Source organism: Ornithodoros turicata, unplaced genomic scaffold (assembly GCF_037126465.1).
Source record: "Ornithodoros turicata isolate Travis unplaced genomic scaffold, ASM3712646v1 ctg00001257.1, whole genome shotgun sequence".
NCBI classification, from domain to species: Eukaryota; Metazoa; Arthropoda; class Arachnida; order Ixodida; family Argasidae; genus Ornithodoros; species Ornithodoros turicata.
Window position 1 is genome coordinate 18,556 of NW_026999522.1, and position 71,064 is coordinate 89,619.

Sequence of the window (71,064 nt, forward strand, 5' to 3'; positions counted from 1 at the left end):
GGTGGCGAAGTTGACAGACGGCAACTACCAGGCTTGGAAATTCAAGATGAGAATGCTTCTGATCCGGGAGGACACTTGGACATACGTTGCAGACGAAGCCCCAGTGGATCCGACGTCTGCGTGGGTTGCTGGAGATCGGAAGGCGCAAAGTACGATTTGCGTTAGCATCGATGACAGCCAAATAGTGCACGTCTGTAACTGCTCATCGTCGAAGCAGATGTGGGATGAACTGAAGAAGGTTCATGAGAGAGCAAACCTCAGTAATAAGCTGTATTTACTGAGGAAATTATATCAGTCACGATTGGACAAGGATGAAGAGATGCCAGTCTACATAAGGCGCACCTTGGAGTTGGTGGAGCGACTACGAGGAATTGGGCAAGAGATAATTGACTTCCAAGTCGCTGCTCTTCTTCTTAGCGGGCTTCCGGATTCCTACGAAGCACTGGTCACCGCACTTGATACACGGCCCGACGATGACCTCACGCTCGAATACGTAAAAGGCAAGCTTGTAGACGAATTTAAAAGGAAGCAAGAAATGACAGTTGTGTCAGCAATGCCCGACTCGGAAGCGGCACTTCGTGTGCAAGGTTCCCGTGACACGAATACGTCCAGCGATACAAGAGAGTGCTTCTATTGTAAGAAGAATGGACACATCAAAAGGAACTGCGCTGCTTGGAAGGCGCAGAGAAAATCGCAGAAACAAAGAAGCAGACAGCGTGCTAAGACGGCAGTATCTCAGCACTCGTCCTCGTCGGAGATTGCTTTTCTTTTATCGAGAAATTCTTCTGCCAAGGATTGGTACATCGACTCAGGCGCCACAAGTCATATGTGCAACGACCTGAACTTTTTCACGCGGAACTTCAGGGAGAAGACAGAAGTGGTTACAGTTGCGAACGGTCAGCACGTTTCTTCTCAAGGCGTGGGAGATGGCATCCTGCAGTGTCGGGTATCGCCGTCGGTAGTCAAGACTATTCTTGTCACAGAAGTCCTTTACGTGCCTTCTCTGGAGGGTAACCTCCTTTCCGTGAAGAGATTAACTGGTCTCGGCAACGTGGTGACCTTCCGGGGAGACCAGTGCACGGTTGCTAAGAATAAGCAGGTCTTGGCTACAGGAAAGCTCGAGCGGGACCTTTACCGGCTTGTGACACCTAAGACCGAAGTGGCCAACATTACACAAGCTTCGCATCGTAGGAATTGCATCCATATTTGGCACCATCGGTTAGGGCACCGAGATGCACAAGCCGTAAAGTAATTGTACAGGGATGGTTTGGCAGACGGAATCCTTATTGAAGACTGCAACCGGCTGCTCAAATGCACAAGCTGTATAAAAGGAAAAATGAAGCGGGCATCCTTCCCAAAAGTGAGCGGTTCAAGAGCGGAAGGCGTACTGGACCTGGTACACACGGACGTTTGCGGGACCATGAGGGTTCTCACGCCGAGCAAGAACAAGTACTTTGTAACGTGTATCGATGACTACTCTCGGTACACTGTGCTATACTTGCTAAAGTCCAAGGACGAGGTACCTTCGAAACTTAAAGAGTACCTTGCATTAGTAAAGACTAAGTTTGGCACGTACCCGAAGGTCCTGCGTGCGGACAACGGAACCGAGTACACTGGCAGTACATCTCGACTGGTTCTGCGAGACTGTGGGGTTGAGCTTCAGACCGTATAGCCCTCAGCAAAACGGTGTAGCAGAAAGGAAAAACCGCACACTGTGTGAGAGTGCCAGGAGCATGCTTTTTGGAGCGGATATGCCAACGACTTTTTGGGGCGAAGCCATCGTGACGGCGTGCTACCTCCAAAACCGACTACCAGGCAGAGCAGTTCACAGAACACCTTACGAGCTGTGGCACAGCAAAAAGCCGAGCTTGGAACATCTCAGGATGTTTGGGAGTCACGTCTTCGTGCACGTTCCAAAGGAAAAACGGTCTAAATGGGATGCTCGTGCTGTCGAAGGGAGACTGGTTGGCTACGGAGGAACTCAGAAGGGATACCGAGTACTTCTCAAGGGGAGTCCTAAGATAAAGGTGACTCGGGACGTGGTAATCGATGAAGCTCCAATCATACAGAAGTTCTCTCCACCATGTCACGAAGAATCAGGAGATCACCGGCTACGTCATGAAGCGGGTGCAGATAGTTCCAGCGCGATAGAAGTAGAGATGTGGCCGAGCGTATCTTCACCCGAAGAAGAAGAGGTCAGTGGTACACCGGGAGAGGATCGAGGGACAGCCGTAACTGAGCTTCGGCGTTCGGCTAGGAGCAATAAGGGCGTCCCGCCAGACCGATTTTCCTACATCGCTCAGGCTGCGCCAACTGCTGATCCTGGGAGCTGGAAAGAAGTTCAAGCATTGCCAGCTTGCGAGAGAGTGAAGTGGATTGAGGCTGCAAACGAAGAGATTGCTTCACTTCACGAACTTAATACGTGGGCTCTTGTGGAGCTTCCCCCTGGAAAACGACCATTCGGTTGCAAATGGGTTTTCAAAACAAAGAGAGACAAAGACGGCAATGTTGAGAGATACAAGGCAAGGCTCGTTGCCCAGGGGTACTCTCAAAAATACGGAGAGGACTACGACGCTACTTTCGCCCCCGTTGCAAAGCTTACGACCTTGCGGGTTCTTCTCACGGTGTCAGCATCACGAAAGTTGCAGGTTCGTCACTACGATGTGAAGACTGCTTTCCTCAATGGAGTGATTGAAGAAGACATATACATGAGACAGCCCGAAGGTTTCGTTGCGGTAGGTAAAGAACATCTAGTCTGCAAGCTGCAGAGATCCCTCTATGGGCTCAAGCAGGCCGCGAGGGCATGGAACATCAAGGCAAACGAAGTCTTTCTTGAAGAGGGCTTCAACCGTAGAGAGGCAGACCCCTGCCTCTACTTCAAGACAGAAAAAGGCAGTCGCATATATATCCTTCTCTATGTTGACGATATGCTGATTTGCCACAAGGATGATTCAGTCATTACTGGAGTCTGGAAAAGTTTAAACAAGCATTTCGAGCTCAAGGACCTTGGGCATGTCAGCCGGTACCTAGGAATCGAAATAGAGAGGTCACAAGATGGTTGCTTCTACATCCACCAAGCTAAAAAGATCGACACCCTTCTGGAAAAATACCAGCTCATGGACGTCAAGCCTAGTCACACACCTATGGACCCCGACTACCTGAAGTTTAGCGGGGATCACGGCTTACTGCCGACCAACGATCAGTACCGTCAAGCTGCCCTGTTGAAAAAGCCTGGTTTGAAATTATGCCAGAACTGGTATGACTATACCAGTTTCTGTTTTTGCTGATAAATATCAAAACCAGAAATGCCAGTTTCTGGTTTGCACTGCACCAAGACAACAGACATGCTGACATGACCATATGTCAGCAGTGCCTGCATCCTGGTTTGACAACTTGTCAGATACACCAGTCATGCCAGAAACCGATGTAGCTGTATCAGCATTGCCATGACCATATACCTGCGGCACATGCACCTGGTTTGGTTACTTGTTAGGAACATGAGTCATACCAGAAACTGATGTATTCAGTTCGTACCAGTGCTGGTATTGGAAAATATCAGTACATGTGAGAGATACCAGCGTCCTCTTTTGTTAAATTATTGTCGCAATGCATATGTTAGTGAATTTTAGCTACTGTCTCAGCAAACTTAATCATGCAAGCACAGTTTGGGCAGTAGAAGATGCTTAATGCAAAGTAATATTTGTAGCAATATGTCCTGTAGAAATATATAGGGTTCCATCTTTCCGGAGTTTTCATTTTGGAAAATTCTGAGGCTGTATATCGGAGTTCTCAACTTTTCCGAAATTCGGAGTATTTCGCAATAGTCATCGCAGAGGCAATGCAAGAGAAGAAGTGCAAAAGAGTGACTGAGATCACACGATATAGCGTATTGGCACAAAGTGTGAATGGTGCCCAGACTCCAAATAAGTAGCAGCTATGAAGAACACAGAACTGTTCTGTGCCAAACTAGCCCAATCCCGGGGTCAAATAGAGTTACGAGGGTCAAGGATGCATAGAACAGATGGGTCAAGTGTGTGCACCCCCCTCCTTTTGGGCCATTGATGTGTCCAGCGACCCTGAAGATCGGCTACCACTTCTGACCCATTTTTGGTTGTGGATCAGTTTGAAGTCGAAAAATAAGCGTGGACGAGGGGGGGGGAAAGGACGAAGGAAACGGGGAAAAGTTTGTCAGATGAATCAGATTTGTTTGCAAAAATCATCGAAGGGAGCTTGTCGGATAAATCCGAAAAGTCGGAAGCCTATGTATAAAATAAACATTTCCCTCGCATTTAACACAGCACACATGTATAGCCCACCCGCGAGCCCAGATAATATAGGGCCGGCCCACACTCGTAAAGTACAATAAAGTTTATTCTTAAATCGTTTCCGTACATTTGCACGTGTTCTGCATTCACAAAGTAGTACAAATAACCTTGTCATATCTTTGATAAGTAAAGTAAGGTCATCACGATATCGCAGATGCCCCAACTGCTTGTGACGCGCTTTTCTGAGATTGCCTCTAAGTAGTTCTGCAGCCCTGCCCTTGAATTATGTTGTGCCAGTAGTGCATTTGATCCGTGTGCCACATGCTGCTGTGTTTATTACTTGAAATAAATGATCTTGATACCAAAATTGGGGACGGGGCAGGCCGTGGGGTGCAAGGAGTACTCTGGAGTACAGTCATAGTTATGGCAAAAGAGCACCTTATTATGCTATCAAGTACCACTTCGATAAACAGGACATAGTCATGAAGCACTTTCAGCCAAGTGATGTTAACAAGAATTGAACCTCTGTAAGCAAAAAGGGGGATAAGTCGACTATCCCCTTTTTTAGTATATCTGTTGCATGACATCAGCGTACCAGTATGTACCTGTCAAAGAAAATTTAGAACCGTATTGCAATTTATTGACTTTCTATAGGAGGGTAAGAAACCCCTTTTTTACACACATACAGAAGGTATAGCTTAAATTTTGGTATGATCCAGAAATTAACTTTCGACTTCCACTAGAAAAACATATGTACTTCATATACCTCACGTGACCATGTCATTTGACCGTGTCAGTGCTACCGATCATTGTAATCGTAAAAACGTGCGCACCAAGAAGTCACATTATGCTGACCACGTAGGACATTATTTTCAAGACTGCTCGATTAGCAACATGTTACACCCAATCTAGGCCGCTCCACTGCACAAAGACAGCTTTGCACTATCTGACATCACCATCAATGTCCGACTTGAGAAAACTGTTTCTTTTTTTTTGCCTGCATGGAAATCATGTGTGTGCACTGTTATATGGAAAAAGGGGATATGTGATGCTTCCAGATTTTGTTCAGTTTCTCTTAAGATATACAACCAAAAATGATGCTAACAGGACATGCATGTAGTTGTGTGTGCATAGATGTTACACATTTTGCATTTGCATTATTCAAGAAAAATCAGCTGCAATTACTTTACCAAACATTCACGTTATTCGCCGTTTGGGATTTCTCGACTTACCCCCGTTGTTGCACACTGAGGTTCAATTCCTTATTTCTCTATGCATGATGTTAAACAAAGGTTAATTACAAAAAAGTATCTAATCTAAGACTGCGTATAAAATTGTCAAATGTAAATGTCATGTCATGTAAAATGTCAATGTCAATTTTTCTTCACACTGCATATGAAACTGAATTCCTACATTGCGCAGCACTCAAACCAACTGATAGAAAGCTTCAAGCTCTTATGTACAAAGGATGTTGTGAACAGAAATAAATTTATGGATTGTGACACTGTAGCTTTGGACTGTGTGCTAACTTTTGTGAACTAGCGAAGAGGTTGACATTGTATAGCGTTCTGCTTTGTCGTGCGAGTTAGTTTTAAAGGACTTAACCAGAAGTCTAGTTGTCTGATTTGACAGGAATTTCCTTTTGCTAGAGCCAGTACCACATGAACTGCTTTTTATTTTTTTTGCCGTTTTTCCAATATCCATATCTTCAAGATATGTAGCTTCGCTATACAGAAGTTGTACTGCAATTTATGCCTCCAGTGAATTAAATGAACCTTAAAATGTGAAGTCACAGTGAATGTGACTGAGGGCTCTCAGTCACGTTCAATGTCATTTGCTAGTGTGCACACGTACATTCTGTCATCGTGCCTAAAATCTAGCAGCATACATACAGCAGACAAATCTGTTACAGGAAGTGCTACTAGAGCACCACTTGAAGAAACGAAGCACTGCACAATATGGCTGGGGTAACGAACATCATCTTCTGTTGGTATTAGTCTCTTACAGAGCAGGATACATGTCTTTAGCCCTTCTGAGGTAACTTCAAGTATGCGGCTGATGATGTAGAAATCACTGTTGCGTGTCAGAATCGCTGTACTGTTGCTCCTTTTAGCTCTGCGGTACTGCTCACTTGTGTACACAGTGTGGCTATAAATGAGTCGGAGATACTCAGTTGCGTGCACAGGTACACAGCAGCCTACTCTTTCAAGCGCTCTTGTTTCCTCAGCTGAGAGGCTGTGCACACGTCTACCCCGGCCAAGAAGACTGGCACCTTGAGTTCTTGTAGCTGCTTGTGTCCTTGGGTAACCAAGCATCCGCTGGCATAAAGCTTCAGCCTCTTGTGGCAAAGGCAAGATTTGACAGAGTAGCTCAACCTCTTGCATCACAGCAACACGTTCTAGAACTTGATGGGGGGCACCCTTGGCAGCATTGATGCAGCTCACCACTCGTCCATTTCCAGACTCAAAAACAAAGGCTGAGTGTGCCCACAAAGGGCCAAGTTTACTGACGGACCTCGGAAGGTGCAAGAGCTGGTGCATATTAAATGTCATCATCCTTGAGCCGTAGAGTCTCTGGGCCTGATCAACAAACTTCTTCAGAAGGCTTTCTAGAAAACAAAGAGAAAAGAGAATCAAAGCAGTTGTTATTGCAGAATATGCAATATTATATCTTAATATATTCCTATTCAACAGCAGTGATCTCTGAGCAGTAAAACAATACACTTTGTGTGTAATGGTCATTACGTCAGAGGTCATATCTTTGCAGTCAGTTATGCATTCCATTAGCACTGATTGATGTGTGATTTTTTCATTGATGCATATGAAAGCAGAACCAAGAGTGATTATTCAGATTGATTCTTCTTCAGAAGGACATTCTACTATGTACAATTTGCATGACTTTGAACAATAACTGATATTGTTTTCATGTGCCATGCTGTACAGGGTGTTTCTCGGTTGCACCATATTTTAATGAAAAGCAGTTGCATAATGACATCTAGTTTTACCATTACCTTACCAGACTTCTTCTTTAATAATACTTAAAAATTAATTTTAAAACGTTCAGATATGTATAGTAAAATTTGGACACTGAGACTGAAGTCAACACTTATATACAGGAAGTACAACAGATGTTTACATCACAGGATCCATGCTATAGTGATATTTTTTTCAGCAGTTTCAACCATGGCATCTGAGAGCTGATCGCATTCTATGGTGGTGAATTATAGGATGTTGGGTTATTGGATTATAGGACGTGTCCTTCCATAACTCTGAAACTCGCTAAAAAAGCGCGTGATCCTCCACATAGTTCCTATGCGCTGCTTGAGTTACATGCTGTTTCATTACATTTCATGCATAAACGTGATTTCTTGTACGATGACCTCCCTATTTAAATGTGCTTCTACTTTAAACAAGGGTTGTTTAAATTCTGCTAAATTTAGAACGTGCCATTTTTGTATTCCATTTAGGTCGACTGTGGTGTATGAGTCTATCCCATTGAAGCAGTTTGAGTGTGACAAGTTCAATTATTTTGTCATAGCACCTCAAACGCTTCTGGGCGTTCACGAAGGTGGCTTTGTAAAACTGTTGAGCATCTGTGTGCAGTGGCTAACTGCAATCTATTTCCATGCACTGCATAAAAATCATGGGAACTTATACTCTCTGGATTACCTGAATTTGTTATTGCTTGCTGTGGGACCACTGTAGTATTCAACATCCAAATGGCACGTACAAGCAGGCACCAGTGACTCCAGTTGCGTTGAGGGAGCACACCATCCAGACAGGGAGCACTGTAGTACAGGAGCCAATTCCTCCACTCATTGGCCTTCCAGTGGCAACGTTCAGATAGTGAGCGAGGTAGTCTTGTTATGCAGTGTGGCGGCTTTATCACTTTCAACCGCTTGTTCAAGATCTGTGTACTGCTGGGACTGCCTGTTAATGAGTATGTGTTTGTTATGAACAGTCGTGAATTGTAAGACCCTCTTGCAACTGCTAATCTATATGCCAACTTTTCGAAATCTGTACATGACTTTTGTCAAAAAAGTACAAAGAACTAATCTGATCTGCATCTTCCATGCTCGAAGAGAATGCTCTATTAAAATGCTTTGCAGGTTCATATGTTCGAACGAGCGATGGCCTTACAGCAATGGTTACAAAAATGTTTTAAAACATTTAACATAAAAAACAGGCGTGCTGCTGAAAGTAACTTTAATAACACTGCATACTTTTTATTCACAAGCTTGCACAATCACCTCCTAAAGATAAAATGTCCAAGTGTATCCCGTGCATAATTTCACAGAACAATAAACGGGTTATCCAAAGAACCTTTGTAACTTGCAACCTAAATATATGCGCTTCGACTGTGCGCTAGACTCGAGGAATACATGGACATCATAATTTGTCAAGAACCTACCAATGTAGAAGCGTTCTGTAGAGTTTGAGGAGTCCAGAATGTACTCAGTAAGCTGCCTTGCCACACCCAACAGAACGGAATGCATGTACTCTGTAGCCTGTCCCCATACAATGTCATAATTTCTGAGGTTAATCAATGGAGAGGGACCTTTGAAGCCATTAATTTGTGTTGCACATTCCACAGCGAGTTCCATATCACGTATAACTCTTTCTGGTACCCTCTCTTCACCAGGCTCACTGCTTGGAAATCGCACGGCACCTATAATGTATAAGTAAACACTCCATGTTCAGTGCCATTTTTGTGATGAATACTCATACAACATTAGTCAAATGTGAAAAACTTACCATCAGCGTATTCACCACGAACCACACACCAAGGGCAACTGAAGAAGCCACTGAACAAGACTTGGTTTTGCACAGCAGCACGTGCAGGAGCATCGACGCAGCAGCAGATTGCGTAGACGTTTGAGGATACAGTTGAGTTGTTGTGAGACCAAAGTAGTGGCGGCATGCGCTCCAAGTGATCAACAAACTTTCCAAGGAACAGTGCCATGTTTGGATGTTTCTTCCCGAACCATAGTCCAGCGAGGCAGGTGTTCGAGAAACGCTCAGAAGTCGGAACCTCATTAATCACGAACTGCAGAGGCCACACGGAAGACTTTGATGATTTAAATACTGGACTGCCATCCGTATTAAATGTCATGGTGAGATCACCCCATTTTAGAGAACCGTTACGTTTCAGGGTCTTGTAGATGCTTCCATTCGTGATATCACTGATGTCTGACATGTCACTGGAAGATTCTTGGTTCAGCCGTTCAAGATTTGCAAACAGTTTGTCCGATGACTTCGTGATGACGTGTCTCACTTGGCTGGGCAAGTCAAGAATTATGAAAAAGTGTCCATTTGCCTTCAGTTCCGAAACTGTAAACGAAGTGTGACAAGTGCCACAGGTGAGCGTATCATGTCCGCGTTGCATATCTAAAAGGCACTCGCAAAGGTCACAGTAATAATAATGATGAGCATTTTCGAGCTTGCATGCCCAGAGCTTCCGCATTAAATGCTTTGTTCGTGGTAGGACGTCAGAACCAAAAAGTACATTGATGATGCGCAGTAAGTTGTCAAGGGCATCCCATGTCAATCCATGAGACGTAATGAAACTCATTATCAAGGCAAGTGCTGCTGCTTTAGTCACAGTTCCATTTGGCAGTGTTGCACCTTCAAATTCACTGACAAGGCTTGATGCTACAGAGCCAACATCAACAACTCCATGTGGAGATGTGAAGCCTTCGCTGAGGCTTTGCAGCAGTTCATCGCCCGAGCTTTCACCAAGACGTTCTGCGATATCTCCAAGGAACCCACCTATGATTTCTTCGGAAGCATCCGTTAAGGGGTCTTCGTCATACCTTGGGATGGCAGAGTGGGAGTGTCCCTCGGCATAAGCGCCTTCATAATCACCCTCACTGAGCACTCTCTCAGAAGTATGCTGACGATTAGGATCTTCTGCACACATATCTGCATTTTCACTTGAATGCGCGTCGGATTCTGCCCCCAATTCGGAACGTATACCTTCAAAGCTCTGGGAGTGTTGGGCGAACGGTGACGGGTTCGACGTGCTTGGATACGAGGTGTGTGAAAGCTGAGACTGGCTGCCAGAAACATTCCCAACATTGTCAACATTCCGTTGTAATCGCGCACGTACAGTAGACCTCGGCACACTAAACACTTCACCAGGCTCCAGATACTTCATACGACGCCGCTTTTCACGTGGCTGTTCCATTCCTAGTGATGCTTTTACAGTCTAAGCAGCATTCAATTTCAATTTCCGTCGCTTCCACAATCAACGCTTCGCAACCACATTGTGATGAAGAGGCATCGTGGGCCACATGACATAGAAATTCAATTCACATTGTTGTTTATCTATCCACTTACACTTACACAGCGAGATGCACGCAAACGAGTTAGATTACGATTGTGCAATCATGTGCAAGCAGTTGTTGGCCGTGACGATTGTCCTTCTCCTTGACGTGCCATCTGTGCTATTAGCTATTATTTTCCTTCTGCCAGTAACATAATATTGCATACTGGACAAAAAAACTTCGCGTACAATGTAATATACATTACTTTTGTCGCAACGAACCGTTTTTGAGTGCTGCACCTTTGAATGGCATGTAAATAGCTTGTGACAGCCCTGGATAGCACAACATCTGTAACGGTTGTATATATTTTGATTTAAACTTCGGTGTACTTTATTTATCGGAAATAGATCAACTGACGTACTGGGATTTTTGTTTATCACCGTTATTAAAATCTGACAAGGGTGGCGGTGAAGGTGACGTTGTGAAGCACCGCACCGTCAGGTGGCCGCTGGTCGTGGTGTAGGGTGAATGGCATGTGCATGTGTGTAGGTTCTCTCGTTGCCCGCTACTTTCGTATTGCGTGTGCGTGGATTTCTCGGGTTTTGCCCGGCCCCGTCGACGCAACTGATATGTTTTACGCTCTAGTAGAGTACGCTGTGGATGATGTTAAGGCAATTTTACCGGTTTCACTGGTGAAGAATTTCAACCCGAATTCATGTGACGACTTCGACGCCAGTGAAAAACTGGCCTATTGGCGTTCCTCCGATGGGATGTTTGAAAAATACTACAAGGCGAAAATCTTGCTTCTCGGAGGTGAGTGTAGTTTCACTGACCGAGTATTATCCTCGCGGTATTCTGTTTATAGGGCAATTGTATGTCTTCGCTTTGTTTCATGCACTCGGACAAGTTTTAAATCCTTCAGTGCCTTAGAGGCCATACAAATCTCCCCTTGCAAGAGATAAACATGTAATGGTGCACTGGTGTGTTTCTTATTCAAAAGAAGCCTGGAGTTCGCAGTCAATGGGCGCGCGTCCGTGCACGCTGATTTCGCTTTCCGGTAGGTTACCTCAACGGAACGCAGGGAATCATGTTTTGTGGAAGGTCAACCGTTATTTCTGTTGCTGAAAGTTTGAGGGATATGGGATTTACTATACGGCAGTAACGTGTGTGCTAGTGTTGGAGTCCATATCGGCTTACTGCAGCAATGGACGCGGACAAGGAGTTAGAGCATAAATGTACAAACTGTTCTAACTCCTTGTCCGCGTCTACGTCGCCTTTGTTCCTCTTGTACTAGTGTTCGACCAAGATAGAACTGAAACGCGAGTTAGATCCGATGCCTGAAGTGCAAAATAAAAATATAAATGGAGTGTGTGATTTTTTAGCGACTTTTGAGTGAAAAGAAAGTGCCGTCTTTGTGCACTTATGAATGTGGAGGGAAATGCTTTTCTTTTGGTTGGGTCGATATTCACCGTGTTGGCCTCATACCGGGAGGCCTCAGTCAGATAGGTCTCTTTATGCTTTCCTGCCAGTTGAAGCTGACTTCTAGGGTGTCAACATCAACCAAAATAAGGACTAATTCCTTTGCCATATGCATACTGCTCATCATTGATCGTTCTGTTCCCTTAATTTCAGAGACACGGAGTGCGCTCATTCGTAAAATTTCAAAAACTGGTCGTGAGGTCCCAGACATCATAGAACCAGCAACTGCACAACAGAATGACAGCGAGGTAATAATGTTCCAGTGTTGCGTGATTGCAGTGATCGATATTGTGTGCTTTAGATCAGCCTTAAAATAATTTTGCTTTGAAAAAGAGCTTCATAATTGAACCTCTGTATGCATTCATGGGATAAGGCAAAAGGTCCCAAACCAGGAAACGGGGCCTGATTTGATTGTCCGTCCCATTGACACACGTGCATTTCGCGTTTCTTACACTCCTGTAGCGGGCAATGCGGTCCTAAATTTTCGTTGGCAAGTACTTACTGCTACGTAGATGTCATCGCAGCAAAAATAGTAAAAGGGGGCTATGTCGACTTATCCCCATATTGCATACAGAGGTTCAATTGCAGAGTGAATTTCTAAATATCGTTCAATCACACCATGTCCCATTCCTCTTGAGCTGAATTGACGATAGATGAACTAGTGATTCTTCTTATATTTGCTGAGTGTGTTAAAGCATGCAGGGTACACGTCCATATGATAAGAAATTCAACAGTAGATTTGCAACCCTGTTAGGAAGCAGCACACACATGAACATGTGTAATATTTTGACAGTATTACAGAGTGGGCATCCTGGAGGAAAATGTCTCAAGGGGAGAGGGGGAGACAGCGCAATGTTCCAGGGTGTCTACCAACCTGGGAAACAGGGAATTGTCAGGGAATTCGGCCAAAAAGCAGCTGAAGTCAGAAAAAATCAATGTCGTGATGCTGCACGGCGAATCGAGAGTGCCGACCGGTGGTTGAGCGGCGCTGCCGCAGCAACATCACTGTGGGTAGCAGCTCGCCAGTATGACAAGCTCTGACGCAGAAAAATAGGGTAGCCTCACTAATACTTAATAAATTGTCTGTTTTATGAGGGATCTGGTATCAAAACATACGAGCAGGCACCAAGTTCCCTTTGTTTTTGTCACGAAATTCGCTTGATATAGTCTGTGGAAACCTGGAAAAATCAGGGAATTTGAATGCAGCAATTTGGTAGACACCCTGTGTTCAGATGCTTGGTGTGTTTGGCTCGCATTGATTGGGTCTTTCTCAGGGCAAGCTAGTTTAGTCCATCTCAAATCAAGCAAGCTGCTACATTTTATGTTTCAGTTGAATGGGGGAAAATTATGTTGAAGCCATCAGTGCGTTAAGGGAAGCACACCCTTTTCCGATTATCTACACAGTACGGTTCGGGAAACCGGAAGAGGGGAAACTGCCTCTCAAGGGTGATGCTGTCGCACGTGGGTTTGGGCGTCCCCTACAAGGCTATTTCTTATTGCATTATAGTGATTTCTTACTCTGGCTTTAGACCACCTTGAGCACAAGAGGCTCCTGCATGGCAGTGCTGTGTAGCCTTTTGTTTGTCTGAAAAAAAATTAAGTTGATTAAGAGCGCCAGAAAGCTCCATATTGAGTGCAACATTCCGTATGATGACACAAAACGGACTAGATTGAGCCTGAACTAGAGCTCGACTAGAGCTTGAACCTCGCCAACAACTTGCCTAAAAAATTTGATATGCTGTAGACAGACCCTTTAGGCTACAGACAGGATGAAAAGAAAAATTTGGTCATGATAGATAGGCGCACTGTGAATTTTTTGTTGCACAATGGTGGCATCGCGTGGGACAAAATTGAATTTTCCAAACAAACTTTCGACTTCTGTCTTCAAGTGAAAAGCAATTGATATCATTTGAAGCTGTTCTGAGCATTTGAGTTCATAAAAGTACTGTAATCGCTTAATGTAGATTGTGAACAACCAGATACGCTTGCATTTATCGCCGGACGTCACACATGCATTGCATGTTGCGAGCCTGCAAAGAAGCCATGATGATCCTATAGAAGCACATTTACTGTACACATTATGCCAGAAGAGATGCAGCATGACTTCCAGCATTCTTTAAAATATTTCATTTCCTATGGTCCCAAGATCCCAACGAGACAAATAGCACAAAGGAATGTATCGTCGTATAACGTCTTACGCACACACTCAAGGCTAATTCCTGGTACCTATTGTTAACCTTGCTGAAACAATCCAACTATACCCGTGTTCAACTCAAGAAGGAAAATAACTAGTTGATAATCTACATACGCTGTTGCCGATAAGGAGACGCAATAGTGCGCCAGGAGAAGGAGGTATGGCTTACATTCATCACGCAGTACACCAACAAATTATATATCATGCGATAGCCCAATGAATGATAAATTAGATGAAGCTCAATCTTGTCCATTTTGTACATCATCCTTGTACCGAATCCATCCATCAACTTGTACTGAATATGGTGCTTTTTTGCAAACACAGCACGGAAAATAAATCATGTGTCTATTTGGCCTTAGTCGCCCTTGTGCCATTGAGCACCAAAACACCAAGATGGTGCTTTTTGTGCTCCGAGTCAACTTTTGTTTATTTTTCCAGATGCACAAGAAACGACACAGCATTGCCACTGCAGGAGCCTCTTGTGCTCTAGGTGGTCAAAAGCCAAAGTAGGAAATCACTATAATGTGACAAGAAATTGTTTTGCAGTGGACGCTTAAACAAGCGTGCGACAGCATCATCTTATGAGAGGCAGTTTTTCCCCCTCTTTCTCTGTGCAGCAGTGCAGATAATTTAGAAGGCGTTGATTTCTCCTAACTCGCCCTTAAATTCAACATATATTTTTTCCTGTTCATTTGAGAGATCAGGCTTGTTTGACTGTACGAGATGGAACTAACTGGCAGCGAACTGACGTCTCTTTTTCTCAACAATTGTCAATTAGAAAAGCGCACCTAGTCAAAAAGCACAGAAAAAGAATCGTGCGGCTGCACGTGAAAAGCAGATGACGACAATCATACGGAAGAAACAAAGAAGAACGGAGGAACCATCTGAGTACTCGGACTCCGACGACGAGCTCATCCCAAAGGGTCTTTTGCGTCGCCAAAAGCGTGAAACAAAGCGCCTCCTTGCTGAAAACCAGACACTGAGGAAGAAATTGGATGAGGAGCGGGAACTGGCCGTAGAGTTACAGAAGGCCCTACTAAAGAAACACTGTATGTATTTGAGCCTTTGCGCATTTGATCATTTCAGGCAAATAGTGCCTAAGGAATGTCTGACCTTTTTTATTATAGTTTCCGCAACCTCAAGCACATTCACTGACCACCTGGCAGATGGCAAAGGGGCTCAATGTGCTGTTCCCCTCGCAAGTGACCTTGAAGACTTCGTCACTGAGGAGCCTTCTACAGTGTCCCCGCCCAGTTCGATGGATGTGTCTATCCAGGTAATGTAAGCTGATACTCAAAATGCACTGTCACACACAATCTGGATCGGTCAGCAACGCTGGTCGGCGCAATCCCACTGGACACACTTCACATTTGTGATCGAGGCTTTCATTTGACGCAGTCTGGCGAGAGGTCTGACAGGACCCGCTACTTTCAAATTAAAAGAAAATGTTGGTTCAGGATGTCTACTTGAGATAAATGGACATTAATCTAAATGCTATTTCGGTGTTTGTCCATGTTGTTTTCTTCATGCGGGCCACTGCCATCGGTGCCGTCTTGCTAGCCCGGGACCAGCAGTGCAAGTAGCGAGAAGGCGAGGGTAAAAGAAAGCTACTGCGCCAACCCTGCTTGAATAATGTAGTCAATTTTGCGAACGTGGCGCAAGTGTATGCGTTGTTCATCTCTGTCGCCGAGATTCACTCTGGCCGCACCTGCAGACGATCACAATCGCTACCTAATCACGATTGTGCGCGATGAGGATCCTCCGTCATTGCGTTTTGGGCACAGTGAACCATCGTTATTATGACCAGTGCCGTTCCCGTGGATTTTGGTCATAAAGCGAATTGTCATATTAAGGAGAAACGCACCCTCCACGGACCGGACACACAGCTCCGCACAACAAAAGCCGCCGTAACTATGATTTATTCTCTGAAAAATCTGTTAACAGTGACTGCGTCAAACAATTTTCAGTCATTAATTTTTCTAAATGGACAATAGCACCATCAATTGCGGACACGTTATCGACCTTTATCTGCTCAAAAAATAACAACGCAACCTGTAGGACTTCGCTTGCCTCCTTCGAGCAACGCCGCCCTTCATTTCGACTGCCAAATCCCTGTTCGGCTTTGCTTCGGCCAACCTGACGTGAAAGCAGCAGCACAGTGTGACCTGGTCCCCGCCTTTTTAAGCACTTCGGTTGTTCGAAAAGAGATATGAGCATAATCCCGAGGTCAGCGATTTCATGGGACATCCCAAACCTTGACGCCCTATTTTAACACGTGTCGCCCTTTGAGCGAGGTACGAGATAACCTCTCCCGGGCGCTACTCCTAGAGTCATTTGACACGGTCATAATAGCGGAAAGATAATGCCTGTGTTTGACCCTATTTGTGACAAAAATCTTGGTCAGTGTCCGATAAACGGATTGTCATATTAACGAGGGGGATTTACATGCCAGAGGAACGGTTCCCGAGAAAAACTGTCATAAAGCTAGTTTGGCAGATTAACAGGGGTCATATTAACGAGGGTTCACTGCATTACAGGTATGACTGAGCTTAATGAGATTGCCATTACATCTCAGTTTCCTAAATGCTGCTCTATCCGTGTTGTGAAGGTGTATTTCTGTAGAGATAATGCGGTGTCAGTGCCTTAGAGATGTGTTATGTCTGTTCTCACCTGAGAAAGTGCAGGTTTTGCATGAAAGCTTGTGATTAGTAATGTTTTATTTTGCAGAGTGTCTCATTCCCTGTGCTTATTATGTTTTACCACCTGTAACATAAGAACTACATGGATAGTTCCAGAAGGATACTGTGACTCCTACAGCCTCCCTACACCAAGCAGAATCAATCACACATGTGACCACAGTGGAGAATATGAGCACAGATGTGACCAGTATGGACACACCAGAGGTCACAATTGCAAGCAGCAGCAACACAGAGGTGACGAAGTGATCATTTGCTTTCAGCTTTTCACTGAGTTTCTCTGAAGGGCACTTATGGCGAATGCCACTGCTAGTTTTCATCTAGTAAAAGCTTTATGGGACCGAGCATGCATGTCACATGCAACCCAACATGCATAAGGTTTAATCGGTCCTTAACATTGCTATTCGTTTGTTCCTATGCTCAACCTGCACGAGTGCACTACACTGTGTTGCACAGCAACAAGTTGAGTTCACCATTAGTTTGTGATGACGATGATAATGATTCAGGTTTTCGTGGCACATGAGTGACGAAGATCATAATGCGCCAAGACAAACCATTAGTTCTCAAAATTGCCTCTTGGTATATGTAAAATTCTAAGCAGACATCAGTTAAGGTAAAAAGAAGTTACCTGCCTTTTATGAACTCGGAAGCAGAACTTGCCAAAATGGCTGGCCAATGCGATAACATCGTCTGAGTGTGTTGTTTCCTTTGTATCTGCTACGCTGCATGCAATTTGTTTTTCAACTTTCATTCTTGCTCTAAGATATGGTTGCATCAGTCAAGCATGCAGCCTTATGAACGTTCATGCTCGTAAAAGTACTGTGAATATTTGTTATTACTCTGGTGAATGCGAATACAGTATACTGGACATGCCTATCATTATATGCTGGTCCGTGATTGGAATTCTGGGGGAGGATCAGGCATTTCCTTCATTTCTCTATGATCATTCGGGAAGTGCGAATAATAGGTAACTTTAAAAATCTGACTTTGCTTCCACCTGTCCCACGACCATAGTCCTGACCATGATGGCTGCTACTGCTGGAACGTTTTATTCTTTTTGTCCTCTTGCAAACTACAAGTGGGCATAAGTGCGACTTTCAGTAACGGTGTTTCGTAGGGGTGATGTGAATTTTTGCATCTGATATCATCAAAATGGCAGAGTGGGCCTGTTGGTACATGACTGAATTAAAACTGGAGCACGAAACACTGACAAGAACACACAGACGACACTTGCTCCACTATCAACAGATTTTTTAATGGCAGCAATCCTTAAATAGGAGTTGCCGAGGGGAAAGGGGGAAAATCAAACAAGTCACTTTTCATGCCTACATCTGCCTTCTAGATGCTTAAATTCTTCACGTGTCAGTGCCACTGACGGTTCGCTGACACAATTACATTTGCCCAATCTCTCGATTAGAAAGGCTTCAAACAATTCCCTTTCAGTGTGGTTGCACACCCGATTTTACAAAAACACAGATAAAGGGTAGGTTCAAAACAAAAACTGAAAGGGAATTGTTTGAAGCCGTTTTAATCGAGAGATTGGGCAAACGTAATTGTGTCAGCGAACCGTCAGTGGCACTGACACGTGAAGAATTTAAGCATCTAGAAGGCAGATGTAGGCATGAAAAGTGACTTGTTTGGTTTTCCCCCTTTCCCCTCGGCAACTCTTATTTAAGAATTGCTGCCATTAAAAAATCTGTTGATAGTGGAGCAAGTGTCGTCTGTGTGTTAGTGTCCGTGTTTCGTGCTCCGGTTTTAATTCAGTCATGCATCTGAACTCTTGTCTGCTCATGTGCCTAAAATGTCCTCACCCTTGTAGCACAAAAGTGTAGTTTTCAAGTGTGTTCAAGTTGTGTGTATCTGAGGATCAAGGAAAAAGGACCTGGATTATTTGACGAAACTTTTCCTCGGTGTGACATAGCTGAGTCTGAAAGCTCACTGTATCTTTTCTAAAAAAGGGACAGGTGAATCTGTCAGCACCGGCTCCGAATGGTGGGCACCAACCTGCAGGAGGAGGACGAAGGGGAGTTGTACAGCTACCGAGTACTCCACCGTCCACAGCAGGAGACCACGTAAGAAAACTTCATTCAAAAACTTTTCTTTGCGTCCAACAGCTAGAACCTAACTGTTTCTTCAACTGTGATCTGCAATGCCTTTCCACAGAGCTGTGTGCAGGAATTACAACCTCCACTTTGAAAGTGGGTCACCATATTTTTTCCCATAGCAAGTGCTTTTTGCCCAGCTGACTCATTTTGGATCATTATAAAGAAATGGGACACAGCCACCAGTATTTTGAATGGAGTGTTCTTCTGTGTCCAGAAGAATGACAGTCTGTTCGGAATTGCAGCTGCTTTCATCCTTCAGCATTTCCCTCTATATTTTCATGCCAGTTTGCTGGATTCTCTGTCATTCGTCATTTTCACTAAGCTCACTCTAAAAACAAAATTGCATTTTGCCAATCGGTATTTCTTATAAAGCGATTAATTTATGAATTGATTAATTTCAGCTGATTAATCGTCTGGTAGGTACAAAAGCTGTCCAACAGCATAACCTACATGCACAAATGGCATCTTCCCTGCTTTGCACTTTTTATATAATAAATCGAAGGATAAAGGAAAACCCTGTATGTAGCACATCCAAGGTAACAGTCACCAGGCTTTAAAAAAATGAAGCTATATGTATGGATGAAACAAACTGCATTTTACCGAAGCTGATTGCAGTATTTTATTTTGTGCTAGTTAGTTAATGAAGGTGGATGATGTCTTTGCTCAAGCACTCATGGTGCCAATCTAAGAGTGACGCACATCGGACATCCGAGAAGGCAGCCATGCAGTGCTGTTTTATAGTCTCGCCTTTTTTTTTTTTTCTAGAATTATTTAAGGGGCATCATGTTCAGGGTGCTTTGTTGAAAAATATCTCGGATTACTCTGGGACCTGTACATTGACGCTTTGGCTCCCAAACCACTACGTAATTAAGAGTTATCTAATTTTAATTTGCTAATTGGCATAAAATAAATGCCGACTATGGGCTCTGGCACCTTTTAACACGGCTACCTCTTATGCAGCTTTTTTCAACAGTTCGTAATGGTTACGTGAGACACCCTGCATGTACTCTCCCAGCTAAAGCGGATTTAAAGGGCAATAAACAAGTATGCAGGTGCACTTTTTCCTAATGCAGTGTGATTCGTTTCCTACAGTGACGCTTAGCACAAAATTTTGTTGCAAAAAAGTAAATAATGGCTCTGGACTGACTGAATGTTGACTGCACTCTTTCGTGCTCATGCCCAGCCTTGCGAAGCCATAGCGGCAATAGGCACACGTCATTTTGACGTCGCGCACCGTCAACCAAAATGTGAGACGACTGTACATTGATTTTCGTTGTAATAACGGAAAGCGAGGTCAATTCTAAACATATTTCCGCTTGTCAATCCCAACATAGCCAGATCAAAAAGTACCAAAAGCCTGCAATATTCCATTTCATGTGCGCACTGTGCTTTCAGCACTGTATTGGTCCTTGAGGTCACAGTGATGTTTCCACAACCGGTTCTCCCTGCACACCGCTGCTTGTGCAACAAGGCTGGTCATTTGCTACGAGTCCGAAATTTCCCCCATCCCCACTGGTATGCAGCTTTGCTACAGGTGTGAGATGTGTGACGTAGGTGCTGTCAGAGTAGGAAGGAGAGACTCGCACGGACTATGCTCTTTGAATGGCATTGTTTTGTGGTAAAGACACTCTAGAGGTAAATTATCTTCATAATAGACAATTTCAGAAATTGCGTGGATGGCCCGACAGGGAGCGCCGTGTCGCGAATGCCCCATTGCATCTTGGGATTTAGTTTTCATGAGTCAGACAGAAGAAGAAGAGCGCAAACAGTTTCGGTTTTCCCTTCTTCCTTCGAGCAACAGGCAGGCAAGCACGAATGCAAACCATTTCCCATGACGCATTGCGCGATGCGCATGACTTGGGCGACAGAGGGCCCCGTGCGGAGCACAAGAGCAATATCTGAAATCGCCTATTGGATATCGCCACATTTTCTCATAGAGTATAATAATTGAAGAATATTCGTGAAGCTGTTTAGTGCTCCTTTAAGGGCACTTCTGCATTGTTCTTTCGCTTAGTTTGAGAGTTCTCTTTTGCAATATAGTGAGGTTTCACGTGAGCCCCATCCAGATACAGTTGGTGAAGAGTTGCACAGTTGGTGAAGAGTTGTTCTGGTGCTTTTACGTTTTGATATCTGATTTACTAGTTGGGGACCAACATTATTTTGTTATTGCAGATGGTGCTAGAGGAAGGTGTATTGGTCCCAAAGGACAAGTTTGAATGGGTCATGGGGGCTTCTGGTGATTCAAGATTCTGCCGCGAAATGGCCCGCCTCCTTTGGACTACCGAGCAACTACAAAACCGAAGTGTAACCGGAGAGGCGTGCAGGAGACTTTTGAAAGAAGGAGCTACCGCCAGGAAAGCTCTTACACCTGTCAAAATGAGAGCAATGGCAGGTGAGGCAACATTTCTACCGGCACTAGACACCTGTCACACAGCACTAGATTACATTCATGACCGTTCATGATCAAACTGAAAATCAAGTGATCCTTTCGCATATAAGGTGGAACACATATCACATTCTCACCTAACGATAGAAAAACAGCGCCTGATGTGAACAGCAACTGACGTTAAGAGCAAATGCGCTTAGATTACGTTTTAATACTTTTCGTCGTTGAAGCGCCATCTCATTGGCTGACTCAAGCTAATATTTAGCATAGTCTCCTTCCGATTTTTCGGACTCCGCGGGGATCGCGCAAAAGTCCGAATAATCGAGCAGTACGAAAAAACGAATTTCGCTTCAAAATAAACTTTACTAAGCCCTAGTAAGATGGACAAATTTGTCGATGCTTTCCTAACGCACTTCCAGCTCTGCCTGATAACATCAGCTTCTATTTCGGCAGTGTACATTGTCAGAGGCACTGCCGTCATGAAGTCCGCACGTCTGCTTCACCTAACGCATGCGTGCATTACGTGAAGCTCTGTTTACAGCGCTGTCGCGTGATTGCTGGCGGCCAGCACGTGCTGAGCCGTTGGCCAAAACCGAAGACTCAAAAGCGTTATGACAGACCTCTTCTACTCAGAGGAATGGAAAATGAACAGTCATCACTGCATATTTTTTGCCTCAATATTTTAGTTGGTTATGTCTTTTGATACGAATTTCAGATGGTACCAATGTTTTCAGTCACCCCAAGAGAGAAATTCGCTGGTTGGGCAAACAGAGTCCGAAATATCCAGCGACGGAGTTGCACGGCATCCGAAATTTTTGACGTTTTTATACATCAACTCTATGGGACCCGCGGCGGTTCCGTGAACGAGTCCGAATACAGTCGCTGACCATTAATTCGGACTTCTAATGGTCACAGGATTTGTCCGAATAAGTAGTTAATCATAAAAATCCACTCTCACACTGGCGTTTATTACAAAAAATTTACATGGGACGGAAGAATGTGTCGGTACGCGTCTGCCTAGCGGCGCGCGCACGAGACAGAACATCACGCTGCATTTCTGATAATGTCACACTGTCGGAATAAACTCGTCCGAGCGTATCGATGGCCGCGAGGATCTGCGCAGTTGACGGAGGTTCGCCGACGTCTAAACGTCTAAACAGCAATGTCGATCACATGAACGCGAACTTCGCACGGGCGCACGCTTCTCCTCCCCTCAGGCGGCGCTCGAGGGAGCTACTGGAGGGGCAGCCCGGCGGCGAGAGGGAGTCGGAAGCTCGAGGTTCCGATTTTGAATTTAGGAGCGTGGATTTTCACAAAAAGTAGGAAAAGTCTGCCAAAGTCCGTCTGAATTATCGAGCCGTGGCCCTGAAAACGGTCCGAATTATTGGAAGCTGAAATGCATTGGTTCTATGGGGGCTATTGATTGAGTCCAGGATTTTGTCTGAACTATTGGAAAGTCTGAATAATTAGGGTCCAAATTAACGGTGGGCGACTGTAATCGAGCATGTCCGAAAAGTCGGTTGGCAACTGTATTACTATGTCATTGTCAATGTGGTGCAAAAGTTGTTTAAAAAATTATATCACGCGGACACCAAAATGAGCCGTGTTCTTTAGCTCTCACTAAGTCACCAGGTTTATTCACTTTCCATGTGCGCTTTGGTAAGCTAGATGTATTTTGTGACATCCATGTTCAAGCACGCAAGTACTATGCATACGTACTCCCCAGGAAACAGATACATTTTTATCAGCAAAATCTAGGAGGGTCAAACTACACCTCTCGCTGGTTTTGACTAGAATGGCCAACAAGCTCATTTTGCTTAAAACTGACTGTGGTCTGCACTCTTAATAATAATATTGTGCATACAAAGGACAATCTCTCCAGTCAAGTGTTCTTTTGAATACCGATGTTTTCTCTTTCGCAGGTGCCTACCACGAATATATAAAACGTCATGGTGACCCTTCGCACAGTTCCGAACAAAGACTCGGACAAATGAAGAAATATCTACGGAACCTGCTGTCCGATATCACCAGAAATGCCAAGTAACGCTACGAACAATGAAAAGCGGGAGCACCCGTGCATTACTTTTCATATACTGGCTGTTTCATGAAGGTCCACTTACTGAATAATTTGCAAACAGGTGGTGCCATCAAAGACTTTATTTTTGGTAAAGATCCTTGGAACATTAGCCATAGGCTGAGTAGGGAGCAGCTCAGTCACATACCTTTAGTAATTAAATAAACATCCTAACTTTTAATTATTACTTCGCATGCTTAGAGGACCTGTGTTTTATGTATCGGGACCTTTTGTGAAAATATCCAGATGGAAAAAAAACTTGTTGACACTGCACCTTTTCAATGAATTAATTTGTTACGATTTACATATTTCTTGTGCGGAGCAATGCATGGATGCGCTCTCTGAGTCAGCTATGCTGCTGTCAACTTTGTCTTCATCCATCTGGATTGCTCACTGGCGCAGCGGGAGATTAGGAAAACCGCATCAGGTGCTTTGGTATTCCTCCTCAATGAAACTGGTGAACAGTACTGGCAGCACTCGTTCCATAGAGAAGCAATACCAAGGCGTCTGTTGCGGTCTTGCGCCTGTTCCTTATCCTCTGTCACCCCAATGTGCCATCCTAGCGGATGAACACGAAAGCGCCAGCCAGGCAGCTGATACAAAATGGACATTAATGCACTGCTCCATGAAAGAAATATGTAAACCAAAACATTCTAATTACTAGAAAATGTGTCTACGTGTTTTTCTTGCAGTATGTTTTCCTCAAGGTCCCGATACATAAGACAGTAGTTAAGAAAGTATGCAAAGTAACATTTACATGTCTGGATATTTATCTAATTAATGACTGTATGCAACTGACCTACTTGCTACTGGGATATGGCTGATACCCCAAGAGCCTGTACCAAAAAGAGTTCTTCAGTATTTCGCCACCTGTTTACAAATGATTCAGCTGAGGGACTGTTCTGAAACACGTGGCATAATAAATCATTTATTTCCCACCATAACTGGGGGAGCCATGAGGCAACGAGCGAAACTCAAAGTACAAAGAAAAAGCATTTAGTCAAAGGCAAGCCATGTAACCATATAACCACAAAATAAACTATGCAAACTCGTACATGTGTGCTCACCACCTCCACTCAACAATGCACAAACAATGCATGTGGACTAATGTATCATCCACTGACGCAGTATAACATATTACTGATGTCGTGATACCAGTCAGTAGCTGGTATTACAGGTACACTGGTGTAGCTGGTATCCGGAGGCTATACCAGGATGCTAATCAGACGTGCTGACATGAGTGGTACCAGACGGTTGAGCTGGTACTACAGGTATGCTGGTGTTGCTGGTTTGTGGAGGCTATACCAGGACGGTAATCCGTCTGGTATAAAGGCATACCAGCATTTTTTGACAGGGTAGCTACTAAGGTCATAATGAGCCAAATACCACTGGAAGTTTTACCTAGGTAAAATTTGTGTGTTCACTAAAACTGGGCTAAATACTGGGTTCGTAATTGAAATCACAGATCCTTTAAAAACCCGGAATCCCTAAAAAACATGTAGACTTTTCAAAGGGTAGCAAACTTTCATCACCCAGCAAAAGCGCCTGGTGCAGTGGTAACAAGCTTCTATAGAATAAACCAAAATGACACTGATGAAGATGCTGATATACTGGGCATACAATGAGGATGTGAATGATTGAGAGTTGTTCCCCAAAGTGACTGGGAGGGTCTTCCTCCCGTAAACGTCCATTCACACATGCGTTTCAAAAAGCGGCGCCGCCCGAGCGTTTGCGTTCGCGTCTTGGGTAACCTGTCACACATGGGAGAAGCGCATTCGCAAACGCCTTTCCTTTCTCACGCGTATTCTCGAAGAGCACGGCACTCATCGTACTTCGTAGCCATCTTCTCGCAAATATCCAATCCAATCCTGGTTTCAAAGATGGATGCTTCGTACGCCGCTGAATTGGACCGGGAAGAAGAAGTGTTGGTGACCGTCCTTCTTGCTTATGCCACTGCCTCTGCTGCCACAAAACGGAAAAAGAAAAGGAAGTGGTGGGGACCTTTGATGGAGTGTTGTGTGTTACGGAGGAGATAAAACTGCACCACGAAGAGCGCTTTGCCTGCTTTCTCGTCCATTTGGCTTTCGCACGTGCTCTTTTAAATGCAAGGAGGTTCTCTGGAGTGGGGTATCTGCGAAAGATACCCCAAGCTCTGTTCTGTTCTTTGCGTGTTTTCCCACAATCGTTTGTCCACCAAGGTTTGGGACGCTTGGGGAGACGGCCAGATGTTTGTGGCACGGATTTCAAAGCAGCATTTATTATTGTATTCGTGATAGCATTATTTGCTTCTTCAATGCTAGTGTCCTCAAAAGATAATGACTTAAGGTTGGCGTCTTTCTGAAACAAGTTCCAGTCTGCTTCAGAAAGTTTCCATCGTGGAGGTCGTGACCTTAGAGAGTTAGTTGGACCACGAAATTTTATAATGGTAGGAAAATGGTCACTACCACGAGGGTTTTGCTCAACTGTCCACTCCAGACGTGAAAAAAGTGTAGGACTGCACAGCGAAAGGTCTAAAGAAGAGAAACTTTGCGTTGAAGAATTTATGTATGTTGGTAACCCTGAATTTAAGAGACATATTGGCCTTGAGAGAAGAACCCTCTCCAACATTTTCCCTCGTCTATCTACTTTTGAGCTGCCCCACAAGGGATTGTGAGCGTTAAAGTCGCCTGAGATGATGTAGGGCTGAGGAAGTTGATCGCATAGCTTTTCAAGTTCTCTTTGTTCTATTAATGATGATGGTGGCAAGTATAATGAACACACTGTCAAGACAGTGTCAAGGCAGACTTGAACGGCAACTGCCTCCAAGTCTGTGACAAGCGGAAGCTGTCTTGCAGCTATACTCTGCGGGAGGACCACAGCCACTCCGCCAGATGCACGACCCCCAGTTGTACGGTCCTTCCTAAAAATATTATGTCTGCGGAAAGGATTATAATTTTCTTCGTGTAAGTATGTTTCTTGTAAGCAGAAGCAGACGGCACTGTACCTTTCAAACAGGTCATGTATATCATCTATGTTAGTGTGAAGGCCTCGACAGTTCCACTGAAGGAATACTTGCCCCATAATGAGAGTGTGAATGGTAATTAAAGGGACCAACAACTTAACAGTTACTACCTGAAGCATAACCTATGTTTAAGGTGGCAGCACCCTTTGGGGGACAGGCCTTCGCTGCTCATTGGAAGGGGCGTTAGGCTTTGAGCCCCTACCTCTCCCTTTATCTCTTCTCTCTCTTTTTTCTTTTCCAGGCAAGCTGGATACACTCGATGAAGACTTCTGCGACATGCAGTCATCCTCATCGACGTCCATACTATGAGATATTTGGGAAGGGACCTTTAAGTTCCCGTCCCAGACAGACTGTGCGCCATCGACCTTGGACGAGGTCGTGGCTCCTTTGTTGTGCCCAGTCTCTTGATTGGCCACTGGCAACGTGGGAGGCACTTGCGTGTCTCCCACATCCTGCTGGGGGGTGTGGAGTGGAGTCTCAGTTTCCTGAAAACAGGTCTGAGTCTCCACAGACCTCCTCGGTGGTGCCACCCCCCTGCGCACCACGTCGGAAAAACTACCCTTCTTTGCAAAGTCAAGTTGTGCCTTTGCAGCTTTGTATGTGAGATTCTGCTCGGTCTTGATTCGAATTATCTGTTTCTCGTCTTTCCAACGGGGACATGATCTTGAGTACACCGGATGGTTTCCCTCACAGTTTGCACAATGGAATTCGTTGTTACAGGTTTCTGGTGTATGGTCCTTCCCTGCACACTTTGGGCAAACAGGATGGCCACGGCAGACTTGTGAACTGTGCCCAAAGCGCTGACACTTAAAGCAGCGCCTTGGGTTTGGGACGTATGCTCTTACATTACAATTAAGGTAGCCGGCTTTGATACTTGAGGGCAGTGAGTGAAGTTTGAATGATAGTATGATATGTTTAGTCGGGATCTCTTTGCCGTCTCTGCGGATGAATATTCGTTTTGCTGTGACAACTCCTTGTTCGTTCATACCGTCTTCAATTTCAGGTTCAGAACAGGAAAGCAGTTCATCCTCTGAAATTACGCCCTTTACAATGTTCAGTGTACGATGTGTACTGACTGATACAAGTGTGTCCCCTATCTCTTTCAGTGCCTGAAGTGCTATGCTTTGCTGCTTTGTATGTACTTCTACTTGGATGGAACCAGAGTTCAGTTTTCTTGCTTGATAGCATTTGCCTATGACCTGTTCAAGAACTTTGGCCACGAGAAATGGTGATACTTTTGCCAGTGAGGTGTTTTCGTCACTTGGCTGAATAATCAAGAACTTGGGGAACCAGGGTTCTGGCGATAGGTCAGTGATGCTCAGTGTCTGTCTCTCGGTGCGACTCCTTTTGAGGAGCCGATCAGGTTTTTTTTTGTTTTGATGTATCCATACAAAGAGTGTTGAGATTCTGCGCAGTAGGTGTGTCGCCTACCATCGAGCCCAACTAAGGGAACGTGCCCCGCACGCTAACACGTACCTCTGCACTATACCCTAGTGCAGGTTTCAAAAGAGTGAAAAGACTGCACAAGGTTGGCCCCCGCCACCAAAGAAGGTGAAAAGGAAAGATGAGAAGGAAGGATAGAAAAGAAGAAAGCAATGAGCGTGGGAGATGGCGACTAAACTGAATAATCCTGGCCGGGCCTTCCAGGACCACCCGTCTATGGGAAGCAGAGGCCAAAGCGGTGTGTTGCTTTACCGGAGGGGCCCCGAAGGGTCCTAACCAACCTCCGGGTCCACTCAACGGCCAGGATCCCCCTTTCCCCAGACACAGGAAAGCCACGCACAGCTATACGTGGGGGTCTCCCTCCTGCGGCGACCCAACCGTGAGTGCAGGAGGGGGCTACTGCGGCTGCTGCCGGGCGATGGGGGCGCCACTATCCCGACGCCGGGGTAGTAACAAAGGGGGTAGGAAGTTGGTCAATTAGGTCGTCAATTTCCCTCAGCTCTAGCACCACTGATGGTGGCAAGTACAGTGAAACCACTGTTACAATTCGGTCAAGGCTAAGTTGCACTGCAACGGCTTCCAAGTTAGTGTTGAGTGTAACTTCTGTCACTGGCTGTGTTTTGTGCACTAGTATCGCTACACCACCAGATGCACGGTTAGCGTTGATTCTATGTTTAGTAAAAACATTATAGTTCTTGAAGAGATTTGTTCTGCTACCATCTCGTAGGTATGTTTCCTGGAGGCAGAATGTTAGAGGTTCGTGCTTTTCTAAAAGGGAGTGTATGTCTTCCAGATTATGATAAAAGCCTCCACAGTTCCACTGCAGGAAACAGCGCATAATTTGTGTGTGTGTGTGTTTGTGTGAAGGACATACACCTTTCATGTGCACTCCCATTTCCAAACGAACAGCATCAAAACCATTTTACGTTTTCAGGGGTGCAAAGGGATGTTCAAGTATTTTTCTTTGGACCTGTTATCCGTTTGCGAGGTGGCTTCTTGCAGGCATCTGCTAATTCTTTGCCTGAGATATCAGGGAGCGAACCGCTCCTCGATAGCCCACCTTCCAAGTGCTTCCGTGTAGTTGAGCCGGTGCTCACGAAGGAGCGCTCCGAGCTCGAGTCGTCGTCACAATCCATAGAGGTTACCTCCATGGAAGACGACGGGGGTGACACCACCTGTTGGGGTGGTGTCAGAGAAGGAGTTAAAGGTTTACCAAGCTGTGGTAGGTCTCCTTGGGTTTGGTTGCGATTTGGATCTGTTTGTGTGCATCGTGTTATCATCGTTGGTTTTTCTTTGACTATCGCTGCAAAGGATTTCTGAAAGAGAAATGGCGAGACCTTTTTCTTGGCTTCAGGATAGCTGATATTCTGGGTTACCTTAATATGTAGTATTTCTTTTTCCATTTTGCACATGACCTCGAATAGGCTGGATGCTCTCCTGAGCAGTTGAAACACTGTTCTGTCTCTTTACATTCCATGGTTTCGTGGGTAGTCTGGCCACATCGAGCGCAGCAGGGCGACCCTCTGCACGCATCAGCACCATGACCGAACCTGTTGCACCGAAAGCAGCGCAACGGATTTGGGATGTATGGTCTCACTTCTGCGGATAGGTATCCCACCTTAAGCGTTTGTGGTATTGTGGGCTTATCGAAGGTCAGTACTACATTCCTTGTGATGATGTATTCATTGTTTTTTTCTGATTTTCAGCTTCCTGACATTTGTAACACCTTGTTCCTTCAGGTTGGTAAGGATTTCCTCCTCTGGAACATCGATAAGTTCTGGTACAGCAATGACGCCTCGGGACGTGTTTAAGGTCTTGTGGTATGAAGCTGCAATCTTCCCAACATGTCATGTGTACTCAGAATGTTCTCGCAGTCAGCCTGGGAGGTGCACTTAAGGAGGAGGTCTACGGACCGCATTTTCTTTATTTCTGCAATGTTGCCCGACAAGGAAGCCACTGCCTTTTCGATAAAAAAAGGGGATAATTTGCCAAGTGGGACGCTTTTTTCCGTTTCTGTCTCTGCAGTGGACAAGACGGTATACATAGGGGAGAATCCTTTGCAGGGTTCTTTTAATAGTGTTCCATTGGTCCGAGGGCGTTTACCACCCCCGATCGTAGAGAAGTTTGAAGATTTTTTCCCATGCACTGCTGATAACCAAGGACATTCCTAACGGTCACCCACATTTCATGCCCTTGAGTCTACATGTGGGAAGGCCCCGGAGTTGTTACACCCATCGGCCGGGGCTTGACCAAGACCCCGACCGCCACCGTTCATGGCTTCTATCCCTTCGCCTTTCATCCCATCAGCACGGTACGGATAACACCTTGGGACTGGGGGCTGGGGTACGTGGTGTCGCCACTCACCAAACATCGGCCGAAGCTGATACCCCCTGCGGGGACTTCACTAAGGAGAAATCCGAAACCAAAACTAAGATCCAACTGTTTTTCTCCAAAAAAACTGAGCAATACTATATGCTTCATATGTTGAGAACGGCTATAGATATTTGAATTCTGTAAAAACTCACGGATAGAGGAGGTAAAGGGGAAGAGAAACAAAAAGGAAAGGGAACGGAAGCGAAAACGCCATTGAGATGGAGATAGGCTCCAAAGACGACAACGAAAAAGATCAGACTTCAACTAAGGAAAGCCTTGAATCAGAAGATGAGACATACACTCAGGAAGAATCAAGAAACGAACAAGGAGAAGGAAAGTCAAGAAGAGGACGAAAACCAAAAAAGGACAGGAAGAAAAAAAATGAGTGGGAAAGAAAGCAGTAAGGAAAGACCTTCAATGGTAGAAAAACATGTTGGACCACAGGAAAATAAGAAAAGTGAGCACTGTGAGAAAAATACTGAAGCTAAACTTAGAAAACTACGAGACAAATACATTGATGTAGAACAAACTATACCAATCAAACACAAACAAGAGCTAAGAAGCGTTTTCCACGAATACGAGGCCTTGATAAGAGAGCTAGAACTAAAACTTATGGAAACGAAGGTACGAGCAATCATGGCCGAAGAAGAAAAAGAGGAAACAACTACGCACAAAGGAATAGTGAAAGGGAGTTTAGAGGAAGTAACAAAACGACTAAACGAAACTGAAGGAAAGATGTCTATACTGAAGGAAGTTCTTGAAAAAGAGGAGAACAAAGTGAATGCACTGCTTCGAGCAAACAGGGACCGAAGTGTATTTAATGAAGTGGTTGATATCCTGTGCAGAATAGGAAGGCTGTAAAGCACAGTCGCCCTCACCAATGCCGCGTGAACCGCGAGCAGGGAACGCTGATTAGAGCCCTGCACGGGACGACTTTTCCGGGCCGACCCGGCCCGGGCGCATCGAAAAATGGCCTGGCCCGACCCAGGCCCGGACCTTCATATTTTTATGCGGCCCGACCCGGCCCGGAATCTAAGCAAATAGAGCCCGGCCCGGCCCGGTGACCCGGCGAGTAGATCCCGGCATAGTATTTCCAGCCGCGACGTACGCGTTTCTGGCGATTATCAAACAAATTTATCAGTAAATTTATAAGGAGAGAAGGCAAACATACAAGTGATGGCGGTTTAACACCATAACCGCCAACAGACCAAATTAAATCCAGAACGTACGCGGGCATGGGCGTTATCGTTACACTGTCAAGATTTTGCGGAGGTAGAGGATGCTGTCGACAAACTCCTTCTCCCAGTCTATACCCCTCTCACCAAGCTTTGCCAAGTGATTGTGAAATACGTGAGGAGTGAGGAGCAATGTAAAGTGGCTTTCAGAATGTTCTAGAGGGTCGAAACATATGCCTAATGCAGTATCCCTTGCTTGTCTTTGCAAAATATGCACAGACATACGATAATATGTCGTTAGTATGCACAGGAATGACGCAAGCGCATGATGATGTGACCTAATGCATCTCCATTGTGTGGAATTAGCTGCGTGGCCCGGCCGGGCCTGACTCTCGGAAACATATTTGTCGGCCCGGGCCCGGCCCGGCCCGCGGTGCTAACGTATTTTGTCGGCCCGGCCCGGAGCACATGGCCAAAAGCAAGCCCGGCACGGCCCGCGGGCCGGGTCGGAGGCCCCGGCCCGTGCAGGGCTCTAGGTCCGAGTAGACATGCGATATGCCTTGCTTGCATAGCTTGATATGGCTTGAGTCACACAGAACAACTTAGTGATTTGCTTGTACCAAGAAATCAAATACATACTTAAAATTAAACCAATCCTTGTTAAAAAAAACGTCAATAAGCATTTTTGGTAGCTCTCTCTGTGGTTTATGTCTTTTAAATACATTACAATATAAATGTATCTGCGTCATTGAAAAAAAAGTAAATTTTCGGAAGGTGGGGGGTATGGTGGTTTGGTGGTACTCAAGGGGTCACATACTGGAAAAGTTTGAGAAGCACTGGCATAGAGGGATGTTGTTCCAAATCTAACTACCCAAGAACGAAAGGAACAATGGACCGAAATTAGTGTGTTAGGTAGGAAACCAGAATTAATTGTGCTGATGTCTGAGAGAAGGGTGTGGTATAAACTGAGGTTGACTAGAAGGTGTGTAAAATATCTGGTGCATAACCTGAGCAACTTTATACTTCACAAGGTGGTGTACATTGAGGATGCGGAAACGGGGAAAAGCAAATGAGACAGACTCATCAGGATCTAAAAACAAAATAATCTGCAGCGCCCGCTTCTTCAGGAGAACAGGTTGAAGGTATATGTGAGGCCATAAGTGATATGGGAGTGGATAAGGGTGTAGTGCACACAGTAAATTATCCAGACCCCCCTACACCACCCTAACTTTTCCACCAGTGCACCCCCTACAGGGGGTGCCCTTGCGATTTCAGCATTAGACACATGTCAGTAATGATATGTTTAGCTGTAATTACGTAACTACGATAATGCCTCCCCTCCCGCCCGATATTTTCACGGAGCACAATGCCCAGAAACCATACGGATCATAGAGAGGTAATCAAGAGGTAAGTGCACCATATTACCATCTGCAGGTTCCATTATTGTACAGTGCTTCCCATAGCTAAGGTATATCCAGGGGCAGTCTGTGTCCAGAACACATAGGCAGAAATGTAAACACATAGTGAAGCTTTAAACTGTGTTATAAAACACGAGCTTTCATGCAGTGGTCAGGTGTAAAGAAAGGTATGACATCACAAACAGTATATGTGAACCTGTCGCCCCCCATGAGCCCTGTTGGAGAGGGTGGGTGGCCAGTCAGGTCTTTCCCCTGCCTTTTCTTTTTTTCACATGCTGGTCCCCTACAGTCTCCCACAGCACTCATGTGGGGTGATACGTTTTGTGTGTCATGTCATACTTTTCTTTGCACCTGATGAAATGCAGCCATGATGAAACCTTGATGTGTTCGCAATTGAAAGCTTCACCGTGTGTTTACATTTGTGGCTGAGGGTTTCCGAAACCAAGAAGAAAAGTAACCCATACACATGCTTTTACAGCCTTCTTCAATCATTATGCATCAAGAAGGGGCTACACGGAGGAAGAGACCGCTACAGCAAGCAAGAAGATCAGGCTTTGGCTTTCGCAGAAGACATCCGAGCTGAGACGCAGCAGCGCCAAACCGGCCGTGGTGCGGTCACTATCACCCACTCTGACTGACACCACTGGAGGTCCCAAATAAAGAGAGCCAAGTTTAAACATCTAACAGCTAGGTGTTCTCTTAATGTCCTTTGTTGCACGTTCCAGTGCAAGCTACACATACGAACAGCATAAAATACGCTCTATTGCATGCAAAAGCAAGCGTTTGAAAATAGCCTGCATTCACACACTTCATTTGGGCACCATACGTCAGTACACGCCACCTACACCAACACATCGGTACACACCAGGCACGGTAACACATCAGGATACGCCAGGCACGGCAGCACATCAGGATACACCAGCACGGTCACACACCAGCACGGTCACACACCAGGATACGCCAGCACGGTCACACATCAGAGCACACCAGACCCGTGTCTGATTTCCCGCTCTGGTGTGAAAGCAAGAAACACACCAGACCGGGTCTGGTGTTTTTTTCGACTGGGTACCCAAGTGAGTTCATGTGGCCCCAGCCCAAGAACATTGTTAGCGAGGTTAAGGGTCTTTGGGATATCGTGAAAACGGGGTTATTGTTAAGACCGATTCATGGATAAAAGTCTGGTAATACTCTATCAGTTGGAGATGACAAAAGACATGAGCCATGTTAATAAACTGCTTGTGACGTTTTGCAATTTGGAAGATGGTATGCTCACTGAAAGATGGCATTGTTTCATATCCAACCAGAGGCATAAAGCTCAACGCATGTTCAAAGCATTAATGCACTGTCATGTGTTGTCACATGACAATGCTGCATTCAAGAGTAAGTTATGTAGGTGTGAAGGTTTTTAAACATGAATTCAACAGAAATACTCTGATTGGGTGTACTTCCTGCTGCTTGGCAGGCCCTTAGAATCTGGTCACAAAGCTGCTTCTGAAAACTGCCCTGCTGCTATTGGTTTCTTCACACTGTCTGTGCATCAATATTTGTACAGCTTGCAATAAAAGGCTACGAAACACCAGGGTGTCACATTTCTTCATTGGAGCAACACCCTAGAATGATGATGATGATGATTAGTATTTTAATGGCGGAGCAGCAACGGAGGCTGCAACACCCTAGGAGCAAACAGAAGCAGGCACACACATTCAGAGGTGCATGGAACAGCCAGTCACCCGTTTCGTGTTCAATATCTTCCTGCTAGCCAACAGAGGGCCGCTCCGATGAAGTGCGAGCTAATAGGCTCATTGATATGGTGTCCAGGTGTAATTTATATTGTATTTTGCAACGATATATTGTTAGCGATCAACAAGACCAGTAAAAATATCCTGTGTGTTTGTCTCTCCAGTACTGAGTACTCTCCTGCAATGTAACGAGACAACTGCCCCTGTAGTGACCCTCCAGGGCAAGCATGACGACAACCTCTACAAAAGTGAGACGCTGTAAGTACCGTGCGTCCGTACTCACTGTCAGAATGTTCGAACTTAGGGACTGTCAGCGTAGAAGCGGACTACTTAGAGAAGGAAAAACGTGCGCTCGAAGAACTACAGGCTGCTGTAGGATCTCTGCTTCATGAAGTCTGCCTCAGAAGTGAGGCGTCAAACTACACGCTTATTGAAAAGCACTTTACTGAGATAGCGCTTCTTCAGGGTCGAGACAAGTTGTCCAGAGTTTGGTCAATTGGACGAGCTGTACAAGAGGTGACAGGTCACGATGACCTGAAGAGAAAACTGCGTTTCTTTCAACACGTATTGCAGAATGTGCTGTGGAGTGTAGGATTGCGGAAAAGGCCAATATCATTGTTGTGTATTTGGTATTGAGTTTCGTTGTGTCGAGCTGGAAGGCGACGACGAAGTTGGATCCGATTTTGGAGCGCGAGCGCTGGTTCTGCAAGAGCATATTCTTACGGTCACGAAGCAGGAAATAAAGGTGTTGTTATTTCCGTTCTGAACCTTATTACTAAGTCGGTTCTACACTGGCGACGAGTGAGGACATTCCCACGACGACATCGAACAACAGGCAAGCATGTCACTGGGACGGATCTACGACTTCAACGAGGGCATGAGTTGGTCCACGTGGATAGAACGTCTAACGTTCTACTGTGAGGCCAATCTCATCACAGCACCAGAGAAGAAGCGAGCGGTGCTGCTTACAATGTGCGGGGAGTCGACGTACGAAACTCTGAAAGCCCTCCTTGCGCCACAACTTCCATCTGAAGTGAGCTACTCAGATATCGTCAGGTGTCTCGCCGAACACTTCGATCCAAAACTGTCGGAACTTCTCAGCCGATTCAAATTCCATCAGCGTAATCAAGCGCCGACGGAAACGATAGCAGACTATGTTACAGCACTCAGGGCCATCGCCAGAGACTGCAATTTCAGTATTAGCAGTACAGTTTCGACGCCGGCGACAGATAGGGCAACAGGGGATAGCCCACCACAGCAACAGGCAATGACGGAGCAGCCGACACCGCCCACAGCGTTGCCTCTAGACGTCATGATGAGAGACCACTTCATTTGCGGTATTCGGGATAAGAACCTGCAGCAACGCCTTTTAGTGGAGCGTGACATAACATTCGATCGGGCTTTCAAGATTGCTCTCGCAACGGAGTCAGCAGTGAGTCAGCAGAGTCAGCTGCAGTCGGCACAAGAACGAGACCAGGTTAACATCGTTCGGAGAAAGTCCGCGGGACATCGGAAGAAGACGACTAAAACACAAAGGTGTGGCCGCTGTTTGGGAGATCACGAGGCAAAGGACTGTCGGTTCAAGAATGCCATCTGCAACAGGTGCAACAAAAAGGGCCACATTGCGAGAGCTTGTAAGCAGCAACATGGAGCGCCAGTGGCAGGAGACAGTCATCACCTTGCTAGTGGGTCGGATGATGAGCGGAGTTCATCCTCCAGTGAGCTCTACCAACTTAACCACGTCGGGGATAAACTAGGTCGTCCAGACATTCCCAAATTCACAGTGACGCTCAAGGTAGAAGGAAAGCGCCTCAATTTTGAAGTGAATTCGGGAGCAGCTTGCTCGATAATCAGCGAACAGACTTATCGGGAGACATGGCCACACAATCCTCCGGAGCTAAAGAAAAAGACCACTTGTCTACGAACATGGTCAGGCGAAGGCCTGAGGGCATTAGGCACGACTCAAGTACGTGTGCGGTTCAAGACGAAGGACTTCATTTTGCCTCTGACTGTCATGAGAGGAACTGGATGTAATCTTCTCGGACGAGATTGGTTCAGGCCGCTGAACATCAGAGTCAGCGGTATTCGTCACGTTCAGGACTCAAGCCAGCTGCACACCCTTTTAAAGTACGAAACTGTGTTTGTCGAAAACATCGACGGTCACAAGGGGGCCCCGGTCTCACTGGAGCTGAAGGAGAACGCCGCGCCTTGCTTCCTGAAGGCTCGACCTGTCCCCTTCGCTCTTAGAAGTACAGTCGAGAAAGAAATCGACCAGTTAGTCTCCCAAGGGGTGCTGGAGCCGGCACAACACTCGGACTGGGCTACACCGCTGGTCGTCGTGAAAAAAAAAAGGATGGCAGCATACGACTGTGTGGTGATTACCGTAGCACGGTTAACCTGAGGACCAAGGCATCATCCTACCCGTTTCCCACTACCACCGAGGTCTTCACCAGACTTCGTGGAGGAAAAATATTTTCTACGCTGGATTTGAAACAAGCGTATCAGCAGCTCCGATTGACCACTGCGGCTGCGGAAATTTTGACTGTTAACACGATTAAGGGTTTGTTCCGGGTGAAGAGGCTTCCGTTCGGAATATCGGCAGTTCCAGGAATTTTCCAGCGGTTCATCGACACCTTGCTGGCGGATATTCCAGGCACAAGCGCTTACCTGGATGACGTCATTGTCTGCGGAAAGGACATAGATGAACATAACAGACGCCTGGAGCAGGTGCTCAGTAAGCTGGAAGGGGCGAACCTTCGCCTAAGAAGAGACAAGTGCAAATTTGCGCTGCCAGAGGTTTCTTACTTAGGACATCGCATTGATGCAGAAGGTCTGCATCCGACAGACGACAAGGTCAAGGCATGGCTTCAGGCCCCATCACCGAAGTCCAAGCGTCCGAACTGAAAGCGTTTCTAGGCATGCTGTCGTTTTACGACCGGTTCCTGAGAAACCGCGCCGCCATAGCAAGGGATCTGTATGAATTGCTTAAACACGGCAACAAATGGCAGTGGCTGAAAAGGCACCAATTGGCGTTCGAAAACCTCAAGAAGCTGATAAACGAACGTACTGTACTTGCCCACTACGACGAGACAAAACCATTAGTAATCGCGTGCGACGCCTCTTCATACGGTGTAGGGGCCGTGCTTGCACAACTGGACGACGATGACCGCGAATTGCCCGTTGCGTTTGCCTCGCGCACGTTGGGACGTGCAGAGCAGAACTACGCTCAATTGGATCGGGAAGGACTAGCATTGGTGTTTGCGGTAGAAAAATTTCACCAGTACGTCGCAGGAAGGAGTTCCAAGATATACACCGATCATCGACCGCTGCTTGGCATAATGGGGCAACACAAGCCAATGCCTGGAATGCTGTCGCCAAGGATGACGAGATGGTGTCTGAAATTAGGGTGCTATGATTACGACTTGTGCTATCGGAAGGGCACCACAAACCAAATTGCTGACGCCTTCAGTAGACTGCCGTTGCCATTCATGACCGATGAACCGTATAGACCGGGTGACGTGCTCCTGTTGGACACGTTAGAAGGACCTGTTCTCACGGCTAAAACCCTAGAAAAGATGACTCAGCAAGATCCGGTGCTGTCAGCAGTTCACAGAGCATTGCGAAACGGTAGCCTTCACAAGTTACGGGGACAAGGCTTCGACCAATACAAGATACGCCGTCGGGAGCTGGCTACGGAGGGTGATTGTGTGACCAGAGGTTCAAGAGTTGTGGTTCCCCCGGCTGCTCGAGAGCAGGCCTTGAAACTGGTGCATTGCGGACACAGGGGCATAGTCACAATGAAAGCTTGTGCTCGAAGCTACATGTGGTGGCCGGGAATCGATCGTGACATTGAGCAACTCGTACGCGGCTGCTCCAAATGCCAGGTCGATCGTCGCTCTCCGCCCCGAGCTCCGCCACCGCTGTGGACAAGACCGACGGAACCCTGGAAGACCATTCACATCGACTTCGCCGGACCGGTTGACGGGCGAACGTATCTACTGGTTGTTGACGCCTACACGAAGTGGCTGGAAGTTAGGCGAATGACAAGTACTACGGCCGCCGCTGTGATTGAACAGCTACGGTATATGTTCGCCACCTTCGGAATTCCGCAGACAGTCGTGTCAGATAATGGGTCGGTGTTCCTATCGGCAGAAACCAAGAGATTTTTCAAAGCAAATGGCGTCGAGCATCGCACAAGTGCTCCGTATCACCCGGCCACTAACGGCCAACTAGAGCGCATGGTGGCGGAACTGAAGAGGGTTCTGAAACGGGATAGTGCGGGACACGTTGACAAGTGCCTGGCGCGGTTTATGTTCAAGCAGCATACTACAATCAACGCCACCACAGGCAAGTCGCCAGCAGCCATGATGTTCAGCAGGGAGCTTCCGTCGCCGCTGTCGGCGTTGAAACCAAGTGACCATCGGAGTTCAATGGGGGAGGACGAGGAGGAAGCTGGGTCACGTTACGCGCTGTTCAAGCCATCGATGAGAGTCTACATTAGAAACTTTACAGGAGGTCCTCAGTGGATACCTGGTCAGCTGCTTGATCGGATGGGTCGGCGGTCGTGGATGGTCCAGACAGAGCACGGAACGACACGACGTCATATCGATCATATTAGACGACGTTATGATCAGGATCCCTGGAACAGCAGTTCCGTTCCGTGGACTGTGGACATTTCCCCTGAGCGACCGTCAGGGGCAGCTGCAGTAGATCCTCAACGATTAACGGAGTGCTCGGATGTGGTGACTGCTCCCGCCGTTCCTGAAACCAGGGATCCGCCTGCAAGAGAGCTTAGAAGGTCACAGCGTACGCGCCAGCCGCCAGACTTTTTCCGACCTTGCTGAACAGCTCGTAAATGTGCGTTCTACATAAGTGGGAAGAAGTGTTGTGTATTTGGTATTGAGTTTCGTTGTGTCGAGCTGGAAGGCGACGACGAAGTTGGATCCGATTTTGGAGCGCGAGCGCTGGTTCTGCAAGGGCACATTTTTACGGTCACGAAGCAGGAAATAAAGGTGTTGTTATTTCCGTTCTGAACCTTATTACTAAGTCGGTTCTACAATCATCCCCCACTTTGTAAGGTTGCAAAAGCTTAGATATCTTGACTTTGCCATAATCGACAGCAGTAGCCGAACTACGTGACGTTTCTAAGCGCTTCATTTCGAGCTCTAACCGTTTGAGTTCAAGCTGAAACTCCATCTGCCTATGTTCAGCTGCTTTCTGTACTGCGGCCTCGGCTTCTGTTTTTTTTTTTTCGAGAGCTTCGACCTCCCTCCTTCCCTCGAGAGCCTCGGCCTCTATCTTTTGTTCCTGAATAACATCCCAAGCTTCGCTAAGCTCGTCCTGCTCTACCCCTGAAGCCTGAATGGTGCTATAATCTGAGGTTTCCTCATTAATTTCTGAGCCTCTAGCCCCAGTTCCTCGCAAATTAACAAAAGATCCGCTTTTAGCAGGCATTTTAAATCCATGATGGAGGGTTCTAGATCTGTTCTTCAATTACGCCTAAGTCAGCACGTGCGAATTCGAATCTCTAGCAAATTTCTAACTTGGCGTGGCTCAAAGGAAATTATGCTGCTCACCCAGCCGACATTCGAAGAACATAACCAAGTCGCCGTAAGCCCCTGCGCAGATTCCATCAGCAAACAACGCTTTCGACGATCCTTGGCCAGTCCTGAACCAAGGCTTGGGAGCAACCAAGCGTCCGAGACGTAGGAGTATCCAAGGGTCCGAGGCCTGGGAGTATCCCACCGCTGCCACCAGTTGTAGTGACCCTCCAGGGCAAGCATGAAGGCAAGTGAGACGTTTAATCAAAGCCCCGAGGCAGCAACATCAAGAGCCGGAGCAGAAAGACCCCGCTTGCCAGAAGCCGGTTCCTTTTATCGCCACCAAGAGTTCCACCTTCCTCGTGGCACCCTGACGATACCCATGAGCCTTGCGGTCATGCCCATGTTGACGAAGCTGAGGGCAGAGTCGTTACACCCTGTGATAGCGCCCCTGACTGATGGTACTATTTTCTTAAGCTGCAACAGATGCTTTTTACCCAAATGTGCTTCGTGCCAGTACACAACTATCTCATAGAATGACCCACCTGCGGTGCCATGTATAAAATCTATGCACACTTTTTTTGGTTGATTGATTGATTGATTATGTGTTTAATGGCACAAAGGCAACAAAGGCCATAGAGCGCCAACTCACTTTTGCCACTTTGCGCCACTTTTTTTGGTGTCCAAATGCCTTAACAGCTGTTTTTGCATGTCACGAGAACTAGCAAGAAATCCTGAACAAGTCCTTCTTGCAACAATTCAGTATTTCCTCATTGAAAAAGAGTAGCATCATCATCCTTCTTGCCACTAAACTGCTCGTTTGGGCTCTGACCAACAGGGCAACACTGCTTTGATTGTCGTCCTCGTTCCTCTCACTATAATATATATTGTAGTCCCTCATGGTGGTGTACAAGTACTGCCTTGTATTGAGGTGAACTGAATCCTTAGCAATGTGCCATCCAGCACACCTCAAATACTGAGCTGCATAGAAAGCAGAGTGCTACACGGTCACGTAGTTTCCCTAATATACACAAATACTTCCAAAAAAGACAGTACAACAAGAAAAAAAAGACATTCCAGTTAGTGTTTTACAGGGGCCTGCACGTGCTGTCTGTACTGTATCCGTGCTGTTGTATTGCATCCGTGCATCGTTGCAAAGTGGTTTTCAGGAAAGGGGGCGCGCTGGCATCACTTCCGAGGAAAGTCAATAATCCAGAAGAACCGGAATGTACAATAAAACACAAAACAGGTTCACCGGTTGCAAACGGAATGTCGTGTACAAAATTTCTTTAGGTTGCAAGAAATTTTACATTGGGCAAACGCAGAGATGCGTCAACGTCAGGTTGCAGGAGCATGCCAGGGCGATCCCCCTATATTCAACTTTAAAAGATCACATAAAAGCTTGCGATGATTGCAAAAACAGCCCCCAGATTATCGCGGAATGCAAATTCTTTTTCACGGGCATGGAAGAGGGAAGCTTCTTTATCAGGAGGCTAGGTATATTCGAGAGGAAGGGGATAATTGTGTTAGTATGGCATCCATTGATTTCACCAAGAAAATAGAAGAATTTATCAACGCACGAAACAACAGATAGGCAAGCAGATTTGGAAGAACTTGTTTCTAGTGTATAGCGCTCTCTTTTGGTCGGTTTTTGCGGGGTGAGAGGGGTGTCACTGGTTTGCTCGAAAAATAAACTTCACTTGGTTGCAGTTCACTGCCGGTCCTTGTCCTTTTATCCTCTGTCCTTGTCCTACGCAGCACTGGGGGGTTTTAATTGTTTTATTCATTAATTCTGTATTGCATCTTCCTTGGTTTTTGTCAGTGGGGTGTGGCTAGGATTGTCAATCGGGATATCCCAAAATCTCGGGATCCCGACCAATTTTTGACGTCCCGAAGTCCCAGGATTCCTTCCGGAAAATCCCGGGACTTCGTGAGGGCAAATACGACAGGAAAATCAAACACCCGTGGGCCATCAGGCACAGACTCACTCCTTATCATATATCATTATCGGAGCAAAAATAAATAAATAAAATGTAACCATTTCGTCGTCACTATTTTACCAATGTAATTACACTGCGAATTTTCGAGTGCTTTCTTTCGCGAAAAGGTAGAATTGACAAAGCACACATGAACTGCATGCAGCACGCCGATATAGTCACTTGAGGTGAATGGACTTGGAAGTAGAGCCCTGCACGGTAGGGACCAGCGAGGTAGCGGGTTCGGTGCGGTCGATGCATTTTACCAAAGCACTATTAGAAAGTACACTGAGTTGCTCAACATTTTACGAGTCTGTACTGCAATGTGTACTCGAATTATGGCGTAAAACGTCGCTGACAATGGCGGAACAAACGCTCACACCATTAGGGTGCAACAGCGCCTGTGTGTTCTGCTTTGTCCATGTCACGCTTCGTGTCATGCTGCCGTGAGTCACAAACCAACACGCACCTTTTTGCCCCCTGCGCTGATGTCGTACAAAAAACTATGCACACAGACACATCTAGTGATCAGGCATAGACCAGGTAGACGATCAGTGTACTGCATTCATCGCGCTGCGGGTAGCGCTTCGTGTGCGAGTAAGCTTTTTGAAAAAAAAACATATGCGTGCTGCGCTCGGATGCGGGTCTCAATTTGTAACGGGACTCGGGTAGCGTGTCGGGTGCGGATTTGAACCTGCGGGCACGGTTCGGATGCGGGTCAGATAATCCCGACCTGCGCAGGACTATGCTTGGAAGCACCATCTAAACTAGTCACAATCCCGAAATCCCGTCCCGGGATTGACAGCAAAATATCCCGAAATCCCGGGACAGCAAAAATGGCTCGAGATTGACAACCCCACGAGTGGCACAGCCCAAAGCCACGTGCACAATAGCAAGCTTGGAAGACAAAGGAGACAGCTTGGAATGTTCCACTTTGGAATGTTGCAGGCACATCAGCAAGGCAGGTGTCCCCACGCATGACAGAACCGTGTGATTTTGTGGAACATTTCCTTTGATATGTTCTCTCTGTAAAAGCACATGATAACTCTGCATATGAAGCGAGAAGCTGTAGGCAGAAGGATTGCAAAATGAATTCTCAAAAACTAAGGAATCGAAGCTCTAAAAACGAGAATGAGGACTTCCCTCCACTGGTAAAGAAGGGGAAAGAGAAAAAAAAAGACAAGCAAAAACAGCCCATAGAAGAAGAGAACTCAGAGGAATCAGATGCGGAAGACGTCCCCCCAAGTAGGGGTTCTTTGACCGAAGCTGAATCTGAGCTCCCCACCCAGGAACAAAGGGATAAATCCCAAAAGAAAAAATCAAAGAAAAAGAAAGCAAAGACAAGGAAAGAAGTAAAGCCAGCGGATACATCTTCCGATGAGGAGGATCCTGTACAAACCAAAGTCCCTCCGGCCAAAAAAGGAGAAAGAAATAACCTAAGCAGCGATAATGAGATCCAGAAGGAGGACTTCTCGGAGAAAGATAGTGACATTCTAGAAGAACCAAGATTTGTAGGAAGATTAAAGGGAAAGGCCTTCGAACGGAAAGTTCGTAAGGCCAGAAACACTTTCCATAATCTTGGATGGAAGAATTAATGAAGATGTCAGAGATGAAGTCCGAAACGTCATTGACGACTTTGAAAAACTCATCCGAGATGTCATCTCAATGAATCGAGTATATGAGGATAGACTGGTAGACCTCATAGCGCAGCTACACAGTAACAACGAAGAAAAGAAAACGAACAAACCTCCACTCCCACAGAAGACCTATGTGGAAGCCTTAAAGGGACAGTCGCATTCTCCGAGGTCAATTTCGAAACTAATGCGAATTCTAATTCCTTGCCGACCACTGAAGTGGGCCCGAAAATACCATTTCGATCCGCGGCGTACTTTTCGCGCAATCCGATGAAAAAGAAACGGGAATCCTTGCGCCCTCGCTCTCTAAAAGTGGGAGGAAACGTCACCCGGATAAGGCCAATCAGCGCGCGCCCTGGTCAAATGCGAGCCGCGCGCCTGTTTGGCGATCGCGAAGCGAAGGGAGCAAACATGGAGTCGGAAAACGAGAGTGATGTTTCTCTGTCTGGGGGAGATTCTGACGAACATGTTAGCGGTAGCGGCGACGAGTTAATTCTGGATGATGACCCATACTCTATGGACCCAATGTCTCTGGAAGCCGCCGACCATCCACGAGATGTGGCTGCGGCTAACCCGCGGGATGACATTTTTAGGGGACGTATCTCTTTGCATGGTTTCCGTCGGATGTGCGAAACAGTTTAGAATGTTGAAATCGGCAGGTGTCTGTCTGGAGTCTGCGACCCACAGGAGCCTGACGAGAGCCTGTGTTGCCATTCTGTTGCCAGGGTGGTAGAAATGTGCAACAGTGCCGCCGTGCAGTGCATAACATAACACCCATTACTCAGGGACATCTGACTCCGTAGAGGGCTTCTAGTGGTGTAAGCGCCTCAATTATGCCGCTATGATCAACATTTTAGGCGACTCAATCCCCAGGACCACAGGTAAGCCTGCTGCAGTGCTCTCCCGTTTGCTATATGATTACGACCGTAATGAATTTTTCGGTTTAAATGACCCCCCCATCAAGATTCGGAAGGGTAAACTCGGGTGCTAGTCGGGTGTTGTTGGTTATGCAAATTGTCGCACCTAAAGTGGACAAGGGCTGTATACAAAAGGGCGACTATTTTCAGCAGCCTTTTGGCCTACACATGACTTTTGCGACATTCTGTCGTCATCATCTACCTCCATGCTTTGTAAGCCCTTTTGGGAGGTAGCTTTAACGCCCCCGTCCCAAATTGACTGTGCGCCATCGACCTTTGAGCAGGCCGTGGCGGCTTCTTTGTGGCCAGTTGGACGGCTGGCCTCCGTTACAGCAGGGGACACCTGAGTGTCTCCAGCTTTCTGTTGGGGAGTGTCGAGTGGAGGCTCAGGACCCGGAAAACAGGTCTGCGTCTCCACAGACTTCCTCAGTGGTGCCACTCCCCTGCGCACCACGTCGGAAAAGCTACCTTTTTTGTGAAAGTCGAGCTGTGCTCTTGCTGCTTTGTAAGATATGTTCTGTTCTGTCTTGATTTTTAGTATCTGTTTTTCCTCTTTCCAACGTGGACAGGCCCGAGAATATACTGGGTGGCCACCGTCACAGTTCGCGCAATGGAAGTCATTAGTGCATGACTCAGGAGCGTGTTCTTTTCCTGCACATTTGGGACACACCAGGTGTCCTCGACACACTTGAGAGCTGTGGCCAAAACGCTGGCACTTGAAACAACGGCGAGGATTAGGGATAAATGGTCTTACATGACAGTTCACATAACCGGCTTTGATGCTTGAAGGAAGTGTGTGCAGTTTGAACGAAAGGACAATATGTTTTGTGGCAATTTCCTTGCCATCTCTTCGCATGACTATTCGTTTTGCGGAGACAACACCTTGGTCTTTCAACCCTTCTTCAACCTCTGATTCAGTGCACTCGATTAACTCATCTTCTGAAATGACTCCTTTAACAGTGTTCAGTGTACGGTGTGCTGTAATGGTTACCAGTACTGTCGTTCACATCGGGTAAGCTCGCTGAACAACAAGATATCTGGATGTCATCCACATACAAGGAAAAAGATATAGATGGTGGGATCACACTGGCTATAGAGTTGATTTTGATAAGGAATAATGTGACGCTCAGAACAGAGCCCTGCGGGACACCATTCTCCTGCACGAACAAACGGGATAAGGTAGTTCCCAGCTGAACTCTGAATGTTCTGTGTTGTAGGAAATCAGCAATACATTTAAAGAGACGACCCCGTATACCGAACCCCGTATACCGAACGAATGGAGATCCTGTAGGATGCCATATCACCACGCAGTGTCGTATGCTTTCTCCAAATCAAAGAAAACTGACAAGCAGTGTTGTCTCCTGACAAAAGCTTCACGGATTGTTGTTTCTAGACGAACGAGGTGGTCCATGGTGGAGCACCCCATGCGAAACCCACACTGAAATTCTGATAGGCACTTATTCATTTCAAGAAAATAAACCAGTCGGTTATTCACCATTCGCTCAAAGGTTTTTCCGCTTGTCAGCGCGATGGGACGATAACTGGCAGGACAAGAGGCTTCCTTTCCCGGTTTCAGGACGGGGATTATGGTGGCAATTTTCCATGCAGAAGGTAGTGTCCCCTGTATCCAAACGAGGTTGAAGAACTGAAGTAAACATTTTTTTTATGTCAGACAAGTTCTGTAGCATTGAGTATGCAACACGGTCTGGGCCAGGAGCAGTCGCTTTTGCTGACAACAAGGAGCGTGACAATTCTACCATGGTGAAAGCCTGGTTATATCCAAAACAGTCTCCGCCATTTACTGGAATCTTTTGTTTTTCGGATATTTGTTTAATTTTTAGAAATTCACTGCTATAATGGGAGGAACTTGAAATGCTTTGGAAGTGTTCCCGAAGTGCATTAGCCTGTTCTTCTAAACTTTCGCATAACTGACCATTAACTTCTAAAAGAGGGACTGAATGACTGATATGTTCTCCTCTGATTTTACGAAGTCTGTCCCATACGATTTTGGACGGGGTATTACCAGGGGAATGAACGTGTAGTATATTTCTATTGTTGGGAAAAACTCACGTGACCTCTGACGTCGGGCCAATCGTTGGGCCTCGGTAGAGTAGTTTCTTGCTTTGCTTTATTTTGTCTCCCTTGGTGACGGGTGACGTAAAGCGACGCTGCCGAGGCGTTCTTTTCCCTTTCCCCTCTGTTCTCTCCCCTGCTTTGGCGGTTCTGGATTTTCGTTCGCATCCAGTGAAATAAAAAAAAAAAACGCGGAAGCGTTGGCTCCTTCTGATGCACAAGGTGCTTTATTTTTCGGGATTGGTATTTCTAAATCACACATATGCAGTCTTCTGTATCTGCGCCAAACACAAACTTCACATGAACATTGTTTCTGAAGTTTGAGTAATATGCCGAAGCAACTTCGCATTCACTGTTAGCTGATATGTCTCACGTGGAAGATTCCACAGTAGATCAGTAAATCACTGCACAGGCACACACATTCACAAATCCAGCATGACAGAAAACATGTCCATATCCCTTTGCTGCTTGTGTAGCGTCACATGTCAAGGCTGACCCGTCACAAAGGAACCTGTGCAGCTGCTAAGCCAAAAGATGATGTTCCAACCACTCAGAGTGGCATATCCATTCTATTGCGTCCATGCAGATGCTTTTCTGAAGCAGATATGAGTTGAGCAGTACCTAGTTGATACCTGATCAAGAAAGACCAGAACAGGGATCAGAAAACGTGATTAGAAAACTAAAAATTCTACCGGCCGAAATGTTGCGTATATGCCACAGGTGCGGTGCTATGCTATGCTACGCTAAGCGGCAGAATGGAATAGGAACTGACTTACCAGCCATCGAGTGGAAAAACACAGTATTGATCCTTCTTGCATCGTTGTCGCGCCAAGCAAGCGAAGCAGACCTGCCTCCTACTCATCTATCACTGAATTTACTTGCAGAAGTATCCAAGAGGATTCGAGTTTTGCAGAGTCGGTATCGACGGGCACTATAAACCATCCAAAGCGGTACCGCCAAAGATGCTTTGCGTGCGTCCCTGCTGCACCATATTTCGAAACTTTACGGCGAGCTGCTCCGGCAGGGGGTTGAACGTGTAGTATATTTCTATTGTCGGGAAAAACTCACGTGACCTCTAGCGTTGGGCCAATCGTTGGACGACGGTTGAGTAGCTTTTTTGCTTTGCTTTTTTCTGTCTCCCTGGGTGACCTGTGACGCTGGCGGTGCCTTTCCCTCTCTCATCTGTTCTCTACCCTCTCGCCCGCTTTGGCGGTTCTGGATTTTCGTTCGCGTCGAGTGAAATAAATAACAAAATGCGGAAGCGTTGGCTGTTTCTGTTACACGAACTGCTTTATTTTTCGAGATAGATATTTCCAAATCACAAACTGCAGCCTGCTGTAGCTGTGCAAAAGACGAACATGATATGAACATTGTTTCTGAAGTTCGAATGATATGCCGAAGCAACTTTGCATTCACTGATGCCTCACGTGGAAGATTTCACAGTAGAACAACAGTATATTGGCTGCACAGGCACACACATTCAGAGATCCGGCATGACAGAGAACATGTCCATATCCCTTTGCTGCTTCTGCAGGCGCCTGGTTGACCCGCCACAAAGGAACTTGAGCAGCTGCTATGCCGAAAGATGATGCTCCAATCACTCTGAGTGGCTTACCCATTCTACTGTATCCATGCAGATGCTATTCTGAAGCAGATATCGGTTGAGTGCTTATACCTGAACAAGAAAAATAGGGATCAGAAAAGTGAAAACCAAAAATTATACCTGACAAAATGCTGCGTATGCCACAGGTGTGGCGCTATGCTATGCTAAGCGGCAGAATGGAGTAGGAAGTGACTTACCTGTCATCGAGTGGGTAGCGGAAAAACGCAGTATTCGTGTCCTTCTTGAATCGTTGTCGCACCAAAGCAAGCGAAGCACGCCTGCCTTCCACTTATCTATCACTGAATTGACTTGCAGAAGTATCCATGAGGCACTGAGCTTTTCAGAGTCTGTATCGACAACATGTTAGGGAAGGACACTAAAAACCACCCAAAGCGGTACCGGCATAGGTGCTTTGCTTGCGTCCCTTCTGCATCCAACACATTTCGAAACTTTGCGGAGAGCTGCTCGGTTGCTCCGGCACCGCCGACACGGTGTCGCCGGGTCGCCCGCTTGAGCGCGCCAAGGAAAGTTCATAATTTCAAACCAACCAATGAGCGCTCGCATACCGGGGGAGCGGCCTCAGGAGCCGATGGGCTCGTGACGGTTGAGAACTCGCGCTTCGACGTAAGAATTCTGACGTTTCATGACGTTTGATGACGTGAAAAGCTCGCAGCGCCTCACTTTAGTCCGCAAGTGAACTCGCGAGTTTCATCCCCTTGGCTCCGGCACCCCAGATACGGCGGTGCCGGCTTTCCCGCGCCACGAAAAGGTTATAATTTCAAACCGACCAATGAGCGCTCGCATACCAGGGGAGCGGCCGCAGGAGCCAATGGGATGCTCTCGGAGGAGAACTCGCGCTTCGACGTAAGAATTTTGACGTTTCATGACGTTTCATGACGCGAAAGGCTCGCAGCGCCTCACTTTAGTCCGCAAAGGAACTCGCGAGTTTCATCCCCTTGGTATTACAAGATAAATACGATACAAAAATTCGCCAAGAGGATCGTTTAGCCTGTTTTCGTGTCCACCTGGCCTTTGCTCATGCCTTTTTGAAAAGTAAAAGATTATCTGAGGTGGGGTATCTCCGAAATGTACCCCATGCACGATTTTGAAGTTTGCGAGTTTCCTCGCATTCATTATTCCACCAGGGTTTAGGTCGTTTTGGGAGGCGACCACTTGTCTGGGGAATGGATACTGTTGCTGCATCAAGTATGATGTTGCTGATAAGACAATTAGCTTCTTCTATTGTTACACTATCAATAGGAATTAAACATAGGTCACTTCTTTCTGAAAACTGCCTCCAGTCGGCCAGTTGGAGTTTCCATCTAGGAGGGCGTGTTGTCAGAGTGTTCACTGGCGTAAGATATTTTAACACCACTGGGAAGTGATCACTCCCAAGTGGATTTTGTTTTACAGTCCATTCTATCTCCTGAAACAAGGATGGACTTCAAAAAGACATGTCTAAGGTTGAGAGAGACTGACTTGAAGAATGTATGTATGTAGGTGCCCCTGTGTTTAAAAGACAGGTGGATGTTGATAATAAGAACTTCTCTAACATTTTCCCTCGAGTGTCAGTTCTCGTACTGCCCCAAAGTGGATTGTGAGCATCAAAGTCACCTAGAAGTATAAAATGACTTCGAAGTTGGCTGCATAAATCTTCTAATTCTTTTTGTGTAGCAGTGTCTGACGGTGGCAAATAGATTGAGCAGATGGTGACCATTCTGTCTAGACACATCTGCACAGCTACAGCTTCCAAGTCTGTAACTAGGTGTACTGCTTTGGTTGGGAGAGATCCTCGTGTGACGATCGCAACACCACCAGATGCTCGGGTGGCGTCATTTCGATCTTTTCGAAAGATATTGTGTCTTCGCAGTGGATTTTGTGTTTGTGTATTCAGATATGTTTCTTGAAGACAAAAGCATGATGTGTTATACTTCTCGAAAAGATCATTGATGTCATCTAGATTACACAGTAACCCTCGGCAATTCCATTGGAATCGTGTGTTGCATAATGATTGCAGTAACAAGAAAGACGCCTGTCAAGAACTTTTGCCGACTAGGAAGAGCTTCCATTACCTATTTTTTTGTTGGGGGTGTGACCCGCGGCCTTGTGGTTTTCTTTCGTGCAGCCGCAAGCTCATTGTCAGATATGTCAGGGAGTGACCCGCTCCCCGACAGACTAGATCTATTCTTTTTGGGGCTTGGGAGCTCGTGCTCGCAAAGGAGCGCTCAGAGCTCGTCTGGTCCTCGCAATCCATGGATGTCACCTCCGTGGACTGTGAGGACAGAAGTGGCGTCGGTGTTAGTGACGCCACTGGAGTTTCGAGGACTGGAGGTGGATGTGCACCTCGTTGAACTTCATTTGTGGTTGTCTCTGTCAGTAGTGATTGCTCGGTCTGTGTGTACTGTGTTACTAGTTTCACTTTCTATTTCACGGCTGTGGCAAAAGATTTTTCGAAAAAGATGGGGGCTACTTTTTTCCTTGCTTCTGGGTAACTGATGTTCTGTGTAACCATTTGTGTAACCAACCTGTGTGCCATTTTTCACCTCTCCGATTTTAGAACCAAGGCAGCCCTGTAGGAGAATGGCGACGTCCGCGACAATGTTCACAATATGGCAGGAGTCCACCATAGCTAGAACGGACACCGGGAACTATTTTGGTCACTGACGACACGTATTCAGAGTTATACATATTGAAATTCGACAGCTGAGCATACCACTATCTGCAATGTCAACAGAATCCTGATACCCAGCGAAAAATACAGCAAGCGATTCGCCCGGACTCGGTACTCTCGTTCCTAGGCCTCCGCAAAGAACCACACGCTTCTGGGAACTATTTTCACACGCGGGAGCAAGAAGCCTTCGCTGCCCAGGGGCTGCCGTGCCTGTCGACCAATCAGGGACGATTAATTTTGAAAGTTTGAATCTGAAGCGTTCATATCGCAGCAGTTTACTTCTACTACCGATCTTTACACCGTGGATTTGTGCGTGATTTTTTTAAGAGTTTATTCTCGAAGTCTATCTTGCGAAGTGTAAACCAGATTGAGCCCTACCTCTGATGTGCCAAACGACCTCGGAGAGTCTCGGCGAGAAAAACGGAAGCTTGGTGAATAAGAAAAGATACCAAAGAAGGATAAATTCCTTAAAACTAGCAAAAATAAATAGCAACACCATAGAATGGATCTAAACAGGGAAGGAGGTGTCGAAGAGGTACTTGTACTGGACACCTTATAACTTTAGTCCTAGGAAACGTATCAAAATAAGGTCAAAACTAAACTAAAGATAAAAGAATGAGGATCTAAATAGAAAAGGAAAGTAACCGGAGGAAAGCAAAAATCTCGTAAAATCAATAGAAATTGCCGAAAATCCCAGTTGAAGTTGATACATACATCCCTCGGGCAAGTAAAATGCTAGAAACCTTATAGCCCTAAATATGGAAACTGACCCCAAAGGAGGAGACGATCGGGACGTGGAATCGACTGATGAAAGCTCGGATTCAGATGAGGGGGTACTCACACCAAAGGATGTAAGTAACGAACACGGAGAATGTAGACCTAAAAGAGGGAGAAAGCCAAAGAAAGAAAAAAGGAAAAAGACGAGTGCCGGTGACAGTTCTAAGGAGAAGTGTTCAACAAGTGAAATGATCATGGCATCCCAAGAAAAAAAGAACACTGAACGAGTTGGGAAAACTAAAGAACAGAGTGATGATGATTATTATTCAGGTTTTTATGGCGCACAGACAAAAAAAGGTCATAGACTAAAGAACAGAGTATCGAAGCCAGACTGAGAGGACTGAGGGATAAATACATAGATGTTGAACAGACAATCCCGATAAAACATAAACAAGAAGTACGAGGAGCTTTCCATGAATATGAGGCCCTGGTAAGGGAACTCGAGTTAAAATTAATGGAAACTAGGGCCAATATGGCTGAAGAAGAGAGAGAGGTTATACTTGCAGATAGGGAGATAACCATTAGGAATCTGGAGGCAGTGACAAAAAACTTAAATGAAACAGAAGGAAAATTATCCATTCTGAAGGAGGAACTAAAGAAGGAAGAGAGTAAAGTGGAGACCCTTGAACTCAAAATGAGTGAACTCCCCAAAACGACCTACGCGCAAGCGGTGGGATCGACTCCAGATGCCATCAAATACAAAGATAAACCCACTATAGAAGTGGCATTTATCCACGCGAAAGATAAGAAACCCAAGAGGAAATAGGTATCCTACTGAGAGGACACATCAACCCCTCAGAAATCGGTATTCCAGATGCCACGTTGCAACCTATGAAAAACGGAGGTATTATGGTTAAGGCCCGACACATAAACGGTTTGGAAAAACTGGTAGAAGAAGTGAACAAAAACGAGCAAACGTCTGGAGTACTCCAGGCAGCGGTACCAAAGAAGATGATGATGATGTTTGGGTTTTTTTTGGCGCAAAAGCCAACGCTACCAAAGAAGAGAAAACCCAGACTGCGCATAGCAGGGGTTGAAAAACGCATAACCAAAGACCATCCTGCTAGCAACAATTAATCTCAAAAATGACCTGAAGATACAACAGGATGATTTCACTATCATCAAAGAAATCAAAATGGGCCGCACCACAACGTATATAGTAGAAGTGGTATTAGAATCAGCTAAAGCCCTACTGGAGAAAAGAAATCTATACATGGGATGGTCGGAGTGCAGGGTTAGCGAGGAGGTCATGGTAAAGAGATGTGGGAGATGTCTTTTATACACCCACAACACCAGGGATTGCAAAGACGAGAGATCAAGATGTCACCTGTGTGGAGAGGCTCACATGGCAAAAGACTGTCAAGAAAGAAATGGTGAATACTATAGTAGACTATGCGGTTATGCTAACACCATGAAAGGTGCTAACCACGATACCTTCCATTCAACCTACTCCCGGGAATGCCCTGAATATAAAAGGGAATTAGCCCTAGCAAAGAAAAGAATGGGCATGTAAATTCAAAATTTCACTTTACTCAACATGCTAAATTTTTTACAAATTAATACAGCCAGAAGCAAGGCAGGTATAAACAACTGTTATGCTACAATGAAAGAATTAAATACAGACATAATTTGTATTCAAGAACCCTATATTAAAGACAAAAAATTCCAGGATATCATCCCTAATTGTAAATTCTTCTGTGCAAATGAAAATCCAAAAACTGTAATTATTTGTAGGGACAAATCTTTGATTATTTTCCTTTAAGTATTTCAAAAAACCAGATCATACTGAAATGTTCCAATAAAACTAGAACCTTCATCTTGATTAACCTGTATTTTGAACCCTCTTCAGACATTACGGAAAACTTATCAATTCTAAATAAAGAAATAAACCAATTCAAAGGGGCAACCATAATCATAACCGGAGACATTAACGCCAAAAATACCCTATGGGGTGGTAATGTTGCCGACGAAAGAGGTGATGATGATGATGATGATTGGGTTTTTTGGCGCAAAAGCAACGAGGACTAGAGAGCGCCAAAACAGAGGTGAGATATGTTATGGTCTAAACTAAAGGGCTAAAGTGGGGATATCTTATATGTCACTGAGACAACCAATGTCTTTTAAAAAATTGCATACATTACTAAAAGGAACAGCCTGATCACCGAGCAAAAGGGCTGGGTGAAAAGGTAAATACTGATCATCAAATTCTTTAAAATATCTACGGCGGTGCTGTTCATGCAATGGGCAGGTGATCAGCATATGCAGCACAGTGAGCTGCACACCACAAACTGTACAACAGGGTGGGTCCTCCCCACGAACCAAGAATCCGTGCGTGAGGTATGTGTGGCCAATTCTGAGGAGACTTCGCAAGACGTCATGCAGCCGACATTCTAAACTGCTTACACGGGCCCCACAGTGGGGCTTGATGACATGAAGCTTATTTTGTTCCTGTGCGTCCCAGAGGTGTTGCCATTTGGTGGCTATGTTTGCCTTTAAAGAGCGCCTGAATTCTTCATATGGGATGTCAAAACGGGTAATGTCGGAGGTGAGAGCAGCAGTGGCCGCTCTATCTGCACACTCGTTGCCATGGATGCCCACATGGCTTGGCACCCAGCAAAGGATCAAAGAATACCCTTTACTGCAAATTGTCCATACCAAACACTGTGCTCTGTGTACAAGGAAGTTTTTCCCCGTCCTCAGACTACATATAGCATGTAATGAGCTTAAGGAGTGTTTGTAGATTACTGAAGACTTCATGCAATTCTGCAAAATGAAGTTCAGTGCTAGGATGATTGCATAAACCTCAGCACAGAAGATAGATGCAACATTCTTTAACCTGTGATATCTTATTTCTGTCTCGGACACCATAGCGCATGACACCGCTGTGTTTGTCTTTGATCCGTCAGTATATATCTCAACATGGCCTCCAAAACTCTCCCGCAGATGATGAAACTCGTGCTGAAGCTGAATCAGAGGTGTTTCATGTTTATTGTATTTTGCCAGTGTGAGGTCGCACCTGGGGGGTACTGCCCACGGAGGAATTCTTCGACTGAACTCTGATAGCATAGAGTCATAGGCAGTGAAAATATAGAACTCGATGTCCCTCTGCACTGAACGGGGGAATACTCCTCGGTTTTCTTATGAACAGCTGTTTTAAGTGCGTGCCTTTGACGCAAGGGAGGGCAGGGTGTTGCGGGTAGCTCCGGATTCTTAATGCGTACAGCTTGGGACAAAAGTTTACGGAACACGGGGTTGTCATATTTCTCCATTTGAGCGACACCCTAGCAGCAAACAGAGGTGGACGCACACATTGAGAGATGGACAGAATAGCCGAACACCCGTTTCTTATTCGATAGGTTCTTGATATGTAGCAGGGGGACGCTCCCATGAAAAAATACGCCAGTGACGTGTTCCGTAAACTTTTGTCCCAAGCTGTACATGGCTGCAAGGTAGAATCTCCGCATCTCCAAAGACCACTCATTGGTCTCGACGTAAAGACTCTGGACTGGTGAGGTTCGGTAGACGCCGAGAACAAGTCGCAGTCCTTGATTATGCACAGGGTCTAGTATCTTTAGGACTGACTGACGGGCCGATCCATACACAATAGAACCATAGTCAAACCTTGAACGGACCACCGAGATATATATACGATATAGCGTTTCGCGATCGGCACCCCAGGACCTATGTGACAATACCTTAGGTATGTTCAGTGATCTGACGCACTTGACCTTTAGTTGTTTGACATGTTGTAAAAAGGTGAGCTTACTGTCAAAGTGAACACCAAGAAATTTATGTTCGTGTGCAACAAGCAGATTGTGACCATTCATCTTGAGGTCAGGTTCTGGGACAATTCCTCTAGCCCTTGAGAATGGCACACAAACTGTCTTGTTGGGTGAGAAGGTGAAACCATTCTTTGTAGACCATTCGGAGAGTTTGTTTATAGTTAACTGGAGTTGTCTCTCGCACATGGCCATGCTTCTGGAGCAATACGAGATTTGAATGTCGTCGACATGTAAGGAGTAGGCTACAGAAGGTGGGATTGCATTGGCAACAGAGGTCATCTTGACGATAAACACGGTAACACTAAGGATCGCCCCCTGTGGTACACCATTCTCCTGGATAAAAAGCTGTGATAAAGCTGTACCAAGCTGCACTCTGAAGGTCCTTCCTTGAAGGAAGTTGGCAATGCATCGTAACAAACGGCCTCGTACCCCCAACGAATGCAAGTCTACGAGGATGCCGTGACGCCACGTGGTGTCATAAGCTTTTTCGAGGTCAAAAAATACCGACACGCAGTGCTGTCCTTTTACAAAGGCTTCACGAATGGTAGTTTCCAAGCGGAGGAGATGGTCAGTTGTTGAACAGCCTGCTCGGAAACCGCACTGGTATCGACTAAGGCACTCGTTTTCCTCTAGAAAGTGTACCAAACGGTTGTTCACCATTCGCTCAAAAGTTTTGCCTAAACAGCTGGTGAGCGCGATAGGCCTGTAGCTACCAGGTGATGATGGGTCCTTCTCCGGTTTAAGGACAGGGATAATTGTACCTACCTTCCACTGAGATGGAAGACATCCTTCTCTCCAAAGCAGGTTGAAGAATTGTAAGAGGCGTTCCTTCGATGTACCCGACAGATGGCGTAGCATAGAATAAGTTATCCTGTCTGGACCCGGTGCTGTGTCTTTTGAAGGAGGTAACGCCCTTAGGAGTTCAGACATGTTAAAGGGCATGTCATATGCACTGTTGTCACTACCACAATTTAAAATGTTGCGTTTCTCAGCACGCATTTTGACCTTAAGGAACTCCCTGCTGTAGTGGGAGGAGCTAGAGATATTCTGAAAGTGTTCCCCCAGGACATTAGCTTGTTCTTCCAAGCTCTCACAAGGGCTATTATTAATTTGCAAGAGAGGAATAGAAAGGGCTCGATAATCTCCCCTGATTTTTCTCAGCCTTTCCCATACTTTTTGGAATGTGTGTTAGTATTCAGTGACGAGATAAAATTTCTCCAGGATTCTTTTTTAGATTGTTTCCTTGTCCATCGTGCCTTACCTCGAGCCTTTTTAAAAGCAAGTAAGTTTGCCACAGTTGGGTACCTATTGGGACCCAACACAGTTGGGTACCACAGTTGGGAAAATACCCCACATGCGATGTTGCTCCTGGCGGGTCTTTTTGCACTCATCCGTCCACCAAGGCTTCGGCCGCCTTGGTAGACGACCAGATGTTTGCGGAATAGAGAGAGAGGCTGCGCTTATTATTGTATCTGTAATGACGTTACTTGCATTTTGAGCAGTCATTCCCTCTAAAACCAAAGACGACAGATCAGAATGTTGTGCGAAGACGCTCCAGTCTGCCGAACACAGCTTCCACCGTGGTGGGATGGAAGTTAAAATACTTTCTGTAGAGCAATAGTTCAGTACGATCGGGAAGTGGTCACTGCCGTAAGGGTTTTCATCCACTTCCCAGTGTATGCTCTGAATCACAGACGGACTACACATCGAGATGTCAATTGAAGAAAATAATTGCGTGGAGCTATTTACATACGTTGGTGACCCTGTGTTCAACAGACAGAGCGGTCGTGCAAGTAGAACTCGCTCGAAGATCCTGCCACGAACGTCAGCCTTCCTGCTGCCCCACAGTGGATTGTGCGCATTGAAGTGTCCCAGTAAAATAAACGGCTCGGGTAGTTGATCTAGGAGTTTCTCAAATTATTTTTGTTCCACGGCAACTGAAGGTGGAAGGTATAAAGAGCATACTGCTATAACAGTATCGAAACAGATTTGTACAGCAACTGCCTCGAGTGTTGTTGTGAGTGGGACAATTCGCGCAGGATGTTCCTTTCGAGTCAGCACTGCAAGACCTCCTGCTGCTCGTCCTGCGTCTACCCTGTCTCTCCGGAAGATGTTCCATTGTCTTAAAGGATTGGAAATTTCAGGGTAAAGGTATGTCTCTTGCAAACAGAAACAGATGGAATTATGTTTTTCTGAGAGATCATGGATGTCATCAATGTTTGTGGTAAGACCCCGGCAATTCCACTGTATAATGCTAGTAGGAGCCATAAGGAGTACGAGGAAGAGGAGGAGAATAAAAGACCACTGTTTCATTTGAGTGCGTGTAGGGATTTGCTTAGGCATCTTGTAAGAGAAGAGCATTCAGGGAGGTAGCACTCTTGGAGGGGCCGGTTTGCTTTTGTCCCTGGGTTTATTCCCCCTTCCTCTGCCACCAGCTTTTCCTCTTTGCTCTCTCACCTGAGAGGTCATGCCTGGAAGGCTGGATGACGACTTCTGCGACATGCAGTCGTCGCCATCGAGCTCCATGTCCTGTGCAATACTCTGGGAAGGGCTGTCAGCAAACCCATCCCAAAGAGAAAGCGTGCTGCCAACCTCCTTCGAGGTGCCAGCTGCTTCTTCCTTCTCAGCACTTTGGCTGGTCAGCGAAACTGAAGGGGACACCTGAGTGTCCGTGGGAACATGATGGGGAGTCTGCAGTGGAGGCCCAACAGTTTGGGTCTCCACCGACTTGTGTCGAAAATGTGCCTTTTCTTTGAAAATCTAGCTGCGCACGTGCCGCTTTGAAGGTCAAATTTTGTTCAGTTTTTATTTTGAGAACTTCTTTTTCATCGTTGAAACGTGGACAAGTTCTAGAACATGCAGGGTGATCACCCTGGCAGTTCACACAATGGAAAGCGTTGCCGCACGACTCTTGACTGTGGTTGGTACTGGCAAATTTCGGGCAGACCAGCTGCCCACGACAAACCTGGGAATGGTGGCCAAAACGTTGGCACTTGAAACACCGTTTAGGGTTTGGTATGTACGGACGGATGCGACAGTTAACATACCCGGCCTTTATCTCCGGTTGGAGAGCATGAAGTTGAAGTGTCAGAATTATATGCTTTGTGGGGATCTCTTTGTTGTCCCTTCGTAGGACTATCCTTTTCGCACTAACGACACCTTGCTCTTTAAGTCCCTCCTCAATCTCAGACTCTGTACATGACAGAAGCTCACCACAGAGATGACCCCCTTCACCATATTCAAAGTACGATGTGCGGTGACAGAAACCAAAGTCTCGCCAATCTTTCCAAGGGACATTAGCGCCGAGCTCTCCTGTCTGCTCTGGATCTCGACCTGGATGTCACCCGAGCCGAGCTTCTTGGCATTGTATGCCTTTCCGATAGCCTGTTCAAGTGTCTTTGCAACAGGAAAGGGAGATATCTTGGAGAGTGGTTTTTCTTGATTATCAGAATGTATAACAAGGATCTTAGGGAACCATGGCTCTTCAGGTTTTGCTGCGATCTGCAGTGTGCGTACTTCGTTGCGGCTCCTCTTAAAGGGCCGATCATTCTTTTTGGCTGTTTGATGATCCATGCAGAGGGAGTATGATTCGGTGTAGAAGGCGTGCCACCCACCACGGAGCCCAACTCAGGGAACGTGTCCCACACGCTAACACTACCTCTACACTATACCCAAGTGCAGCTTCTCAAAGACAGAAAGCACTGCCCAAGGTTGACCCTTGCCGCCAAAGAGGGTGAAAGGAGGAGGGGGATAGAAGAGAGGGTAGAATGGAAAAGCAATGAAAAGGAAGATGGCGACTAGCTGAATAATCCTGGCCGGGCCTTCCAGGACCACCCGTCTATGGGAAGCAGGGGCCAAAGCGGTGTGTTGCTTTCTCGGAGGGGCCCAGAAGGGTCCTAAACAACCTCCGGGTCAACTCAACCGCCAGGGTCCCCCTTTCCCCAGACACGGGAAGGCCACGCACAGCAATACATGGGGGTCTCCCTCCTGAGGCGACCCAACCGTGAGTGCAGGAGGGGGCTACTGCGGCTGCTGCCGGGCGATGGGGGCGCCAAGTTCCCGACGCCGGGTCGACGAAAGAGGAGAAGAAGTATTAGATTTTATAATAGGAAACAACCTAGCACTAAGAAATCACAGTGCATCCTCTGCGACTTTTCATGGACCCTGTGGCAGATCATGGATTGGTCTAACGATCATTTCAGAAAGGGATTTCCAATTAATCAAACATTGGACAGTGAGTGATATCCCCTCATGTTCAGACCACAGATACATTATTTTCAATGCCCTTAATAAAGAAAATAAACTCAATATGGAAACTAACCAAAAAAGGACAGATACGATTAAACCAGAAAATTATAAAGGACAAATGGTTTACCATGATTTCAAAAACAGAACTACAAACGAGAGATGATATAGATAAAACAGTAGAAGCAACTTATAAAAAAATTTACTTATATAGGAAACAATGTATGCGTAGAATAACACCTAGAGGAGATACTGTTGAATGGTGGAGCAATGAGTTAACAATAACACGTAAAAAAGTTCGTGCAATGAGGAAAAGGTGTAAAAAAATTTACGATCCAACAATGAGAGAACATTTCAAAAATATATATTTTAAACATTTTAAAGACTACACAAACAAAATAGAAAAAGCTAAAGAAGAGCATTGGTCTGCCCAAATTAATCAGATAAAAAAATCAAATCCCTTTACCTTACCATATAAAATGATGAAAAAAGCCAATGACATTCCACAAAATATACCGGTCGTTCTAAAAACTGATGGTACATATACCAACACTATAGAAGATAGCATAGAGACAATAATAACACAGTTATTTCCTCTAACAACTCCAATAACCATAACAAAAAAAAATAATAACCAACAATAACGACGTTCCTTTTACCGAAAATGAGATTTCAACGACAATAAAAAAAACTTAAAAAATGATACAGACGTTGGAATAGATAAAGTTAATCTAGAAACAATACAATCAATTATAACCGCACATCCTGGTTACTTGCCTTGGATGTATAACGAATGCCTCAAGATAAGATACTTTCCTGTGCAATGGAAAATAAATAAATTAATTTTGATTCCAAAGTCTAATGGAAACAAAACTGAACCGGGCAATCTTAGGCCGATAGCTGTTCCAGGGTTATTTAGTAAAATACTGGAAAAGCTAATATACCAAAGATTATATCATTTCCTATACAAAAGGAATTTTTTCAATAAACCTCAATATGGTTTTGTACACGGTAGTTCAAGCACAACGGCAATAAAAAGAATAACGGATACGTTGAGAAGAGATAAAAAGGAGGCATACTCTTCCATTCTAATATCCTTGGATATAAATCCGGGAATCGTCATACAAGAATTAATTAAACTTAATTACCCCGATAATTTAATTGATCTAATTAAAAGTTTTTTAAAGGATAGAAGATACCAAATCATCACGCACAAAAAGGAAACGACCTTTAGAATGAATACAGGAAGTCCTCAGGGATCTCACCTGAGTCCTTTGCTCTGGAATATCGCTATTAATTCGATATTTGAGCTCTCCTTTTCAGATGACGTAAAAATACAAGCATACGCAGATGTAACTATTATCATCAAAGGTAAGACAAGAAGACAACTAGAAGAACTGGGTAATAACACCTTGGAGGTTCTGATGATGATGATGATGATTGCAGTTTTTATGGCGCATGAGCAACTAGACTATAATGCGCCAAAACTGTGATGTGTGTGGAAAGGTAAAACTAACTGTTCAATTAAAACCGAATTATCTCAGAACTTGAGATGTAAGCTACGGTAAAAGAGAAAGTCATTCACACTATAGGACATTTAAATAGCCGATATCTCTAAAAAAGTTGAAAATTCTCATGTAGGGTAAAAGCGGTTCATCCCCAAGCAATAGAGCAGGGTGAAAAGGCACATGATATGTAAAATTCTTTAAAATGGCGACGACGGTGATTTTCCTGTAATGGGCATGTAATGAGTAGGTGGAGTACAGTCAGCTGTACCCCACAATGCATGCATTCTGGTGGCTGTTCGCCACGCAACAAAAAACCGTGTGTCAGATGTGTATGACCAAGCCTTAAACGACTTAAAATGATACCCTGTAAGCGGTTTTCGACACAACAATAGGAGTATTCGATTGACTGCTTAATGAGCCTAAGCTTATTTTGATGCTGGGTGTCCCAGTGTTGCTGCCATGTGCTGTTTATTTTCATCCTCAAGACCCTGCGAAGGTCCTGAGAAGGGACATCAAATGAGCTAATGTAAGAGGAAAGCGCGGCTGTCGCAGCAGCATCTGCATGTTCATTCCTGGGTATCCCAACATGGCTGGGTACCCAACAGAAGGACAATCGAAGACCTTTGCTCAATGCTTTGTTCACTAAGTATTGTGCAGTCAAGACCATGTGGTTCTTTTGTTTGTGTAAGCTACAGATACCTTGGAGGGAGCTGAGGGAGTCACTGTAGATAACTGAAGATTGAATCTGCTGTTCCAGAGTATGGTTAACCGCCAAGATAATTGCATAGACCTCAGCACTAAATATTGATACAAGGTTCATGAATCGACAGGATTTTGTACACGATCCTGTTACCATTGCACAGGAAACAGCAGTAGGAGTTTTCGAGCCATCTGTATAAAAAGCTGTATGCTCTCCAAAAGTACCAACAAGGTACATGAACTCCTGTTGGAGAACACACGGAGGAGTATCCTGTTTCCTATATTTCGTCAGGAAGTAGTTGGATTGTGGAGGTGGCTGCCATGGGGGAACTCCTTCTCCAACTGCGAGAACTGGAGTGTGATACTCAGGAAATTCACAAGCGTCGATCCTCTGTGACAGTCGCATGCTGAAAGGAGGGACAACACTGGGTTTGCTAAGAAAAAGCAGTTTGAACCGCGTTTCCTTCACACAAGACAAAGTTGGATGGTTCGGATAGCCTCTCACTCTGAGTGCATAGGATATTGAAAGGTACGTCCTACGTCTCTCCAAAGACCACTCATTCCCTTCAACATAAAGGCTTTCAACTGGTGTCGTGCGGAAAGCGCCAATTATCAAACGCAGCGCTTGATGATGCAACGGATCGAGAATTTTTAGTACAGATTGGCGGGCAGATCCATAGACAATTGAAGCGTAATCCAGTCTAGAGCGTACTGTGGAAACATAAATCTTGTGTAATGTGTCTCGATCTGCTCCCCAGGATCTATGAGATATTATCTTTAGGAGGTTCAGAGACTTCATGCATTTGGTCTTGAGATTTTTAATATGTGGTAGGAAGGTAAGCTTACTGTCAAAGGTAACCCCAAGAAATTTGTGTTCGGATGTTACCTGGATATCGCGACCACCCAGATTTAAAGACGGTGGTGGGAGCATTCCTCTCACCCTCGAAAACAGGACTGACACAGTTTTTTCAGCCGAGAATTTAAACCCGTTTTCAGATGACCACTTGTTGAGCCTATTTATTGCTAGCTGCACTTGTCTTTCGCATATTGTCAAGTTTGCAGAACAACAAGATATTTGTATGTCATCTACATAGAGAGAATACGATATCGAAGGTGGGATGGCGTATGCCACTGAGTTGATTTTGACTAAAAATAAAGTAACACTGAGAACAGATCCCTGCGGGACTCCGTTCTCCTGACAGAAAGGACGAGACAACACAGTGCCCAGCCGGACCATGAATTTTCTGTTTTGAAGAAAATCGGCAATGCATCTAAGTAGGCGTCCCCTTATGCCGAAAGAATAGATGTCCTGAAGAATACCATACCTCCATGCAGTGTCATACGCCTTTTCTAAGTCAAAAAAGACAGATAAACAGTGCTGCCTTCTAACAAACGCCTCACGAATGGTCGTTTCTAAACGAATGAGATGATCCATTGTGGAACGCCCCACCCTGAAACCACATTGTAGTGTTGATAGACATTTGTTTTCCTCAAGAAAATGGACAAGGCGACCATTGACCATTCGTTCAAAGGTCTTGCCTATACAGCTCGTTAGAGCGATGGGTCTGTAACTGCTCGGACAAGATGGTTCTTTGTCAGGTTTTAGAAGTGGAATAACTGTAGCGATTTTCCAAGATGATGGTAATGCCCCTTCTACCCACACCCGATTAAAAAAGTGTAACAAAATTGCCTTTGACTCGTCCGACAGATGGTGAAGCATAGGGTACATGACATTATCTGGGCCAGGTGCAGTCGCCTTTGTAGAGGATAAAGCTCGCAGAAGCTCCACCATACTGAACGGCTGGTTATATGAATGGTCATCGCCATCATTCATTCTAATTTTCTGTTTCTCGGCAATGTTTTTGAGTTTAAGAAAGTCTGCACTATAATGCGAAGGACCTGAAACGCTCTCAAAGTGTTCACCAAGCACATTTGCCTGTTCTTGTAAGCTTTCACATGAGCGGCCATTGATTTGCAGCAAGGGAATGGAAAACTTTGTGTATTCACCTTTAATTTTTCTGAGCCTGTCCCAAACCACCTTGGATGGGGTATCGCGGGATAAAGATGATACAAAGTTTTGCCAAGAGGACCGCTTGGCTTGTTTCCTTGTCCATCTGGCTTTTGCTCTTGCTCTTTTGAAGAGCAGAAGATTTTGGGTAGTGGGGTACCTCCGAAATCTATTCCATGCACGGTTTTGAAGTTTTCTAGTCTCCTCACACTCACTCGTCCACCACGGCTTTGGTCGTCGCGGTAGATGGTGAGACGTTTGCGGTATGAATTGAGTAGCTGCTTGTTGGATGATGTTTGTGATTAAGTTACTAGCTTCCTCAATCCTTATCTCATCAAAAGGAATTAAGGATAGGTCACAATTTTCTGAAAACTTTCCCCAATCAGCATGTTCAAGTTTCCATTTGGGAGGTCGACTGGATAAAGAATTTACAGTGTGCAAAAATTTCATAACCACAGGGAAATGGTCACTCCCGTGAGGGTTATCCTCTACAGTCCATGTCAGATCTTGAAAAAGGGAAGGGACTACAGAAGCTAAGATCCAAAGAGGAAAAGGATTGTGTTGCGGTGTGTACATAGGTATGTACACCTGTGTTCAGTAGACAAAGCACTGATGACAATAGAATCCTTTCTAACATCTTTCCTCGGGGATCAACTCTGGCACCACCTCAAAGGGGGTTATGAGCATTAAAATCACCAGCAATAATAAAAGGAGACGGAAGCTGGCCACACAAGTTTTCAATGTGTGTTTGCGTAATTGCTGTTGCAGGTGGGAGATAAATCGAACATATTGTTAAAATTCTATCGAGGCAAATTTGTACTGCAACAGCTTCCAGATCTGTCACCAAAGGGACCTCTTTCGCTGGAACAGCCCCACGGGTAATGATGGCTACTCCACCGGATGCACGGGTTGTGTCAGTTCGATCTTTCCGGAAAATGTTATACCTTCGGAATGGATTTTGTGTATGTGCATTTAGGTATGTTTCCTGGACACAAAAGCATATTGCATTGTACTTTTCAAAAAGATCATAAATATCGTCCAAGTTGGAAAGCAACCCACGACAATTCCATTGGAGGATTGTGTGGCCCATCAGAAGTACAGAACTGAGAAACTTGCGTACAATAATTTGTTATGTCGACCAGAAAGAAGGATTTCCATTTCCCATGTCTCCTAGGTGTTACTCCTCTGGGGAGGAGTAATCCTTGGCTTCCGGGGTTTTCCTCTGGCCTCCGCCAAATCCTTCTCCGATATCTCGGGGAGAGAACCACTCCTCGAGAGGTTTCCTCGTGCGGGTGTCAGAAATGGTGAGCTCGTGCTCCCCAAGGAGAGCTCCGAGCTCGAATCATCATCACACTCCATAGAGCCCGCCTCCATGGAGGGTGATGACGAGGGTAGGACTGCTGTCGCAGTCACTACCGTAGTTTCATCTTGGGGCTTCTTTTTTACCCCATCTTCACTTGCTGATAGTTGGTTACTATGTGGAACATCTGTTTGCGTGTGTACAGTTACCATCTTTGGTTTCTGTTGAAGCACTGCCGAGAAGGATCTCTGTGTGATGAAAGGGGATACTCTTTTCCTTGCTTCGGGGTAACTGATGTTTTCAATAACCTTGATACGTAAAATCTCCTTTTCTAATTTCCATTTAGGGCAGGATCTCGAGTAAGAGGGGTGATCATTAGTGCAGTTCACACAAGAATCAGGCCCTCTACACTCATTCGTATCATGGCTCTGCTGGCCACAACGAGCACAGCACGACGACTCACGGCAGGCATCAGCAGCGTGCCCAAAACGGTTGCACTTAAAGCAACGAAGAGGGTTTGGGATATACGGACGGACCTCCGCAGACAAATATCCAACTTTCAATTTATCAGGCAGTGAAGGACGGTCGAAAGTAAGGACAACATTTCTGGTGGTAATATATTCATTGTTTTTCCTGATCTTAAGCTTTCGAACATCGATTACTGCCTGCTCCTTTAGGTTTTCAAGGATCTCCTCTACTGGGACATCGATCAGCTCAGCAACAGCTATCACACCACGACACGTATTCAAGGTCTTATGCAAGGAAGCACATATGGGGATATCAAGCATTTCTCGGGCGTTCAGTATCTTTTTGCAGTCTGTCTCTGATGTGCATTTGATGAGAAGGTCACCAGATCGCAGTTTCTTGATTTCGGTGATGTGGTTGGAGAGGGAAGACACCGCCTTCTCAACAAAGAAGGGCGACATTTTCCCAAGTGGTGTACTTTTTTCTTCTTCCGGAGAAGTAGCCGACAAGACTATGTATTTCGACAGAAAAAATTGAGCATTAGATTTCGAGACATCGGTCCGGGGGCGTTTGCCGCCCCCGATCGGAAGGGAAGAGAAGTGTTTAACCATACAGGTTTGTTGAAACGAGTATTCCAAAGAGTCGCCCGTACTTCATACTCATACATACTGGAAGGTCCCGGAGTTTTGACAAACCATCGGCCGGGGCTTGACCAAGACTCCGACCGCCAACGTTCAAGGCTTCTACCCTTCACCTTAAATCCCCTCGGCACGGTACGGTTAACACCTTGGGACTGGGGGCTGGGGTCCGTGGTGGCGCCACTCACCAAACCCCAGCCGAAGCCGGTGCCCCCTGCGGGGTGTTAATAAACTGTTTGTGATGTTTTGCAATTTGGAAGATGGTATGCTCACTAAAAGATTCATTGTTTCATATCCAACCAGAGGCATAAAGCTCAATGCATGTTCAAAGCATTAATGGACTGTCATGTGTTGTCACATGACAATGCTGCATTCATAAGTAAGTTATGTAGGTGTGAAGGTTTTTAAACATGAATTCAACAGAAATACTCTGATTGAGTGTACTTCCTGCTGCTTGGCAGGCCCTTAGAATCTGGTCACAAAGCTGCTTCTGAAAACTGCCCTGCTGCTATTGGTTTCTTCACACTGTCTGTGCATCAATATTTGTACAGCTTGCAATAAAAGGCTACGAAACACCAGGGTGTCACATTTCTTCATTGGAGCAACACCCTAGGAGCAAACAGAAGCAGGCACACACACTCAGAGGTGCATGGAACAGCCAGTCACCCGTTTCGTGTTCAATATCTTCCTGCTAGCCAACAGAGGGCCGCTCCGATGAAGTGCAAGCTAATAGGCTCATTGATATGGTGTCCAGCTGTAATTTATATTGTATTTTGCAACGATATATTGTTAACGGTCAACAAGACCAGTAAAAATACCCTGTGTGTTTGTCTCTCCAGTACTGAGTACTCTCCTGCAATGTAACGAGACAACTGCCCCTTGTAGTGACCCTCCAGGGCAAGCATGACGACAACTGAGACGCTGTAAGTACTGTGCGTCCGTACTCACTGTCAGAATGTTCGAACTTAGGGACTGTCAGCGTAGAAGCGGACTACTTAGAGAAGGAAAAACGTGCACTCGAAGAACTACAGGCTGCTGTAGGATCTCTGCTTCATGAAGTCTGCCTCAGAAGTGAGGCGTCAAACTACACGCTTATTGAAAAGCACTTTACTGAGATAGCGCTTCTTCAGGGTCGAGACAAGTTGTCCAGAGTTTGGTCAATTGGACGAGCTGTACAAGAGGTGACAGGTCACGATGACCTGAAGAGAAAACTGCGTTTCTTTCAACACGTATTGCAGAATGTGCTGTGGAGTGTAGGATTGCGGAAAAGGCCAATATCATCCCCCACTTTGTAAGGTTGTGTAGCGGCCTCCGCCGATGATGAAGAAGCGCGTGCTCCCGCCCACGCTCTCCACCCGGAGTTCATTCCATCCGCGGCCACCGGCCAATAAACATCTGCATTCCGCTACGCTCCTGGCCTATCTCTCTTAGCCGAGCTCACTGGATTATCCGTCAATGGCATCCGCGCCCTGACGAATCCGATAAGCCCAGCTCTCGCCCGACCCGCTGCCTCGCAGCAATTCCGTAACATCCTCGATGAATTTCCTGACGTCATCAGATTGCCGCCCACGGACACCCCGCCTCGTCATACAACGACGCACCATATCATCACGAAAGGTCCGCCGGTTCACTCGCGCCCCCGAAGACTTCCGCCAGAGCGGCTCGCCATTGCTCGTCGTGAATTCGATCACCTACTTTCTCTGGGCTACATACGACCTTCTAGCAGCCCCTGGTCCTCGGCACTCCATATGGTCCCTAAGAAAGAACCAGGGGACTGGCGCCCTTGTGGCGATTACCGCGCCCTAAATGCTGCGACTATCCCGGACCGCTATCCGATTCCTCACATCTCCGATTTCGCTGCCAACCTTCACGGTGCCAACATTTTCTCCAAAATCGACCTCATCAAGGCCATCAGATCCCAGTAGAGCCTGCTGATATCCCCAAGACCGCCATTCCAACGCCATTCGGCTTATTTGAGTACATTCGCATGCCTTTTGGGCTGCGTAATGCGACCCAGACGTTCCAGCGCTTCATCGATGAGGTTACGCGCGGCCTTCACTTCTGCTTTGTATATCTTGATGATATACTTATTGCCAGCAGCTCCGCCAAAGAACATGAAGATCACCTACGACAGCTCTTTCGCCGCTTGCAAGAGTACCGCGTCGTGATCAACCCTGCGACGTGTGAGCTCGGCTTACCATCTATTGACTTCCTTGGCCATCGCATTGACGCCTCCGGAATTACACCCCTCCGTCAGAAGGTCGTCGCTATCGACAATTACCCCCGCCCAACTACCCGCCGCAAGCTCCGAGAGTTCCTGGGCTTGGTAAATTTTTACCGCCGTTTTGTGCCTCATTGCGCCCAGCTTCTCAACCCGCTTTGTGCTCTGCTTGCCGGCCCCGGCGGACCGTCGAAATCACTCGACTGGACACCCGCCGTAGAGCACGCTTTCTTGGCGATTAAGAAGGCGATCGCCGACTGTGCGGTACTTGCCCACCCCATTCCGGACGCACCAACTGTCCTGCTCGTCGACGCGTCCTCCGAGGCTGTAGGGGCGGCGCTCCACCAGGTCACACCCGATGGAGAGCTCCAGCCGCTCGGTTTCTCTTCCAAGGCCCTGAAACCGGCAGAAACCCGTTACAGCACCTTCGGACGAGAATTGCTTGCTGGCTAGTTCCATCTCAAATCGAACAATCCGGTACACTTGATGTCTCGAATGAACGGGGAAAAAATATATGTTGAAGCCATCGGTGAGTTAGGAGGAATAAACGCTTTCCGAATTCTCTGCGCTGCGCGGTTCGGGAAGTAGGAGAGGAGGAAAAAGCTGCCTCTCGACGATGTCGTCGCGCGCGGGTTTGACTGTTCGCTACAAGGCTATTTCTTGTCGCATTATAGAAGTTTCTTGAACTCGCTTTAGACCACTTGGGGCACAATAGGATCCTGCGTTGGCAGTGCTGTACCGGTTTTTGTTTGTCTGCAAAAAATATCAAAGTTGACTCAAAGTGCCGAAAAACACCATATTCACTGCAGCTTTGCGGACGATGTACAAAACGGATAAGATTGAGCTTTATGCCGTTTAATTTGTCATTCATGTGGCTATCGAATGATGTATAATTTGTTGTTCTACTCTGTCAGGAACGTAAGCGATACCTATTTTAGTAGCACCATCCCACCGAAAAGTGACGAATTTCGGAAGCCTTTATCTAAAAAACCCCACCAAAAACTCGAAAATTTTATATGTTGTAGGTAGTTCCTTAGACTATGCACAGAAGAAAAATCAACAGTCGGACTTTATCGGTAGGCGCACTGTGAATTTTTTGCCAGCCCTATACGCGGAGCGCATTCAAGCCGTGGCACCGTGTCCCGCGTGTTGCAAAATCGAATTTTCCAAGGGGACTTTCACTTCCGTCTTCACATAAAAAGTAATTGCTATCATTTGAAACCGTTCTGCGCGCTTGCGTTCATAATAGTGTTGTAATCGCTGAGTGTAGACTGTGGAGCAACCATATGTGCTCACATTGTTTGCGGGATGACACACATGCGTTGCAAGTGCTGGGAGCCAGTGAAGAACAGAGTGCTTCAGAATACTTTCGCGTCTTTATAAGAGGTATATTTGTCCACGGTGATCATATCGAAGCATATTTACAGTACACAGAATAACAAGAACTTGACAGCGAATAAGACAAGGTGACGAAGGTAAGAAGGTAACGAGAGTTATGCAGAGCATTCCGGGTGGATGAGAGTGCTCGTGTCATGAACTGCTTTAGGCCGTTGTGGAAGCCACTTTCCTTAATGTTACTCTTGATGGCAGGTTCTTGTCAGATTTTCTTTCAAATGTGGGCAACATTGCTGCGTGTTGTGATTCAGTCACCTTTGCTGTGAAGTACTTGAAGCAGCTTCTGCATAGCTGGCCCATTTCTGTTACGCCTTCGGCTTGATCTGCTGGAACCACGGTCTTTATGGCAGCTACGCAGATCTCCGAAGCAAAGCGAAAATCCTTTGTCTATAGCACTTTTGTCTTGTGTATGAGGCGGTATATATATCTAGTCAGCGAAATCCACACGATCAGCACTGTACAACAAAGAGGCCATTGAGGTAGGTGTGACACCAGGACGACACACTACAGTAATGCAGATGTCGTCGCACACTCTGTATAAGGGCACCCCATGCACTTCTGTAGTCGAGAAGTGAGTGAAGCGTCTTCTGTGTGTAGGCGAAACTTTGCGCAAGGTGTCTTCAGGGAGTAAATGCGATCAGGACCTTCCCATGGTCGCAGCATGTCGAACCGAATAACATATTCGACAGCGGCGCCTGTCGGGCTGTTTCGGCAAGGTTCACAAAAGGCACCATGAATTAGCCTTGAGTGTGTGCGTATGACACTACAACATTTTCCTCAGTGCAATTTCCCCCGTCCGAGGTCATGGGGCCGTAGGAAAGGAAATGTTCCAAATAATACTGGAAGTCACTGCGTCCCTCCTGCCATAATGCGTACAGTAAATATGCTTGTTTAGAATAACCCTGAACAGATATGCCTCTTACAAAGATGTAAAATCACTGTTCTTCCCGGGATCCCAGCACTTGCAATGCATGTGTGACATCCCGCAAAAAAATGCGA

The 71,064-nt window shown here is 45.9% G+C and overlaps 5 protein-coding genes across 6 annotated transcripts; 3 read left to right on the forward strand and 2 right to left on the reverse strand.

Annotated features, from left to right (window-relative positions):
* Positions 1 to 5,364: 5,364 nt before the first annotated feature.
* On the reverse strand, positions 5,365 to 10,696 carry LOC135376723 (uncharacterized). Its single transcript, XM_064609213.1, has 4 exons — positions 9,020 to 10,696; positions 8,676 to 8,933; positions 7,934 to 8,194; positions 5,365 to 6,873 (listed from the first exon to the last, which is right to left on the reverse strand). The coding sequence occupies exons 1-4, from the start codon at positions 10,449 to 10,451 to the stop codon at positions 6,080 to 6,082; spliced, it is 2,745 nt and encodes a 914-aa protein (XP_064465283.1). The 5' UTR covers positions 10,452 to 10,696; the 3' UTR covers positions 5,365 to 6,079.
* Positions 10,697 to 11,054: 358 nt separating this feature from the next.
* On the forward strand, positions 11,055 to 24,498 carry LOC135376722 (BEN domain-containing protein 5-like). Of its 2 annotated transcripts, none has more exons than XM_064609211.1 (8): positions 11,055 to 11,343; positions 12,163 to 12,257; positions 14,982 to 15,252; positions 15,331 to 15,479; positions 16,993 to 17,136; positions 18,858 to 18,971; positions 21,177 to 21,396; positions 23,313 to 24,498. In XM_064609211.1, exons 1-8 carry the CDS (start codon positions 11,064 to 11,066, stop codon positions 23,432 to 23,434), a joined length of 1,395 nt encoding a protein of 464 aa, XP_064465281.1. In that variant the 5' UTR covers positions 11,055 to 11,063; the 3' UTR covers positions 23,435 to 24,498. The 2 variants fall into 2 exon arrangements, with proteins under 2 accessions (XP_064465281.1, XP_064465282.1); XM_064609212.1 differs by having other exon boundaries at positions 18,864 to 18,971.
* Positions 24,499 to 35,454: 10,956 nt separating this feature from the next.
* Positions 35,455 to 37,517, forward strand: LOC135376724 (uncharacterized protein K02A2.6-like). Its single transcript, XM_064609214.1, has 2 exons — positions 35,455 to 36,887; positions 37,001 to 37,517. The coding sequence occupies exons 1-2, from the start codon at positions 35,455 to 35,457 to the stop codon at positions 37,515 to 37,517; spliced, it is 1,950 nt and encodes a 649-aa protein (XP_064465284.1).
* Positions 37,518 to 37,531: 14 nt separating this feature from the next.
* LOC135376726 (uncharacterized protein K02A2.6-like) lies at positions 37,532 to 39,457 on the forward strand. The gene has a single exon (XM_064609215.1). The coding sequence runs from the start codon at positions 37,532 to 37,534 to the stop codon at positions 39,455 to 39,457; it is 1,926 nt and encodes a 641-aa protein (XP_064465285.1).
* Positions 39,458 to 65,216: 25,759 nt separating this feature from the next.
* Positions 65,217 to 66,272, reverse strand: LOC135376727 (uncharacterized). Its single transcript, XM_064609216.1, has one exon. It carries the CDS (start codon positions 66,270 to 66,272, stop codon positions 65,217 to 65,219), a length of 1,056 nt encoding a protein of 351 aa, XP_064465286.1.
* Between the last annotated feature and the right edge of the window lie 4,792 nt (positions 66,273 to 71,064).

Bases quoted from the DNA above. Each gene is read 5' to 3' on its own strand.
- LOC135376723 (XM_064609213.1), bottom strand. From the start codon at position 10,451: ATGGAACAGCCACGTGAAAAGCGGCGTCGTATGAAGTATCTGGAGCCT. The intron at 8,934-9,019 runs GTAAGTTTTTCA...TATACATTATAG, and splicing joins TCGTGGTGAATACGCTGATG to GTGCCGTGCGATTTCCAAGC. The intron at 6,874-7,933 runs GTAATCCAGAGA...TTTGTTTTCTAG, and splicing joins GCAAGCAATAACAAATTCAG to AAAGCCTTCTGAAGAAGTTT.
- LOC135376722 (XM_064609211.1), top strand. From the start codon at position 11,064: ATGTGCATGTGTGTAGGTTCTCTCGTTGCCCGCTACTTTCGTATTGCG. The intron at 12,258-14,981 runs GTAATAATGTTC...ATTGTCAATTAG, and splicing joins CACAACAGAATGACAGCGAG to AAAAGCGCACCTAGTCAAAA. The intron at 21,397-23,312 runs GTGAGGCAACAT...TCTCTTTCGCAG, and splicing joins CAAAATGAGAGCAATGGCAG to GTGCCTACCACGAATATATA.
- LOC135376724 (XM_064609214.1), top strand. From the start codon at position 35,455: ATGTCACTGGGACGGATCTACGACTTCAACGAGGGCATGAGTTGGTCC. The intron at 36,888-37,000 runs GTTAGTCTCCCA...TGATTACCGTAG, and splicing joins GTCGAGAAAGAAATCGACCA to CACGGTTAACCTGAGGACCA.
- LOC135376726 (XM_064609215.1), top strand. From the start codon at position 37,532: ATGCTGTCGTTTTACGACCGGTTCCTGAGAAACCGCGCCGCCATAGCA.
- LOC135376727 (XM_064609216.1), bottom strand. From the start codon at position 66,272: ATGTCGCCCTTCTTTGTTGAGAAGGCGGTGTCTTCCCTCTCCAACCAC.